The sequence below is a fragment of the Meles meles genome, chromosome 18 (assembly GCF_922984935.1).
Source record: "Meles meles chromosome 18, mMelMel3.1 paternal haplotype, whole genome shotgun sequence".
Taxonomy (NCBI): Eukaryota; Metazoa; Chordata; class Mammalia; order Carnivora; family Mustelidae; genus Meles; species Meles meles.
Window position 1 is genome coordinate 1,292,352 of NC_060083.1, and position 68,994 is coordinate 1,361,345.

The 68,994-nt window shown below is 51.3% G+C and overlaps 3 protein-coding genes across 5 annotated transcripts; 2 read left to right on the top strand and 1 right to left on the bottom strand.

Annotated features, from left to right (window-relative positions):
- Nucleotides 1–1,213: 1,213 nt before the first annotated feature.
- On the top strand, nt 1,214–6,597 carry MAPK7 (mitogen-activated protein kinase 7). 2 transcript variants are annotated; one of them, XM_045986400.1, is made up of 7 exons: nt 1,214–1,690; nt 1,916–2,217; nt 2,859–3,024; nt 3,615–4,693; nt 4,798–5,471; nt 5,865–5,998; nt 6,131–6,597. In XM_045986400.1, exons 2-7 carry the CDS (start codon nt 1,986–1,988, stop codon nt 6,282–6,284), a joined length of 2,439 nt encoding a protein of 812 aa, XP_045842356.1. In that variant the 5' UTR covers nt 1,214–1,690; nt 1,916–1,985; the 3' UTR covers nt 6,285–6,597. The 2 variants fall into 2 exon arrangements, with proteins under 2 accessions (XP_045842356.1, XP_045842355.1); XM_045986399.1 differs by having other exon boundaries at nt 1,981–2,217.
- A 127-nt stretch (nt 6,598–6,724) lies between these two features.
- On the bottom strand, nt 6,725–9,760 carry MFAP4 (microfibril associated protein 4). The gene is made up of 6 exons (XM_045985357.1): nt 9,663–9,760; nt 9,283–9,364; nt 8,815–8,969; nt 8,229–8,325; nt 7,969–8,151; nt 6,725–7,661 (listed from the first exon to the last, which is right to left on the bottom strand). Exons 1-6 carry the CDS (start codon nt 9,666–9,668, stop codon nt 7,414–7,416), a joined length of 771 nt encoding a protein of 256 aa, XP_045841313.1. The 5' UTR covers nt 9,669–9,760; the 3' UTR covers nt 6,725–7,413.
- A 26,630-nt stretch (nt 9,761–36,390) lies between these two features.
- On the top strand, nt 36,391–42,745 carry RNF112 (ring finger protein 112). 2 transcript variants are annotated; one of them, XM_045983881.1, is made up of 14 exons: nt 36,391–36,930; nt 37,118–37,158; nt 37,913–38,198; nt 38,389–38,595; nt 38,727–38,855; nt 39,091–39,195; nt 39,664–39,714; nt 40,039–40,095; nt 40,188–40,262; nt 40,386–40,503; nt 40,656–40,816; nt 40,922–40,975; nt 41,070–41,144; nt 41,225–42,745. In XM_045983881.1, the coding sequence occupies exons 1-14, from the start codon at nt 36,877–36,879 to the stop codon at nt 41,693–41,695; spliced, it is 1,884 nt and encodes a 627-aa protein (XP_045839837.1). In that variant the 5' UTR covers nt 36,391–36,876; the 3' UTR covers nt 41,696–42,745. The 2 variants fall into 2 exon arrangements, with proteins under 2 accessions (XP_045839837.1, XP_045839836.1); XM_045983880.1 differs by having other exon boundaries at nt 36,440–36,930; nt 40,650–40,816.
- The last annotated feature ends 26,249 nt before the right edge of the window (nt 42,746–68,994 follow it).

A 68,994-nucleotide genomic window follows, 5' to 3' on the forward strand; every position in this document is an offset into this window, starting at 1 on the left:
TCCCAGGACCCTGAGATCATGACCTGAGCGGAAGGCAAAGGCTTTAACCCACTGAGCCACCCAGGCGCCCCTACTTTTTCACTTTAATGTAAGATCTCAATAAACCTCTGAAAATTCAGTGCCCCGCAAAAAAGGTATGGGAGAGGGTTACCAAAACGAAACCACCACCATTAGAAAAGAGAAGGAGCTTCTGAGCAGCGCGTACTGTATCTGAATTCAGTACAACTGGTGTTCAGTTTGTGAAAACCGATGGAACTACACACTGGGGTCTAACCTCCTGCAAGTGAGAAGTAAACAAACACACAACAAAATACACAAAACAAAATATACACAAAACGTGATTTATTACTTTTTTTTAAGCAAAACTTTTAAAAAGTGTGTGATCTTGCCAAACTCACTTCTGGTCTGGATCCACTTTTCAGCCCCCGTTTGCGATGTAAGGAAGAGAGCCGCGATCTGGCGCTCGGAGTCCAACCCTCGGGTCCATCCACCGATCACTATTCAGGGCGAAAAAGAACTGCAGAGCCTGCGCGCCTCTCCTCGGCCTCCTGCCTCTGCCTACTCGTCTCGCCTCCTCCTTCCCCGTTGGTGCAAACGGCCCCTTTCCGAGGCGCACGACCTCGCGCTCCCTGCCGAAAACCTCTGCTCCCCACCGGGCTCCCCTGGCCCCTCGTGTCGGCGCGGCCTCCTCGGCACCGGCCTTCCCGGGGCCGGCGCCCCACAAATACCTGCCACGGGAGTGACTACCGGCCTCTGCAGCGGGGGGGGCGGGCTCTGCCCTGTCTGGGCCCGGCTGACCCGCGGGCTCCCGCTGTCCCGCTCGGCTCTGCCGCAGCCCGAAGCGCGGGAGCCCTGGGACACAGCCGCCCGGCGGGAGGAACGCGCCGGAGGCCTGGAACGCCGAGCAGAGCCCGGGACGCCGGAAGCCGGGCGGGGCACCAGCCGCCGGAAGTCAGTGGCGGCTTCAGGCGGACACTCTAGAATCGCGGAGGCCCGGGATCTCTGTGGTGGGACGCCCCGGCTCGGTCTCCTCGCGGTGGCCCATCACCGGAGCCGGGCTCCCGGGACCGATCGGGAACTGCGGGGTGGTGCATGGCTCCTCGGGCGATGGGCGCAGACGGGGAGCAGGGCTAAAGGAGGGGGATTTCGTGAACCGGCCAACAAGGTAACAGATCCACGCACCGGAGCCCCTCCGGACTCCGGCGACCCGCCGCAGCCAAACCGTCCATGGCGGTGCGCGAGCACGCACGGGGGCGTTGCCCTCCTGTGGCGCGGCGCCCGAGGCTGCTAGCGCGCATGCGTCAGAAGACTGCGCCGGGCGGAGAGCCGGGGAGGCGCCTTTGGGCGGCTCCCGCGGGCGAGCTGGACGGCGGCGCGCGCGCGCCCGGGCGGGCGGAGGCGTGGCTTCCTCTGCAGCTAGTCTCGGATTGGACGCAGCAAATCGAAGGGGTGGGAACCTTCACCGAGACCGCCCGGCGATTGGCCAGAGGCTGGAAGGAGCGTGGTCTTGGGAGGCGGGGCGGGGGAACCGGCGGGGCAGAGCGCGGCGCCGAGGTGGTGGCGGCGGCCTTGAACAAGTGATCGAGCGGCTCTTGAAGTACCTCTCCACTGGGGACGGGAGCCCGGGGACGCGGGGAGCGCCGGCGACCTCCGAAGGGCCGGAGGAGGCGTCGGAGGGAGGCGCCGTTCGGTGAGTGTTGACCGAGAGACGCGAAGTGCCCCGCCCCTCCCTTTCTTCCTGGACCGCGGCGGGCGGCGCCTCCCCCACCTCCCACCCTGCGCTCCCGCCGGCCCTGAGCTCCCGGTTCCGAGTCCGGCTGCGGGACGACTGCCACGGGCCAGCCGCTCTCCTTCGCTCCCTGTCCGGCCCCCGTCGGCTTCGGGAACTTGGAGATCCCCTGGTCCTGCCCCCCAGCCTCCCAGAGGGGAAACTGAGGCCCGGCGGGGAGGCGGCCCGTCCTCACCAGCGCCCCCACACAGACGCCATGGCTGAACCCCTGAAGGAGGACGAAGGGGAGGACGGCTCTGCGGAGCCCCCCGGGCCGGCGAAGGCGGAACCCACCAACGCCGCCGCCTCTGTAGCGGCCAAGAACCTGGCCCTGCTCAAAGCCCGCTCCTTCGACGTGACCTTTGACGTGGGGGACGAGTACGAGATCATCGAGACCATAGGCAACGGGGCCTATGGGGTGGTGTCCTCCGCGCGCCGCCGTCTGACCGGTGAGCTTCGCTGTCGCGCCCGCTTCCAGGTGGGGAAGCCGCCCCGGTGTGCAGCCGCCGGCCGGAGGGCTGCGATCTAAATGCTGGTTGGAGGCAACACATGCGGGTTAGGTGCCTTCTGGGTGCCAGGCTCTGCGTGGGGCACAGTCCTCGGAACCCGCCGCGGTGGCTGCTTCTCTCTTAGAGAAGTGACAGTCCCAGTGAGACCAGAATGGAGATCCTCTCTTTGGTTTCCGAAAGAGAAGTGTGTTCCGGGAACAGGGACCGGGGCGGGAGCTGGCGGTGGCATGGCGAGGTCTGAGATGGAGAGAGGGGGTAGGGAGGTAGAGCGGGCTTGGCTTTACAGTCAGGGCGCTACCCCCAGCCGGCTGCGCGGCCCCAGCACGTTGCCGAGCCAGGGTTTCGGCATCCCCAGCTTTGAACCGTTGGTATCTGCCTCGGGATCGGTGGGAAGGCGGATCTGGTAACATCCACAAGACGCTTAGCACGGGGCTTGGCACGTGGTAAGGTCTGGCTATGTGGCGGTCCTTATTCAGCGTACGGTAACTGCATTGTAGGAGGGAGGTGTCGAAAGGGGCTTTTCGCCAGTCTGCAGCTGTTCTGAGGTACCTCGTGATGCCTGACTTTTCCCTGCCCCCCAGGCCAGCAGGTGGCCATTAAGAAGATCCCTAACGCTTTTGACGTGGTCACCAACGCCAAGCGGACCCTCAGGGAGCTGAAGATCCTCAAACACTTCAAGCATGACAACATCATCGCTATCAAGGACATCTTGAGGCCCACTGTGCCCTACGGCGAGTTCAAATCTGTGTAAGGAGCAGGGATGGGAGAGGGGGGCAGAGGTGGATCTGAAGTTCCTAATGTAGGGCAGGCTGGGAAAATGCTTATGATTCCAGGACCATCGTCCCTGGCTTTGCCTGGGCCAACTGTGGTTGCTTAAGAAGAGGCAGATGTTGCTGTTCTATAGAATCTTGACGTGTAGGATGGCCAGCGTTCGTCAGTACATTCATACAGCGACCGAATTCTTATTCTCATACCAGATTATGTCGGTCAGTCGCAGAACACTGTCGTAGAAAACTGGGCAAGCCTGCAGTGTTCCCAGTTTTTCAGGCAGCCGTACGAAAAAAGGGAGATGGCCCCCAAACCAAATCTGTCAGCCAGCCCCGGTTTAGTCCAACCCACCTTTTCCTCGATGGGGAAACGAGAGAGAGGAAAGGGATTTCACTCCGCTGAAGTTCACGGAAATGTCGGAGACGATCTGGAATCTTCATATCCTGCCACTGGCCTGTGCAGAGTGCGAAGATGAGGCCATTACCTGTCAGGCTGGGAGGGTGGAGCGGGGCTGGGGCTGGCGCTGGCACGTGGCGAGGTGGCCACGCCTGTCTCTCTCGTCCCCGCAGCTATGTGGTGCTGGACCTGATGGAGAGCGACCTGCACCAGATCATCCACTCCTCGCAGCCGCTCACCCTGGAGCACGTGCGCTACTTCCTGTACCAGCTGCTGCGGGGCCTCAAGTACATGCACTCGGCTCAGGTCATCCACCGCGACCTCAAGCCCTCCAACCTCTTGGTGAATGAGAATTGTGAGCTCAAGATTGGTGACTTCGGCATGGCCCGTGGCCTGTGCACCTCGCCCGCCGAGCACCAGTACTTCATGACCGAGTACGTGGCCACGCGCTGGTACCGTGCTCCTGAGCTCATGCTCTCGCTGCACGAGTACACGCAGGCCATCGACCTGTGGTCCGTGGGCTGCATCTTCGGTGAGATGTTGGCCCGGCGCCAGCTCTTCCCCGGCAAGAATTACGTGCACCAGCTGCAGCTGATCATGATGGTGCTGGGCACCCCATCGCCGGCCGTGATCCAGGCTGTGGGGGCCGAGAGGGTGCGAGCCTACATCCAGAGCCTGCCCCCCCGCCAGCCTGTGCCCTGGGAGACGGTGTACCCCGGCGCTGACCGCCAGGCCCTGTCCCTGCTGGGGCGCATGTTGCGCTTCGAGCCCAGCGCCCGCATCTCCGCAGCTGCTGCCCTTCGCCACCCCTTCCTGGCCAAGTACCACGACCCTGACGATGAGCCTGACTGTGCCCCGCCTTTTGATTTTGCCTTTGACCGTGAGGCGCTCACGCGGGAGCGCATTAAAGAGGCCATAGTGGCCGAGATTGAGGACTTCCACGCACGACGCGAGGGCATCCGCCAGCAGATCCGCTTCCAGCCGTCCCTGCAGCCCGTGGCCAGTGAGCCTGGCTGCCCTGATGTTGAGATGCCCAGTCCCTGGGCTCCCAGTGGGGACTGTGCCATGGAGTCCCCTCCGCCAGCCCCACCGCCGTGCCCCGGCCCCGCACCTGACACCATCGACCTGACCCTGCAGCCGCCCCTGCCAGCCAGTGAACCAGCCCCTGCCAAGAAGGAGGGCGCCATCTCCGACAACACCAAGGCGGCCCTCAAAGCTGCCCTGCTCAAGTCCTTGCGGAGCCGGCTCAGAGGTGCCTTGCGGCGGCAGCGGCCGGCCGGGGGTGGGGTTGCCGAGGGGCGCGCCCAGCTCGGGCAGACCGTAGGCTCTTACCTTCTCCCCCCGACTTCTCTGCAGATGGCCCCAGCGCTCCTCTGGAAGCTCCTGAGCCTCGGAAGCCGGTGACCGCCCAGGAGCGCCAGCGGGAGCGGGAGGAGAAGCGACGGAGGCGGCAGGAGCGAGCCAAGGAGCGGGAGAAGCGGCGGCAGGAGCGGGAGCGCAAGGAGCGGGGGGCCGGGACCTCTGGGGGCCCCTCCACCGACCCCCTGGCCGGGCTGGTGCTCAGCGACAACGATCGCAGTCTGCTGGAGCGCTGGACTCGCATGGCCCGGCCCCCGGCCCCCACGCCAGCCCCGGCGCCCGCCCCAACCGCAGCACCAGCCCACGCCCCGGTCCCTACCCCCAGCCCAGCCCGGCCTGGCAGCCCTCCTGCTGCGCCCCCCCCACAACCTGTGGGCTCCACCCCGGGTCCTGCACCGCAGCCCACCTGCCCACCCCCTGGCCCCGCTCCCCACCCTGCCAGTCCTCCTGGGCCCGTCCCTGGCCCTGCTCCCCTCCAGACCGCCCCCTCTAGTCTGCTGGCCCCCCAGACGCTTGTGCCACCGCCTGGGCTCCCTGGCCCCAGTGCCGTAGGTGTCCTGCCTTACTTCCCGTCTGGCCCGCCCCCTCCGGACCCTGGAGGGGCCCCTCAGCCTTCCACCACAGAATCCCCCGACGTGAACCTGGTGACTCAGCAGCTGTCCAAGTCACAGGTGAGGCGCTGTGGGGACACCTGGATCTGGGCCCCAGGGAAATGGGCTTGGGAAGTCCTTGCTGTTTGGCAGGGACGGGCATGGGCGAGGCTGGGGTGCCTCTTTAGTCGGTGAGAACTGAGTGGCAGATGGGGCTTTAGCTCTGAACTTGTCCTCTTGCTCTTGGAAGGAGCACAGTGCCGGTGAACAGGTCGTTGGGAGACAAATAACATGCTTCCTGGGACGGGCCTGGCCTGGAGACTGGCCCTCGCCCAGCGCCCAGTGATCGTCTCGGCTGGCGCTCTCACCTGAGGCTGTCCAGGCAGAGTCCCTGGCAGCATCGGGACAGACGTACAGACCTCTGTCCGTGCTCTTGGTAGGGCCTGGCTTGTAACCTGCCATCTTCCTTTGCAGGTGGAGGACCCCTTGCCCCCGGTCTTCTCCGGCACTCCGAAGGGCAGTGGGGCCGGCTATGGTGTTGGCTTTGACCTGGAGGAGTTCCTAAACCAGTCTTTTGACATGGGCGTGGCTGACGGGCCCCAGGACGGGTAAGATGGCTGGACCAGGCTTCTGGAATGGGCCTGCGGGCAGGGTTTCCTGATGCAGGAGGAGCTTGCCTGTGGGGTGGGCAGGGAGCCAGCCGAGGCTAACAGTGCCTCTCCCCTCCACTCTCCCTGCAGCCAGGCCGACTCAGCCTCCCTCTCAGCTTCCCTGCTTGCTGACTGGCTGGAGGGCCACGGCATGAACCCTGCCGACATTGAGTCCCTGCAGCGGGAGATCCAGATGGACTCCCCGATGCTGCTGGCTGACCTGCCAGACCTCCAGGAGCCCTGAGCCCCACTGCTTGGGCCTCGCTGCCGGGGGCGGACCCCGCGACAGGACTCACAGGAGCGTTTCCGAGAGCTGGAGCCCTGGGCCCGGAAGTGGAAACTCAGCTTAGATGATTCCGCAGGTTCATCTCAGACACACTCTGCAGCCTTAAGCCACCTGAGCCCCCGCCAAGCCACGGCAGGATCAGGAAACCTCTACTCCCTGAGCGATCCTTTACAGTATTGTATTTTTATTATTATTATTATTATTGTTATTAATATTATGACGCGATCTTTTTGCCACCCGAACGAGGCCTGTGAAATATAAGGCTCCCTTTAGTGCCTAACTCTAGTGTCTTTTTGGAGTTGAGGACAGGGTGTGGTCAGTAGGGCGGCAAGGAGGAGCCCGGTCCTCGCGTTTGGGGGCTGAGCAAACCCATGTACACGCACAACAGCCAAAGCCGGTTTGTTCAGATCCTGAGGTTTTATTGAGCTTTTCACTCCCCACCTGCTTCCGGCCCCACAGAGCTTGTCCTCTGTCCCCCCACATGGTCAGATCTCAGCCCTGGGGCAGTCGGGGGACTGCACATCCCTGCCTATCTCAGTGGGAGCTGGTTCAGAGCGGCGCGCGCCAGCCGTGGGGAAATTCGGTTTTGGCGTTGAGCTGTGGGGGCCTGGGACAGGCGGGTAGGACCGTGGGGCAGGGCTGCGGCCCTGGTGCTCACCACTGCGGAATGAGCTGGCGGGAGGGAGGCAGGCGATGGGGGATACCGAGGACAGCGGAGTGGGCCGCGCTATTGAGCAGACCCGGGCAGCCCCAGCCGGCGCACGAGGGGGGCTCCAGACGCGCAAGGGAGCAGGCATAGGCTCAGAGAGCGGCCCCTGGCTCTCGGCCTTGTGGGGGGGGGCAGAGGCAAGGAAGGGTCCCGCAGCGCCCAGGCACGTCCAGGAGGCCCGGGAAGGCTGCCGGCCGCGTGGCCGCAGGTGAGGGCAGTGGAGGCCTGGGTTTGAGGTGGTCGCCCCGGGCAAGGAGCCCCGCGACAAGCAGGTGCTAAGAGAGCCGTGGGCAGGGGAGGGGGGCGCGGGGTGCAGAGCGAGCGCTCGGGAGACCCGGAGCAGCCAGGGGAGGTCGGGGCCTGACGGGGGCCAGCCCCTCAGGCGCGGCGGATTTTCATCTCGGTGCGCTTGAGGGAGTAGTAGAAGCCCTTCCACTGCGCCCAGTTGATGCCGTTGGCGTAGGACAGGTGCGAGCCGCCCAGGTAGAAGCCGTTGAGGTTGGCGAAGTGGCAGCTGCGGAACCAGAAGGCCCCCGAGGAGAGGGCCGCACAGTTCTGCACAAAGAGGTCCTGGTCCCGGTCAAAGGTGGAGAACTTCTGGCCGCTGTGGTAGGACAGGGAGTCGCCTGGCAAGAGGGGACGAGGGATGCGGCTGCTGAGGCGGGGAGCCAGCCCCGGCCGGCCGGGGTCGGGGATGGACGACGGGCGGGAGCGACGCTATGGGAGGTGTCACATGGCAGCCGGCGGGATGGGGCGCCCTCCCCGGAGAAGCAGCTGCTACCCCCCGGGGGCTGCCCAGAGCGAGCAGACGCAGCGTCTCCCGGGGGCCTGGGCCCGAGCCGGGTGGAGGCGAGCGCAGCCCCTCCAGGGGGGCCCGGAGGGGCTCGGGGACCCAGCGGACCGTGCCAGCCCTGCCTGCCCCACTGGGCATACCTGCCCCGCCGTCCTCGAAGCCTGCCACATAGAGGGTGTAGCCGTCCTCCTCCGCACTGACCGCGTTGGGCGAGATGGAGAATTCCGCGTACTTGGCGGCGGCCGTGTTGTTCTCAAAGTCCTCCAGGTCCACCCGCAGCTCGTACTTCTGCTTCAGCGTCAGGAGGTGCAGGTTCTGCAGCCCTGGGGAGGGAGGAAGGGAGAGACCCAGCTGGTCAGCGGAGCCCTGGCCCCTGGCACACCCCCCGTCCCCATCTTACCCAGCCAGTACTCCCCGTCGGCACGGCCGAAGCCCAGCTTGTAGTCGTTCCAGCCCCGGAAGAAACTCACTGAGCCATTGAATCTCTTCTGGAAAACCTGGGGCGGAGAGGACAGGCCTGGACGATCAAGAGGCCAGGGGGCGGGAGCCTCACCTAGGCAGGGGCCCTGTGATGCTGAGGGGTTTTGTTAAAAGACCGGGCCGGGGCCTAAAACAACGCCTGTGCCGGCCCCGGGCCCCTCAGTGAGCAGCTTCTGGGCGCCAGGGAAAGGTTGAGGGGGTGGGGTGTGGTTCTAGACTTCGGCAGCTGGCAGTGCTTCCCAGGGTGGGCTGTGTGACCTGGCGCAAATTACTTCACCTCTCTGGGTTTCGGTTTCTCTGTAAAGCGCACCTCTCTCCCTGACGGCTTTGAGGATACAGGCACGAACCTGCCCCCAGCACCCAGAGCTCAGCCGTGGAACAGCTCCCCAGCTCTGCTCTGGGGGTCGTGATCCTCATTTAGAGATGGGAAAACTGAAGCGCACAGAGGAGAAGCGTGGCCACATGGCGGGGACCAGAACCGGGCGTCCATTCCCCTGCACACTCACCGTCCACTTGCCGCCCTCCGTGGTCATGTCACAGAAGACAGGCACGGGCACGCTGGGGCCCGAGGGGTAGATGAGGTACACGCCGTCCTCCTGGTAGCCCTGGGCGTAGATGTCGTCGCAGTCCAGGGGCTGCTGAAGGCAAGACTTCTCCAGAGCTGCGGGCGGGGGCGGGAAGGGTGAGGAGAAGGGGACCAGGACGCCACCGGCCCCTCAGTGCCCTGCGGTTGGCCTCCAGCCCTAGCGTGCCAAGAAATCACCCTGGGGGGGGCGGTGCTTTTGCCAAGAAATCACACGAAATTCCACCCCCCCCGCCCCCCCCGGGGCCGATGCTCAAACGTCCTCTCCACCTGCCCTGTGGTAGACAGGAGGGGATGGCCCCCTGCAGGGGCTCAGCCCTGAGGCCCAACTCCCAGAAATGAGGGCTCAGAGTCGCCTCTCCTTCCCCAGCCTGCTGGCCAGGCTGCTTACCATCTCCCCGGATCCCGGAGACCTGGGGGGCGCAGGGGGGCACGGAGAGAAGCAGCAGCAGCGGCGGCAGGGCCAGGAGGGCCTGGGACAGGACGACAGGGTCACCTCACCTCACGGCACTGACCCCGCCCTCGCCAGCCCTGGAGCCCTCGGAGGTCTCTGCGCTTGTCCCTCGTGGCAACTACCCCCTGCCGGGAACCCCTTTCTCTGCCCTTCGGCCTCTTTCTCTGCCTGAGAAACCCGACTCTCCTAGCTTAAGAGTTTCGACTGGATCTCGAGACTCCCCTGTGCCTTCAGAGCCCCCCTCTCTGGTCAGGGTCTTCTTCCCGGAGTGGGCTCGGGCCCCCGATGCCAGGAGCCGCCCAGGCCCGGCCCGGTACCTTCATGCTGCCTGTGGAGCTCAGAGCGGCTGCGTGTCTGCTGCCCCAGACTGCGCCCCAGACTGCGCCCGCCCAGAGTTATATGCTGGGCCCTGGCCCCGCCCCCTGTGGCTGCAGAGCCCCCCTCTCCCCTCCTCCGCACCGAACAGCGTCTGCTTCCACAGTCAGGGGGGCCCGGGGAGGTGGGGCCCGGGCCAGGGGACCACCTGCATCTCATTAGGCCCATCAGGGCCCGAGCGCTGGGGAGTTTGCTCCCTGCTGAGTCCCACGGCTCCCTGGGGGCCTTCTGCCACCCGCCCCCGGGACCTGTGGACCCCGTGGGACCCCAGCCCAACTTCTGCCTCCCCCCCACGCCCCCCCACGCCAGATGTCTGTTCATTTTCTCCTCCTCTGGCCTGTGTTTCATCAGCCTTTGGGGGAAGGCTAAATAGCGGGGGTGGGGGGGTGGGGGTGTGGGTTTGCTAGGTTCTGCGGAGGGGAGGCCCGTTCTGGGGGAGCAGAGGGCTGGGGAGACGGCTTCAGAGCTCCTGATGGGGGAGCCTTTCTGGGGCTGGAGGGGGATAAGGGCAGCAGGGGCCAGGCAGTCTCCTGGCAAGGACTGGGACATTTCTGAGCCATGAGCACAGCCTGCAGCCGTCCAACTGCTGTCTGCCCCAGCTCGAGCCAGGGCCCCTCTCCAGCCCCCTTCCCGCCCCCCTTGCTCTGGCCCCTCAGGCTCCCTCCGTTGCCCTCCCCCAGAGTTCCCCGGTGATGTGTCTGGCTCACACACGGAGCGTGGGGCCTCCCTCGTTTCTCTTCATCTCACCCCTCGTTCTCTCAACCCCACCTCAGACTCCCCACTAGATCCCACTTAAGTAATGTCCCATTTTCTCAGCCCTGAAAACCCACCTCTTGCCCCCCGCCCCCACTGAGCCAGGGTGCCCCCCCGCCCCGTCTGCCTCCGCATCGTCGCTGAGGCCCATCCGCTCCTTTCTCCACTTCGGTTCCAGACCTCCTTAGAGCCCTCTCAGGGCCAAGGCTCAGTTTCTCACCTTGGACTTGAGGGGAATTTTAAGCCCGGCTCTCGCCTACCTTAGGGACCTTATCCCAGCCAGCTTGTGACTCATAAAGTACAATCTAGCCACACCGGATTTCTCGCCATGGATCCTCCCTGCCCTGCCTTTGCCATCTCAGTTGTTCCCTGGGGGGCCCACCTGTTGGTCTTCTCTGCTTGGTCGTGAGTGCAAATGGGCAAGGCAGCGTCATTCCTGCATGCTTCGCACCATCCCGGAGCCTGGCATGCGCACTGATCGACTGATCAAATGTCTTTTGAGCACCTATCTTGTGCTGGCTGCTGGGGATCTGGTTTCTGCCCCTCAGGGGGGACAAAAACAGGCATTAGATGCTTCATAGCAAACGTAACGTGTACTGTGCCAGGCCCTCTGTGGAATGGATGAGCAAGCGAAGTGTCCAGAGGCACGAAGGAAGAAAGAAAGTGGCTCTGGCTCACGTCCCCTCTCCTCATCCCTAAGTCAATAAGCCCCGGCTCTCGGGGCTTGGTTCTGTAGTTGCCGGAGAGAGCCGTCTGTCTCCATAGTTACGGCACGCCCTGCGGGTTCCGGAGCCAGGTCGTCCGTGTCAAATCCAGGCGTTCCACCTGCTAGCTGGGGGGACCTTGGACAGGTTCTCTCTCCGCTCTGCTGCCTCACTTTCTCCCTCTGTAAAATGAGGATAGTCACAGTATCTCCTCCAAAGGGTTGTAGTAAGGACAAAGGACTACACAGCCTACAATGCACAACGGTGCCTACAGCCAGTAACCGCCAGGAGCCATCGCACCATCAGAAACCTCGCAGTTGTTCCTTACACGAAGGGATTGTCTTCCATGTGATTTTTATCCTTGTCTGTGGAAGGGGTAGTTGCCTGCCTCTCCAACCCCGAGTTCCCTCAGTGCCAAGTGGTAAGCCTGATTGTCCAGCCTCCACCGGTGGGGCCCCATGTCTTGGCTAAGAAATTGCAAACAGAAGTTTTGCAAAGGTGGGGAGCTATTCCATCTTCCTGCTATTGGTCCCATTGCTGGGCACGATGGCTGGAGCTCCGGCCGCCACCTTGAACCGTGAGGATGAGGCCCCAGCAAGAGATGGCAGAAGGTGCGTCTGCCTGGCTGGCTCAGTTGGTAGAGCATCTGACTTTTTTTTTTTTTTAAGATTTTATTTTTTTATTTGACCACGATCACAAGTAGGCAGAGAGGCAAACAGAGAGAGGGGGGGAAGCAGGCTCCTCACCGAGCAGAGAGCCCGATCCCAGGACCCTGAGATCACCACCTGAGCCGAAGGCAGACGCTTAACCCACTGAGCCGCCCAGGCGCCCGTATCTGACTTGATCTCAGGCTCCCGAGGTTGAGCTCCACGTTGGGGGTAGAGATTACTCAAAGAAAAAGAGATGGGGGGCGGGTGCTCAGGGAGGAGCTGGGTCCCTCAGGACCTTGTGGAGTGAGCCCTCTGGACTGCCCTTCTGTAGGCCTCACTTACATGGAAGAAAAAGAAACTTTTATCTAGCTTAAGCCTCTGTTGTTTGTCCCCTGTTCCACACAGCTGAGTCTAATCCTAATACATCGCTCCTTTCAGCAAATGCCCGCTAATTTTAGCACTGGCTACAAATGGGAAAATGATGAAAAAACCAGTCATCGAAACAAATGACAAAACGTGTGGACTACAACTAATAAACAAATGCAGGAACACGAGAGAGAATTAGGCAGTGAGGGAGCAATCACATTTAGCCTGTTAGTTGCGTTTTTTCCCTCTAACTGCCCCGGAACGTCTGTAGGTGTGGCAAAGCCACCAGAGTGGCTCTCTGGGTGTGCTTGGGAACTAGTTTAACTCTTCAGGGGAAGAAAGAGGTTTGGTAACACGGCCTGAGAGTCCGGAACACCTCTTTGAAGATGCTGTCCCCTGAAAAACTGAAAAAATTACATGGACAAGTCAGTGACCATATTTGTTGGCTGCCCGTGGAGGGAAGCTTCCTGCATTTCGGGGTCCCCCCCCAACAACCAGCAGGGGCTTGCTCTCCCAGGCTTGCTTGCAGGGCTGTTGAAGGCACGTGACCTCACTGTAGCCAATCAAATGCGTGGCCCTGGGCTTCATTTGGGGACAGAAGTGATCAAAGAGGCAGGAGAATGAAGAACTCGCTCTCGGGGTGGTAGGGAGCCAGAGGCGTCCGGCTTCTAGGTTCTCTGGGTGCTTGGTGGTGACTTTGCAAGCACGGTGCTGAGTCATAATGGCTTCGGCTGCAAAGCTCTCAGCTTGGTTCTCCACTCTGGGCAATTGCTTTTCTCTGCCCATGATCTTGATAAATCGGGAGTGTTCGAAGGGAAATCAAGGAGGGGAGAGGGGGGTGTCCCCCAACCCAGGCCAAGTGAGGGGGCTCTGAGAAGGATGAGGCTGTTTGCTAGGAGAGAGACAGGCTGCTGCTGAGTGGGGGGGTGGCTGTTGGGAAGAGGGTGGGGCCGGCGGGGCCACCGGCCGGACAAGGATGTGTCCTTTGAGCACCTGCTAGGACACATCGGGCACGCTTTACCCCGATATAGGCAGCAGCGAGCAGACACAACCTTCAGCGGTCCTGGAGCTACAGAGGAAAAACAATGGCAAACAAGGGGAATGATGACCATCAGTGAAAAAGAAAGGGGGGTGAGTGCAGGGCGGAGAAGAAAGCCACGGTGAGAAGGGGTGATGGCTGGCTCGGGGTCCACGGTCCAGCATGAGCTTTCGTGGTGAAGGACACATCCCTCACTCCGCATATTTTCCTTTCTTGTAAAGGGCAAAATGAGGGATTTGGTGTGTGTCCCCACTTTTTTCACTGCTTTCTTCTTCTCCATTTTCTCTGTTCTCTCTCTCTTGCTCTCTTTTTTAAGATTTTTATTTATTTATTTGACAGAGATCACAAGTAGGCAGAGAGGCAGGCAGAGGGGGAAGCAGGCTCCCTGCTGAGCAGAGAGCCCGATGCGGGACTCAATCCCAGGACCCTGAGATCATGACCTGAGCCGAAGGCAGATGCTTAACCCACTGAGCCACCCAGGCGCCCCACTCTCTCTCTTTTTTTAACCTTGAAAGATTTTATTTTTAACGAGTCTCTACACCGGAGATGGGGCGCGAACTTATGACCCCGAGATCAAAAGTCTCATCTCCACAGACTGAGCCAACCAGGCGCCCCTCTGTTCTCTTTCTAATAATTTTATTAGTTGGCTGCTGGATCTCCCAAATCGATTCTTATTTGTTCTTATTTTTTGTCTGACATTTTCCATCTCTGTGTTTTTAATTCTGATATCTGGAGCACAGCCTTCAGATCCAGCATTCTTACTGACTAAAAAATTAGCTTTCACGTTATTTTTATTTTCCAGTTCCTTCTTGTTTTAAGGGTTTATTTGGAGGTATAATTTACATATGGTAAAATCTACCTGTTGTAAGTGTATAGTATAACAATTGTGCCTCTAAAAAAATAGCCTTTATTTTTTATTATTTTTATTTCTTTCAAAGATTTTATTTATTTACTTATTTGACCCAGAGAAAGAGACAGAGAGAGAGTGAGCGCAAGCAGGGGGAGAGGCAGAAGGAGAGGGAGAAGCAGGGTCACTGCTCAATCCCAGGGGCCCTGAGATCATGACCTGAGTGGAAGGCGGATGCTTAACCAACTGAGTCACTCCGGTGCCTCTAGTCTTTATTTTTTATTATTTTATTTTATTTTTTAAAAAAGATTTATTTATTTGGCAGACAGAGATCACAAGTAGGCAGAGAGGCAGGCAGAGAGAGAGGAGGAAGCAGACTCCCCGCTGAGCAGAGAGCCCGATGTGGGGCTCGATCCCAGGACCCTGAGATCATGACCTGAGCCGAAGGCAGAAGCTTTAACCCACTGAACCACCCAGGCACCCCTAGTCTTTATTTTTTAGAGGACTTTTAGGTGCAAAGTAAAACTGAGAGGAAAGTATAGAGGTTTCCTGTATACGCCTAGCAGAGTGGGACATTTATTATAATGGATGGACCTACATTGACACGTCATCATCACCAAAAGTCCATAGCTTACATTAGGGTTCCTTCTTTGTTTGTTTGATTTTTTTTTTTTTTAAGATCTGTTTATTTATTTGAGAGAGAGAGAGAGCGCACACTGGTGGAGTGAGGGGCACAGGGAGAGGGAAAGAGAGAAACCTCCAGCAGACTCCCTGCCAAGCCATGGATCCCGACACCAGGCTTGATCCCAGGACCCCGAGATCATGACCCCAGCCGAAACCAAGAGTGCTGCCCAACCGACTGAGCCATCCAGGTGCCCCGTTGGTGTTGTAGATTCTATGAGTTTGGATGGCATTCCCCCATTAAAGTATCATATAGAATAGTTTACCGCCCTCAGAATCCTCTGTGCTCCTCTGATTCACCCCCCAGCCCCAGCAATCACTGATCTTTCTATTGTCTCCATAGTTTTCCCTTTCCCATAACACCGCGTAATTGGAATCATGCAGTAAGGAGCTTGTTTCACTCAGTGATGCTCATTCCTTTTTAGCACGGACTAATAATAGCCCATTATTCAGAGGTACCACAGTTTATCCCTTCACCTGCGGAAGGACATGTTGGTTACATCCAGGTTTTGGCAGATGTGAAGAGAGCTGCTGTATTTGGGCAAATACCAAGGAGTGTGATTGCCGGATCATATGACCAAGTATGCTTAGTTACGTAAGGAACTGATGAACTGTCCTGCCAGGTGGTTGTACCCCCTCGCACTCCTACCAGCAACGAACGAGAGTTCGTGTTGCTCCACGTCCTTGCCAGCATTTGGTGGTGTCAGTGTTTTGGACTTTTGTCCTCTACTAGGTGTGTAGTTGTGTTGTTTTAATTTGCAATTCCCCGATGACATATCCTTATTTGCTACCTGCGCATCTTCTTCGGTGAGGCGCCTGTTCAGATCTTTCGCCCATTTTTAAATCGAGTTGTTTGTTTTCTTATTGTCCAGCCGATTGCTCCTTTTTAATTGCATGAAGTAGTTTTGTTTTCATTTTGTTTTGTTTTATGAGTGCGTATGTTTTCTTACTTCTGAGGCTACAAATCATAACTGTGAAGTTTTCTTCTGTTTCCTGCATTGACTCTATTTTCTGCATGTCTTGGTTTGACTTGGCCACTGTCTCAGGAGTTCGAGGCTTTCTTCAGACACCTGCTGCTGACTTATTCCAATTTGGGAGAAGGTTCTGGAACCTGTTAAGGAGTTTTGTGGACCCAGGTGGGGCTGTGTCTTGCCGTGGCTAATGGGTCAGAAGTGTGTTCTGCTCCACAGAACAGAAAACTGAACTGGCACCACCCACTGGAAATAATTTTTTTAAAGGTTTTATTTATTTGACAGAGAGAGAGAGAGAGCGAGCACAAACAGGGGGAGTGGGAGAGGGAGAAGCAGGCTCCCTACTGATCAGGGATACCAACATGAGACTTTGGGATCATGACCTGAGCCAACAGCAGGCACTTAATCGACTGAGCCACCCGGGTGCCCCAGTTGGAGAGAATTTGTTTTTATTTTTACACAGCAAACAAACAAAATACAGAAATGGGCAAATCAGGACTACTTGAGTATTGTAACTTTTTTCATTTCCTTACTGTATTTTCAGCAGGTTTTGAGGAAAGGGGAAATACATGTGAGGCATAAATCCACCAGATTTAACCTCCTGGATTATTGACACACTTAAGCTTATTTTAAATAATTTCTTACTGTAGGCACAATTTTCTAGCATTTATAAATGAAGAAACTGAAGCTCAGAGAGCTAGCAGGACCTGGGTTAGAACCTGAACCTCGTTCTTTTGCTCTCTTCCTGGGAGCTCCAAGGGACTTGTGACCACATGGGACAGGAGAACATCAGGTTCTTGGGACATACCTGCAGGAGCAGAGCAGGCCTCATGTGACAGAGGGAGATCCAGCTAGGAAGGAGACAAGGACTCCTAGCCCACAGAGGGTGTGGGAGGCTTCTTAGGGTACCAGGTGGCTGGCATGACACATGGCATTTTCTATGGTGTCTGCCCCATGGTGCCCCTCCCTGATAGCTGGTCAGCCAGGCCCTAGCTTCTGTGGCCTTGCTGCCTATGCCTGCCTGCCCATCAGCTCCCCAAGGACAGGAGCTGGCCTCATTGTCCCCTGCCACGTGGCACCTGGCAATCACCAGGGAGCTGCCTTGAGGTGCTGATGGGGATGGGTGGGAGCAGCTGTCTGTCCAGACGCCAGCGCCTGCTGGAGGAAACACGCCCGGGGCCTGGGATCCCCAGGAGAAGGAAGGAGCAGAGCCATGGATGGGAAGTCAAGGAGGGGATGGGGAGTCCAGGGACTTAACAGACAGGAGTGGGAAAGAAAGAGTAGGTGCCGGGGTCAGCTCGTAGCTTAGGAGCCCTGGAGGGCTGGGACCAAATTGATGTTACTTGGTAAACTGGGAAGTGTCCTACACATTTGAGAGCCTCTTCCTGGAGATTTTTGCACATTTGTCCCTTCACTCTGTCCGTGCTTGGGTCTTTACAGAGCACGCATTGCATGGCAGTCACCTTGCTGGACAGCAGGTTACAGCCCCAAAAGGTACAGGCCCCACCCTGGTGCTTACAATGCTGAGAGTTTCGGGAAACAGAAATGAAACAAACAGTCCTGCACATCCACACCCTCCTTCGTGCACACTGCGGAGCCCCAACAAAATGCCGCTCTTGTAACAACTGGGGTACACCAAGGAAGAAGCCCTCTACCGGGGGGACAGACGAAAAACACGACACACAGGTGCCTTATCTAGCTGGCTTCATGGTGAGGAGTACCTCGGTCGCAACCCTTCAACTCTGCCTTGGGGCACAAAAGCAGCCAGAGACAATCCACAAACTCATGAGTAAGGCTCTGTCCCAAGAGAGCTTTACTGACAAATGATGGGCACTGGGCTGATGTGGCCCACAGTGTGCCAAGCCCTGGAATAAAGACGTAAAGGAAGCATGAGGTTATTTGAGTAAAGAACAGTTGGAGCAAAGGAAGCAGCATGTGCAAATGTCCTGAGGTAGGAGTGTGTGAGGGACACTTAATCAGCTGGGGTGGCTGGAGTGGAGAGGATAAAAGTGGGAATGTAGTAGAAGGGTTCAAGCGGAGGTGGGGCCTTGTCCTTGTAGGAACTTTGACTTGTGCAGTTATCAGCTGTGGGAAGGAAGGGCTGTAAAGGACTCCAGGGCTGGTGCATAACTGTCCTCTTCTAAATACACTGAGACTAGGGGCCCCTGGGTGGCTCAGTGGGTTAAAGCCTCTGCCTTCTGCTCAGGTCATGATTCCAGGGTCCTGGGATCGAGCCCTGCATCGGGCTCTCTGCTCAGCGGGGAGCCTATCCCCCCCCCCCCCGCCTGCCTCTCTGCCTACTTGTGATCTCTGTCAAATAAATAAAATCTTTAAAAAAATTATTAAAAAAATACACTGAGACTAAATGGCTAGTTCCTGCCTGAGGGAGGACTGAGAGCAGGTTCCTCTTTTTCTAGCAGAGAACTGGTCATGGTCTAGGTCCCAAGAGACTCACCAGGATGAGAAAAACCAAGTGCCCTTCCTCCTCCTTCCAGACACAGCAGGGACCTCTGCCCAGGGCCAGGCTGCGAGTGGGACCGGGCAGTGGGCAGTGGGGGTGGGAGGGATGTGTGTCATCCAGGCCACTGCATGTTCCCCAGGGACTGGGGCTCCCTGATCCAGTGATGGCATTGCCAGCTGGGTGTCTTGAGACCTTCCATGACTGCCCTGGCTGGATGAGGGTGATCTTGGCTCTTACAAGCTGAAGGGCAATCACATCCTGGCATTTCTAATACAGCTGAAGCCAAGTTCAAGGTGCATCAGCCTGATGTCATCATTTTTCTTTCCTACTGATGTATAACAATTTACAGGAAAGGGGGCAGGAGGCACCAATTTGAGCGTGCAGCATGACGAACCCTTACATGGGTAAACAGCTGGGTCACCACCCCTGGTCAAGAGAGAATATTTCCAGCCCCCGGAGGCTTCCCCCTGCCCCTCCAAGTCTGTACGTGCACCCCAGCATGAGGTAGCCTCTTCTTCCTCCCCTCACCTTACACCAGTTTTGCTCCTTCTTGAACTTCCTGTAGATGGAGTAATTCAGTATATAGTCTTTGGTGTCTAGTTTCTTTTGCTCAGCACAGGAGATTTTTTTTTAAAGACTTTATTTATTTATTTGAAAGAGAGAGAGAGCACAAGCAGTGCAGGGGCAGCAGGGGGCAGAGGGAGAGAAAGAAGCAGGCTCCCCGCTGAGCAGGGAGCCCAGCCCAACCGACTGAGCCACCCAAGCGCCTCAACACAGAAGCTTTTTGTTGTTGTGGGTATAGGTAGTGGTTCTCAAAGTGTCATCTGGGGTCCTCCTGAGGGTCTCCGAGACCCTTTCAGGACATCTGAGAGGTCGAAATGATTTTCACAATAATACTAAATGTCATTTGTGTAAGTCAATCAGAGAAAGACAATTATCATATGCTCTCCCTGATATGAGGAAGTGGAGATGCAATGTGGGGGCTTTGGGGGTAGGAAAAGAATAAATGAAATATGATGCGATCAGGAAGGAGATAAACCATAAGAGGCTCTTAATCTCACAAAACAAACTGAGGGTGGCCGGGTCAGGGGGGCAGGGGAGGGTGGTGGGGTTATGGACATTGGGGAGGGTATGTGCTATGGTGAGTGCTGTGAAGTGTGTAAACCTGGCGATTCACAGACCTGTACCCCTGGGGATAAAAATACATTATATGTTAATAAAAATTTTTTTTTAATTAAAAAAAAATGTCATTTGTGGGGCACCCAGGTGGCACAGTTGGTTAAACACCTGACTCTTGGTTTCTGTTCCGGTCAGGACCTCAGCGTCTTGAGATGGAGCCCCATGAGAGAGCCCATGTATTTTGTACCTAGTTTCCCCCAATGGTAGCATCTTGTCAAATTATAGTTCAATGTCACAACCTGGATATTGACATGGATGCAGTCAGGATACAGAGCATTTCCGGGGCACCTGGGTGGCTCAGTCAGTTAAGCGATTGTCTTCGGCTCAGGTCATGATCCCAGAGTTCTTGGATCAAGTCCCACATCGGACTCCCAGCTCCATGGGGAGTCTGCTTTTCTCTCTGACCTTCCCCCTCATGCTCTCTCTCACTCTGTCTCTCTCTCTATCTCAAATAAATCAATAAAATCTTAAAAAAAAAAAAAAAGATACAGGGCCTTCCCACCGCTGCGGGATCCCTCCTGTTGCTCTCTTATAGTGACACGCACTTCCTGCCTGCCCCCCAGTGCCTCCTTAACCCCCGGGGTAACCACCAAGTGTTCTCCGTTGCTGTAATTTTGTCACTTCAAGAATGTCCTATAAATGGAACTATACAACTTATCCCCTGTCGGAACTGGCTTTTTTCATTCAACGTAATTCTCTGGAGCTCCATCCGGGTCATTTCCTGCATCAATATTTCATTCCCTTTTAGGAGTGAGGAGTATTCTGCCACTTGGTGTGATCATTTGCCTGTTGAAGGCCATCTGGGTTGTTTCTAGGTTGGGGTTATTATGAGTAGAGCTGCTATGATTATCTGTGTACAGGTCTTTGTGTGAACATGATTCTTTTTTTTTTAAATATTTATTTATTTGAGAAAGAGAGAGCATGCACAAGCAGGGGGAGGGGCAGAGGAAGCGGGAGAGAGAGAGAATCCCCAGCAGACTCCTGCTGAGCCTGGTGCTGGACTCAGGACTCCATCTTATGACCCTGAGATCATGACCTGAGCTGAAATCAAGAGTTGGGTGCTTAACCGACTGAGCTACCCAGGCGCCCAGAACATAATCCTTTATTTCTCTGGGATGAAAGCCCAGGAACACAGTTGTTGGGGTCAGATGATAGTTGCATGTTTAGTTGTTTGTTTTTTTTTTAACAAACTCAAACTGGTTTCCAGAGCAGCTATGTCATTTCACATTCCTACCAGCACAGCAAATATGTGAGTGATCCAATTTCTCTACATCCTTGCCAGCTTTTGATATCACCATTATCTTTTATTTTAACCATTCTGCTAGATATATAACCATATCTCATTGGGATTTTAATTTGCATTTCCCTGATGGTTAATAATGTTGATCTTTTCATGTGCTTATTTGCCATCTGTCTGTCCTTTCCAGTGAAATGTTTGTTCATGTCTTTTGCCCATGTTGTAATTGGGCGGTTCACTTTTTCACTGCCAAGTTTTGAGAAATCCTCGTCCAATCTAGATGATAGTCTTTTGTCAGATATGTGATTTGCAAATATCTTCTCCAACTCAGTGACTGGTCTTTTCATCCTCTTAACAGAGTCAGTCCTTCATAGAATGAACACTTTACATTTTGAGTAAATTGAATTTATCAAATTTTCCTTTTATGGATAATGCTTTTAGTGTCGTGTCTCACAACCTTTTGCCTAGTTCTGGGTCCCAAAGATTTTCTATTTTTTTCCTAGAAGGTTTATAATTTTACATTTCTTTATTTTTTTAAAGATTTTTATTTATTTATTTGTCAGAGAGAGAGAGAGAGAGAGAGCGCACGCGCACAAGCAGGGGGAACAGCAGGCAGAGGGAGAAGCAGGCTCCCTACTGAGCAAGGAGCCCAGTGCAGGACTTGATCCCAGGATCACGACCTGAGCCAAAGGCAGACGCTTAATCAACTGAGCCACCCAGGCACCCTCCCCCCCCCCTTTTTTAAAAGATTTTTATTTATTTATTTGTCAGAGAGTGAGAGAGTATAATTCTACATTTAGGTTGATGATATATTTTGAGTTAAGTTTTGTATAAGGTATGATGTTTAAGTTAAAGTTTTTGTTTTGTTTTGTTTTTGCTTATAGATATCCAATCACACCAGCATCATTTACTGAAAAGAATATCTTTCCTCCATGGTATTATTTTTATATCTTTGTGAAAAATCAGTTGGGTATCTTTGTGAGGTCTATTTCTGGGCTCTCTAGTTTGTTCTACTGATCTATATGTCTCTACCTCTGCCCGTACCACACAGTCTTGATTATTATGGCTATTCAGTAAGTCTTGAAGTTTGATAAACTAATTTAGCTTAGTTTATTTTTCCTTTTCAAAAATTGTTTTCACTATTCTAATCCTTCTACCTCTCCACATAAATTTTAGAATAATCTTATGTGTATGTACAAATATGTCTTGCTGGGATTTTTATAGGAATTGCTTTCGACCTAGATGTTAATTTGGGGAGAAATGATCAACATCTTTACTATGTTGAGTCTTCATGAACATGATGTGTTTCTCCATTTATTTAGATCTTTAATTTCTGTTATTGGAGTTGTGTCATTTTCAGCATACAAATCCTGCATGTGGTTTGTTAAATTTATACTTAAGTACTTTTTTAAGTGTAACAGTAAATACTCAAATATTGTAAAAACATTCTATTTTTAATTCCCATGCGTACATTGCTAATCTATAGAAATAGAATTGATTTTTGTATGTTTTTCTTATATCCTTTGACTTTGCTGAACTCACTTATTCCTTTGAGGAGGTTTTGACCCTTTCTTGATGGATCCCTTGGGACTTTCTACACACACAATCATATCATCTCCAAAGAGGGGCAAGTTCATTTTGTCCTTTCCTACCTATATATGTTTAAATTTCCTTTTCTTGCCTTATTGCACTGGCTAGAACTTCCAGTACTATGTTGAGTGAGAGTAATAAAAGCAAACATTCTTGCCTAGGTCTTGATCTTAGTGGGGAAGCATTCAGTCTTTCACCATTATGTATAATTTTAGCTGTTGGGTTTTTGTAGATACTCTTTATCAAGTGGAGGGATTGTCCCTACATGGCTTTTTTTCTGAGAGGTTTTTTTTTTTTTTTTTTTTAACCCAGAGTTTCACTGGGTGTTGAATTCCATCAAATGCTTTTATTGCACCAGCTAATATGACTATATGACTTTTCTTTTTTAGTCTGTTCATATGATGGATTGTATTTATTGGCTTTCAAATATTGAACTGAACTTTCATCCTTAGAATAAATTCCACTTTGTCATGGTGAATAATTCTTCTTATATATTGCTGAATTCTATTTGCTAATATTTTGTTAATGAATTTTGCATCTGTTCATGAGGTATATTGGTCTGGATATTTATTTTTTTTAGAACTGTCTTTGGTTGTGGTATAGGGCAGTACTAGCTTTATAAATGAACTGGGAAATGGTTCCTCCTCCTTCCATTTTTCTGGGAGACGTTGTACAAAATTCATGTTAATTCTTCTTTAAAAGTGTGGTAGAATTCTCTAGGGAAACCACATGGGCCTGGAGATCTTTTCCTTCCTGAAAAATATTGTGTGGCTTCCTTCTGCCTGCATGGCTTTTGAGGAGAAATTTGTGGTCGTTTGAATTGTTCTTCCCTATAGATATGTGTTGTTTTTCTCTGACTGCTTTAAATATTTTTCTTTGTCTTTAGTTTTCAGAAGTTTAATGATGGAGTGTCTTGCCTTGAATTTGGGGGGGGGTGGTTATCTTGTTTAGGGTTTGCTCATCTTCCTTAATCTGTACGTTTATGTCTCTTGTCCAATTTGGGAAGTTTTCAGCCATTATTTCTTTGAGTACCTTTATTGCCCCTCTCTCCTCCTCTCCTGTGACACAAATGTTAGACCTTTTGTTATAGTTGCATAGGTCCCTGACTCTGTTCATTATTTTCCCATGTTTTTTCCTTTGAGTTGTCAGATTGGGTAATTTCTGTTGTTTTATCTCTAGTTCACTGGCTCTCTCCTGTCTGCTCCATTTTGCTGTGGAGCCCGTCCATTGAGCTTTATATTTGTTATTCTATTTTCAGTTCTAAGATTTCCATTTGATTCTTCTTTAGAGACTGTATGTATGTATGTATGTATGTATTTTGGTGCCCCTTTCTATGTTTTCATTTGTTTCAAGTGTGTTTGTACTTGCTTGTTGAAGCATATTTATTTATTTATTTGTTTGTTTTGGTGAAGCTTTCTGTGTTTTCATTTGTTTCAAGTGTGTGTGTAATTGCTTATTGAAGCATTTTGTCACACCTGCTTTAAAATCTCTGTTAGATCAGGGGCGCCTGGGTGGCTCAGTGCTTAGGTGTCTGCCTTCGGCTCAAGTTGTGATCAGGGTCCTGGGATCGAGCCCTGCATTAGCAGGGGAGTCTGCTTCTCCCTCTCCCACTCCCCCTGCTTGTGTTCCCTCTCTTGCCATGTCTCTTTCTGTCAAATAAATAAATAAAATCTTAAAAAAAAACAAGTTTCTGTTAGGTCGTTCTACATCTCTGTCTTCTTGCTGTCCATTGCCTCCATTGATGGGTCTTTTCACTGACCATGAGATCTTCCTGGCTTTTGGCACTGAGGCAGAGAGACTGAAGGGTCCCCGTTTAAAAAAAAAAAATCTGGTTTTAATTTTGCTCCTTTTCCTGCTCATGTTCTTGCTAGGACTTCTACCCCTGCCTTATACAGCCTGTACGGAACAGTTAGTGTATGTTGCCCTTGTCAAGGTCAAGAGTTAATGATTTCTTTGGTGTCTTCCAGCACAACAGATAACGTCAGAGGATTGACCAGGCAAAGTTGTCCTGAAGGTTTTCCAAGACAACTGACTTACCAAGAGCCGACTTACCGAGAACACCTAAAAGCTTATCTTTGTTCCTGGATTTCTGACTGAGAGGACTCATGCCCCAGACCTCCATCCTCAATACAAAGACTCCCTCTTCTTTCTTTTCTGAGTCTCCCAGACCTCTGTCTGTATCTACACTCTCTCTACAACTTTAATAGACTATGTTCTCACTTTCCCTTGGCTCACGTTCGAGTCCTAGCCTGTGCAAAGCCAAGGACCCTCTTGGCTGGTCCTGAAAACCCCCTCTGGGTCCTCGGACCCAGCCAGCCTGCAGCAGTATGATGAGTGATTTTCTAATGAAACCTGGCCATTTTCTGATTATGTTATGAGACACTGGGTCCTATTTAAACCTCTATCAGCTGGCTTTCTCTGGGTGTCAGAGGGGGCACTGCTTCGGTACGCCAGGTGAAGGGAGAAGTCCAGGTTTCTCCTTCTGCCTCTCTACAGCGGGGGCTTCCCGTGACTGCTGGATGGGTCAGAGCTTTGACTCCCCATGTGGCCTCTATGGTAGAGCACTTGATCCTGGCTGGGAGGAAAATCAAACCTCCCTACCTGACCTTCTCTGCCACCAACCAGGTAAGCTGGCATGTCTGCCAGTGTGAGTGGGGAGGGGGGGGCTGCATCTTTTCTGTGTTGTCTGGCTGGACTATATATGGTCTCAAAGCTTCCTGTCTTGCCAGGCTGTCCCTTTTGGAGAGCTTTGGCTAAAGAGAGAGGCTTATTTAGGGGTTCTTTGCTTCGTTTGCACCCACTGCCCTTTCCAGATCGCTTGCTCCTCCAGCGCCCCCATCTGTGACAGTGAGACAAAAAGAAAAGCCAGGGCACGCGCCTGTGTGTCATTCCTTGGGTTCGGACGTGCCCAGGCTGTCTGCTTTCTTTTCTCTACCTTTCAGAGTCTCTTCTGTATATTGTTAAAAAGAGCCCACAGAGCCAAAATGGCGTCACTGTGTTCAGCCCCACCAAGAATACCTAACCTACTTGCAGTTTCCGCCTCTCCCAGGAGGAGAATTTTAAACCAATCTGTCTGGAATTTTCTGGTCAGCACCAGTGAGGTAATCTGCTCCAGAAGACCCCCTGCCTTCCCCTAAGAGAAGGGGACCTTGCCTGAAACAGTCTTTTGCTTATAACATCCTGTCCCACCCATCACCGCCTATAAAAAGCCTTCCATTTTGTGCAACCCCTTGGACTACCCTTCTGTCTGGTATGGGGGAATCGGTGACTAGAGCCAGTTAGATGTTTCAGTGCACTTAGTTGAATTTTCGTTCTCTAACAGTCGCACAGGTCCACGGTTTCTTGTGTTTTGCACAGGAATAGGAAGAAGCAGGTCTGTGGATCTTCCTGCAGGAAGAAATTCCTTCAACAGATTGCAATGAGGGTAACTTACATCCAGCACTGCAGACCCGTCTCCACAGACACGTACACCCGCTCATCGCCACCTCGATGACACACTTCTAGCGGTTCAGCAGGCTCTCCAGTCCTGGGAAGGACTAAATTTTGCTTTAGGTTCTTTAAATAGCCCTGGCTGGCTGGGATGGAGGGTGGATTGGTGAGAGGTGGGGAGGGAGCAGGCTTCTCAGCCAGTCATCTGTTCCCAGTGGCCACTGTGGGTGGGTGGGTGGGGGTGGCCTGGGGTCTGGGGTCTGTGGATCAGTCCCGGGTTGGCTCGGGCCTCTCAGCTGACCGCGTCCCCTCCTCTCGAGCCCTGCGACGTCAGTTGGGATGGAGTGGCCTGGGTTGCCTGATCAGCGCGGGGAACTGCTGCCCTTTTGCCCTCCAGACTCATCGTCGAGAAGCAGGCGAGGACGGCACCTGGGGGGACGGGGGCTCAGTGAGGTGAGCCACCAGGCTCGCCTCCAAGGCTGATTCACGACTAGCGTTTATCGAGCACCACCTGCACGTTAGGACTTCTGCAAAGACCCTGCAGAGGATCAATTAGTATCTTCAGTTTTCCTGCCGGGAAACTGAGCCTGAGTGAAGGGCGTGACTTGGCCCAGGGAGCTGGGTGGAACCAGATTTGGAGCTGAGGCCTGTTGGATGCCGAAGGCTGGGTGCTGCCCAGAGTCCCCCGCAACCTTGCTGGTCTGGTCCAGCTGAAGGAAGGTTTAGAGCAGCTGGCCAGGGAGGTCCTTACGCAGAGGTCTGGACTGCCGCTGGCCCCCGGCTCTGTTCGGTCTGGCTGTCTGCCTATGTCCAGCTGCAAGGTGCTGAGGGACGGGGGTCCAGCTGGGCAGAGTCTGTGATGGGAAGTTTGCTTCTCAGGGGCCAGCTGGCTACGACTCTCAGCGCCTTGGCTGACGGCCTGGATGGTCCAGACCTGGGTAGGCGGCATGGGAGTCGGAAGGGGGTGGTGCAGGGGAGCGGAGGTTTCTGGAGCCAAGTCTAGGATCTGATCTGGGGGGGATGATGGTGCAAGGGGGGGGTCAGCTGCCAGCAGCCCAGGACCCCTGCCAGTGAACCTCCAGAAAGGTGCCTGGGGGGCTTCCAGAAGCCCCCGTGATCACCACAATCGCCTCCTTCTTCCTCTCCTGCTGACCCCCACCTCCTGCTTGACCTGCCTTTGCAGTACACCTTCCTGCCTCCTCATATTTGAATTTTGGCTTCTCTCCTCATTCCTCATACTCAGGATATGTCTGTTGGGGCAGCCCAGGCCTGACTGTTTCAGCTGCTTGTAGCCTGAGTGAAAGAACAGATGTAAAGCCTGAGGAAGTTGTTTAATTCCCCCTCCCCGAGCCTCACTTTCCTCATCTGTACAATGGGGGAAGGGTTAATTCTCATGTCAGGCCGTTGTGAGGGTTAACAAGTCTCCGGGTGCCTCCTGTCCCTTCTCCCGACCCCCACAGACTGGCCCTGGCTTCTCCCCCCTCCTGATCTTCTATGCCAACTGCCAGAGCCAGCCTCCAAATGCGCTACAGAAAACTCCACTCTCCTGGTTCCCGGTTTTATTTTTAGGGGACAGAGTCTAGTTTCCTTAGCCTGGCAGCCAGGTCCTTTCTAGCTCCGGCCAGCCCCTCCAAGCTTCTTTCCTCACCCTCCCCATGTTCACGTGCTTGTCATCCACTTGGGGCCTCTTACGAGCTGAATTGCGTTCCCTCAAAATCCATAGGTTGAAGTTTTAACCCCTGGGGTCTCAGAATGTGACTCTATCTGGAGATGGAGCCTTCTTCATCTTTATGGTTTTTTAAAAAATAATGTTCAATCCATTCTTGAACTGTAATAGACCTATTTATTTAGTTAGTTATTTAAGTTGATTTGCCTAAGGAATCTCTACACCCAACACGGGGCTCGAACTCACGACCCTGAGACCAAGAGTTGCACACCCTTCCAAGTGAGCCAGTCGAGTGCCCCCAAGACAGAGCCTTTAAATAGGTAATTGGGATAAAATGAAGTCATTGGGGTGAGCCCTAGTCCAGTGGCTGGTGTCCTTACACGAAGAGGAGGTTGGGACGCTGGTGGGGGCAGCCGCGTGAAGACCCAAGGAGAAGGCGGCCATCTGCGGGCCAAGTGGCGAGGCCTCAAAAGAAACCAACCCCGCTGGTATCTTTATCTTGGACTTCTTCTAGCCTGCAGAATTCTTAGAAAATTAACCTCCATTGTTTCATCCCCACCGCCTTTTTGGGCCCGTGTTACGTCAGCCCCATCCAATTCACACATCCAATTCACAGGCCCGACACCGGTTCCCTTTAGACCGAACGACTTCTTCGTTGTTCAAGGCATCCCTTGTAAATTTTCAAAATAGGCCTCAGCTTCCATAACCCTGTATTGGCATGACGTCATTTATTCCTACGCCAGAAACCTTTCCAACCGGAAAGTGGCAGGGGCGTCCCGATCTTTGTGGGTTTCCTCCCTCTGTCTGCAGCGCCCCGTCCCTCCGCACCTGGTCTTCTCTTCTGAGGTCCACGGGAAGTGCTGCTCCTTGAGGGTCCTTCCCTGCCCCCCGCCCACGGGCCCGGGCCTTAGGTATTGCTGCGGGCTGTGTCGGGGGAGGCCAAGGGGGAGCCCCTGGGGCCAGGCTCCATCTGCTGCAGGCGAAGGTGGCTGGCATCCAACAGGTACCATGTACCCCTTCTATCTCTCATATGAGAAAATCAGCTCGGAATCCTTTTTTTATTATTTTTTGAGATTTGTATTTATTTATTGGAGCAAGAGAGAGATCACAAGAGGGAGTGAGGGGCAGAGGGAGAGGGAGAGGCAGACCCCCACTGAGTAGGGAGCCCGATGTGGGGCTCGATCCCAGGACCCTGGGATCATGACCTGAGCCGAAGGCAGACGCTTAACTCACTGAGCCACCCAGGTGCCCCCGCTTGGATTCTTTTTATTTCTTTTTATTTTTTATTTAATTTAGTAAATTAATTATTTAAGTTATTTTTTTGGAGAGAAAGTACAAATGCGCAGTATGTGTGTATGTGTGGGGGGGCCTGAGAAAGAGAGGATCTCAAGCAGACTCCATGCCCAGCGCAGAGCCCGGACATGGGGCTCAATCTCATGACCCTGAGATCGTGACCTGAGCCGAAATCAAGACTCGGACACTCCACGGACTGAGCCCCCTCTGTGGCGCCTAAGAGCTTGGATTCTAATCAGGAATGGTTCAGTCCCAGGGACAGGCCTCTGGGTGCCCAGCAACCCGCAACAGCTTCGCCTAAGTAGCCCGAGGTTATGTTGAATTATATAATCATCAACTATCTATTTATAACTGGGTATTTAGGAGGCTTTAAATCTTCCCCTTTAAAAGGGGGGGGGGGAGAAAGAAAGAAAGAAAAAGAAAAAAGAAAAACCCCAACTCCGTGTGAGTCAACAAAGCAGATAGGCAACCTCAAACCCCAGGCGTGAACTTGGAAGGCCGCGCGGACCGCCAGAAGCATCTTCAACACGTGTGGGTGCACTTGGCAAAGAGCCGGACTCGTGACGATGCACTGTGATGGTCAGGACGTCGGGAGCTCGGATGATCCAGGGGGGACGTGCTGTCAGGACGGGGACATTCATCCCAGTACCGCGCGTGACCGTGACCGCAGAGTGCAGGCCGTCTGCACTTGAGTTCTGACGCTAGGGGACGGGCTGGAGGACTAGGTAAATCCTCAAAGGCGGTTAAGAGCCAGAGCTCTCCAGAACCGTAAGCGGCCTTCTCCCGGAGACGAAGCAGGCCAAGTGACAGTTCGGGGACACGGATCTGATCACAGGCCGCCTGCTGCAAATCATTTATGGCTCCCGGTGTCATGCAGGCAGGGCGTCTCTGTGGTCGTCTGCAATCTGTTCTGCTCACTACACTCTGGGCGCCCTCGCCCTGCCTCTACTATGCCCCCAGTCCCCATGCTGTGCCGCACCCAGACGGGTCTTTGCACAGGGCCTGAAATCCCCCTCCTCCCCAGGGTCCTCATTGGGCAACAGTGAGCCTCAGCGGTTTCCAGGGCTGGGAGAGGGGCTTCCACAGGGGCCCACAGTTCCCTGGGCTTCCGTACCAGCCCCGGCCCTGTGGAGAAGCAGCTGCCTGTCTCCTGATTTAAGCTCCTTGGGGGGCAGGGACCCCACTTGTTACGTGTAGCGCCTGCATCCAGGCCCATGTTGTTTGGCACAGAGGACGCCTTTTCTACCTTTGAGAAGCAAAGGGGAGGAGAGGAAGGGATGGGGAAGGTTCCCTTGCAGGAAGTCGGAGCCAACCTGGACCTGGGTGAGAATGGCAAGGGTGTCCCAGGCAGGGGAGTGAAGAGATCTTCTGGACACCCTAAAGCACATGGGACCTGGGGGGAGGGAGGCAGGTGGAAGGGAGACATAGGCCTGGGAGTCAGGGAGCCCAGTACCTCCTGCTAGGCCTGGCCCTGAAAGGTCCCCTCAGCCTTCTGAAGCTCAGCTTCGCGGTTCAGAAAGTGGGGCTAATAGTCACTGTATTGCGGTGGGAATCAAGGGAGGCAGGTCACGTGGCAGCCTGCTGGGGGTCCTAAACCGCTAAAAAATGTTGGATTTTCTTTTTTATTCTGAAAAGCATTTCAGGACTTCTGGGATCAAATTGATGATGGGGGCTTTGAGAAGGAGGCAGGCGAGCTCAGACTTTCCTCTAGCTGCTGACAGAAGGTTCCAGAAGCTGGCAAGCTGAAGAGGGGTGCAGCCAGGACATCTGGACAATCTCCTGCCCAGCTGTAGAGTTCAGGGATTGGCCTTGGTGTCCCTCCCTGCTGACGGTCCCCGTCCCAGCTCTGAACACAGAGATCAAAGCTAGATACCACCTGTGACCACGGCCATCTGTGGGATGGGGAACTGTGTGGCCTCCTGACCAAGCTGGCCGCAGCCTCCCCCTGCTGTCATCAGGCTTTCGGGCATCTGGGCTGCGGCCTGGAACGGGCCTTGCAATCCAAGGGGAGGTCTCGGGGCAGGACTGGGGCCATCTGTGCTGAAAGAGGACTGAGGGACCCTGGGAGGGACCGTCCGTTTAGTGGCGACCTTGTCTTCTCTCCACGTGTGGCAGGTGCTGGGGGAGTCAGCACCTCCTTCCAGCTCTGCTGTCTCAGGTCTGGCTCTGGTCCCGCTGCTCTCCTTCAGCTGAAGGAGGCCTGCCCCTGGGCCCAGCTGCGTGCCCTGGGTCTCTGATGCTCGCACAAGGGGGCCTGGCACGGAGCCACCTTGGTGAGGGCCAGGGTGAGAGTAAGGGTGGCCGCTGGGCCCCTTGGGCATAGGGAGGGCAACCCCAAGGGCCAGGACCCCTGAGCCTCCCACGGCACCCGCCTTGGCCCCTGTTCCCCTTGCCTATCCTTGCTATATAAGCTCCAGAAGTGAGACTCTTTTTCTGGCACCGCAGGGTCTTTGCACGTGCTGGCGTCCCTGCCAGAAATGTTGTCATCCCACACCCACAGCCTTGCTGGCCAACTCGTGTTCCTCCTCCAGGCTTAGCCTGGGCATTGCCTTGTGGGAGATGTGCCTTCCCAGATGTCCAGATCTGCGTGAGCTGTCTTTGTGTGGTCCTCCTGACTCAGTCCTCACTTACCCTCGTCAGACAGCCTGTCACCCAGGACCTGTCTAATGAATTTTCTGCCTCACCCACTGGACTGGAAGCCCATGAAAATTCCTCAGTATACTCCCAGGGCCAGCATGATGCCTGGCATATAGTGCTCAATATATTTTGGCAATACAGATGGATAGGTGTAAGAATGGATGATTGGGGGGCACCTGGGTGGGTCAGTGGGTTGAGCCTCTGCCTTTGGCTCAGGTCATGATCTCTGGGCCCTGGGATCGAATCCCACATCAGGCTCTCTGCTTGGCAGTGAATCTGCTTCCCCCTTTCTCTCTGCCTGCCTCTCTGCCTACTTGTGATCTCTCTCTGTGTCAAATAAATAAAATCTTAAAGAAAAAGAAAGAAAGAAAGAAAAGGAAGGAAGGAAGGGAGAATGGATGATTGGATGGACAGACCCAAGGTTGAGTGATGACTTAAAGGGCAGATGGATGGGTGGGTGGGTTGGTGGATTGAGGGGCAGGTGGGTTGGTGGATGGATGGATGGATGGAGGCATGGGTGGGTGGGCGGATGGATGGGGCAGTGGGTGCAGGGATGGGTGGAGAGAGGGGCAAGTGGGTGCAGGAGAGGATGGGTGAGTGGATGGAGGAAATCATGCCTATGCCCATGCTTGGGAAGGTGTATGGATGAGTATCTGGGGGAATGGGTGGATGAAAGACTATAGGAAATGAATTGTGCGGACATGGAAGAATTAATGATGGATGATGCATGAATGGCTGGCTGACTGGGTAAGTGGGTAAATAAGTAGATAATGAATGGATAGATAATCAGTGCATGCATAATGAAGGGTTGGAGGAATGGAGAAGGATGGATGGGTGGACAGGTGGATGGATGGATGGATGGACAGGTGGATGGATGGATGGTGGATGGATGGATGGATGGATAGGTGGATGGATGGATGGATGGATGGATAGATGGATGGACAGGTGGATGGATGGATGGACAGGTGGATGGATGGATGGATGGATGGACAGGTGGATGGATGGATGGATAGATGGACAGGTGGATGGATGGATGGATGGACAGGTGGATGGATGGATGGATGGACAGGTGGATGGATGGATGGTGGATGGATGGATGGATAGGTGGATGGATGGATGGATGGATAGGTGGATGGATGGATGGATGGATAGGTGGATGGATGGATGGATGGATGGATTGGTGGATGGATGGTGGATGGATGGATGGATGGATAGGTGGAAGGATGGATGGATGGATAGGTGGATAGATGGATGGATGGATGGACAGGTGGATGGATGGATGGTGGATGGATGGATGGATGGATGGATGGATGGAGGATGGATAGGTTGGTGGATGGATGGGAGGATACATGGATGGGTGGGTGAGTGGACTCCTCCCTCACCTGGCAGGTCTCTGGACACACTGGGTGGGGTCCATACACACAGTACTTTGTGTTCAATGCTCAGGGTCTCTGTGCTCTACCTGCAGTAGAGACCTTCACAGACTTCCTAGTCCAGGAGTGGCCCATGAGTCTGCTGGAGAGACTGAGGAGGAGGAAGAAGCTGTGGGAGAAATGGGAGACAGGGAATGACAGAGTCTTGTCTTGGCCACAACCAGAGAGCGTTGTTTGCATTCAGGGAGAGGTACCATGGAGGCTGGTGAAGGAAGCTGAGGCTCAGGCTGGGGGGTGGGCGGAGAGGGCAGGGCCTGGGAAGTGGAGAGCAGCATGCCTGGGATCAGGGCGGAGTTGGGTGGAAGGCTGTCTCCTCAGCCCCAGATGGGGGCTTGTTTCCTTCACTTTCTCCCAGCTGGTCACCCAGCAGGGAGTGCTTGGGGAGCTGGGTGGAGGCCGGGGGATGGGGATGGCTGGATTGCAGCGACAGTGAGGGAGGGTGTCATGACCCCCCCCCCCAACCCAGCGATGGCCTGCACCTCGCTGGCCCTAGTTCCTAGGAGCGGGGGGAGGGGGGGTGAGCTGTCCAGGTGGCGAGGCTGGACGGGGAGGGTCCCAGTGCTCACCTGTGTCTACTACGCCAGGCTTCCTGGGGAGTGCCGGCCTCCCCCATGCCCTCCAGAAACTCCAGGCCAGGGAGGCAGGAGAGGAGCAGGACTCTCCAGCAGACAGGCCCTCTGGTCTCATTGATCCCCCTTCCACTTACACATCAGGAAACTGAGGCCCAGAGAAGATCAGTGACTTGCCCAAGGTCACACAGCAAGCTGGGATCAGAACCACCCGCAACAAAGTTGCCTGATTCCTAATTCCAGTCCCCACCTAGACCAGGCCTGGGCCAATGTTTCTTTCCTTCTCGGAAGTCAGCGATTGCATCGTGGGACACAACAAGACCACAAACTGCTTCCCAGGCTGATGACAGCAGACACGACTTCTGTCCCCAGGAACCCAGCGGCATGGGGTGGAGCCTGCCTGTCTGGGTTTGGATTCCAGCTCTGCCTTGAAAGGCTGTGTGACCTTGGGCAAGTGACTCAACCTCTCTGGTCTGTTTCTTCCTCTGCAAAATGGGAGTAATGTAGTGCCTCCCTCGTAGGTTGTGTCACGCAGAATTCATGAGTTCATGCACGTAGGGTGTGTGGACAATACCCGTGGGTAGGAGCGTGTGGCCTGTGTGTGTGCACATGGGAGTAAGTGTGAGCTCATGTGTGAGCACGCACAAGTAGGAGGGCCTTGGCACACACTCGAGTGTGTGTGTGTGTGTGTGTACCAGCTCCCGCCTGCATCAGGGAACCCCGCAGCCTTCCCAAACAGGGGCGCAGTCTGGGAGACCGTCCTTAGTTGGAAGCGACTCCCCCCCCACCTCTCCCTAGGCTGGAAGCTGGAGTCAGAGGTCAGCGGCCTGATCTGGGTCCCTGGGAGCTGGTCTGGCAGAGTGGGAGGAGACATCACGTTTGTGGGGTGAAGGAATAAACAAATTCGCCCCCTCTCCACAGCATAGGCTTCTGAAACCCAGGGCCACCCTCTGGCCCCAGCCTCTCCCTGTGGGCTCAGCTTTCTCTGAAGTCACTCAGGAGCACCCCAGAGGCCTGTCTTCCTTGCAGGGCTAGGCCTGGCTCAGTGGCACCTTTCCTGACCCTAACGGTCCCCGGCGTGGGCTGGGGGCCCTATGAAACCAAGGGGCAAGGCAGACCAGAGTTTCCTCCTTTCCTTTCCAGACACTGTGTTCCCTGCGCAGGGGCACCAGGCCACCTCTTAGTCTCCCCTCCTGCGCAGGGCTGTCTGTGCCCTCCCAAACTTTGACCTTGGGGAAATCCCCCTCCCCATCAGAGCAGACACGCCCAAACAAGGGTTACCCAGAGCCCACACGGAATCGATATTTTTTGCCCTGAATTATTTATTTGTTTGTTTTTAAATTTTATTTATTTATTTGAGAGAGAGAGTTGGGGGGAGGGGCAGAGGCAGAGGGGGAAGCAGGCTCCCTGCTGAGCAACGAGCCCGAAGCGGGGCTCAATCCCAGGACTCTGAGATCATGACCTGAGCAGAAGGCAGACGCTCAAGCGACGGAGCCCCCCAGGCGCCCCTGTCCTGAATTTTTGAAAGAGGATCTGTATAATCTTTACAGTGGCGAATTTGGTAAAAAGAAATTACTTGTTCGTGTGTAGAAGCGCATGACACCGATCCCAGGAGCTAGCTGGGCGCTCAGCACTTAGCAGGTGCTCAGGAAACGTTTCTGGACTCGGTGGCACTCCCGACTTGAATCTGACTTCCTGGATGATAAGCCGGGTTGGTCTCACCAGTCGACATCATGTAGAGGGAAGCAGGCGCCAAACTCAGCAGGTATTACGTTTACTGTGACATTTTCTGCTTGTAGTTGGGAGATTCTCAGGTTTCAGCCCTTCTGGGAGACTGTCGAAACATTCACGGGCCTATAGAGCCTCGTGGATAGAATGGGGCCATCCACACCTCACCCCCACAGCTGGACTCCCTGGGCAAGGGGTGCCCCTCCGAGCCCCAGATACCAGCAGGGGCCTCTAAGAGCAGAGGGACGGAGGCCAGGCCTTCCTCGAGGAGCAGGAGGGCTCTCAGCCCTAGGATGGAATGTGTTTCCCCGGCCCGTCACTCTGCGGGGCTGCTTCCCACAGTCGCTGACAGCAAGCGGCTCTCTCAGTGCCTGGCCTGGGTGGGGGCCCCAGGCTTTGTAGCTGGCCGCCTCGCCCGCCTCCAGCCCCGTCCTTCTAATCCGTCATGCACACAGCAATCCAGAGTGACCAGGGCCAGCTTCTTGGGTGCATGCCCAATGCCATCACACTTGCAAGTGTGAAAGACCAGAGCAAGCGGTGAGTGATAACCAGCCTCGCCCGCTGGGGCAGGCGTCTCTACTGGACTTCTCCAGGTGAACCCATCCCGCTTCTCCTCTGCGTTCCGGCACCTCGGGCTCAAGTGGCTTTCTGTAAGTGCTTGTGACCCCTCAGAGCTCAGAGGCGTGAAAGGAAGCACGCAGGGCCCCTGGGAATCAAGCCTTGGAGCAGCCGCTTGGAACCGATCACAGTCAGGTGCCTGGCCATGAGCCACCTGACGGCAAGGTCACATCCAGTTGGGAAGGGGAGGCAGGGAGGCTCCAGGAGGGGTTGGCATCTGAGCTGGGCCTGCCAGGGTCTCTTAGGAGGGAGGACGGAGAGCCCCTTACTGAAGGCAGCGGGGACACGGAGCCAAGGTGCAGAGGAGGCTGAGAGAGGGCAAACCGGAGAGGAAGTTTCAGGCCCACAGATGCAGGCCAGAAGGTTTGGATTTTGATGTGAGAGCTGTAGGGAGCCATGGCCGGTGTTGGAGCCGCACGGAGCAGCACGGAGCAGCGGGGCTCGGGGCCGGGTGGGGGGATGCCGCTTGCTGTGACTGGGCAGCAGATGGGAGGGGCCCAGCCAGGAGGCAGTTAGGAGGTCCAGAGGTGACCGTCACAAGTTTGCAGGGTGAAAGGCATGGGAGCGGAAGACACCAAGGGACACACAGCCGATGTTAGAGACGCCGGGGGAGCTGGGGGGAGCTGCAGCTGGGACTCAGCACCAGCGAGCCTGGGTGGGAGGGACAGGGCCACATGCACTAGGCCGGCGTCCTGGGGCCCCACACAGAGCGGGTGCTCGGTGAAATGATCCTCCAGGGAAGGAAGGGAGGCTCCCGGTCTCTCTCCAGGTCAGCCTGGGCGGTGCCGTCCCCCATTTCCCACAGCCCTCCTTTTGCACACCGCGCTCGTGGCCCCGGAAGAACCCTGGCCGGGCCAGTAGGGGCACTGCCTGCCCACGGCTCCATCTCCGCCATGCACCCACGTGGCTTCACTCTCCATCCCTCCTCCCCCCTCCCTGTCCTTATCTTTCCCTCCCGTCTCCATGGCGACTCACCACCTCTCTAGCTCGCCTGCATCCCAGCCTCTGCCAGGGATTCTGGGCCTGGCTCCGTCCCTCCCTCCTCCTCCGGAGCCCTGGTTCCCGCAGTCCTGTCTCCTCCCCCTGGGGTGAGTCCAGAGGCAGCCTCCTCTTTCCCGACTGTCACATCTATTTTCCAGCTCTGACGCGTCCGGGTCGGCTCCTCTGGGGAGACCATCCCCCACCCACCTGCCGCAGCTCGGCCGGCCCCTCCAGGAGGAAAGCCATCCCTGCTGCCGCGGGCCGGGTCTCTGCCTCGGGCCTCCTCTCTCTGCTTGCAGACCTCTCCCCACTCCCAGCCCCCCCATGCCGAGGTCCGCCTTGTCAATCATCTCCTTTTGTCACCGGCTCGGCAAACAGGCAAGTCTTGGGTCCTGAGATCTGGGGGGGAGGACAGGTGGGGGTGGGAAGGGGCCACCTGGGGATGAGGGATGGGTCTGCGGAAGGGGACGGAGGCCACTGAGACCCAGGAGGACAGAAATCTGGATTCTCTTCTAGACAACGTTTTATTCCACCCCCACCCCACCCCCCCCATTTTGTCTCCAAGGAGAGAAAACGGAGCTTCATGGGAAGCAGTCGCAACAGTTGGTAAGTGGCAGGGCCTGCCGGCAGGACGGCTCCAAAGCCTGCTTGCTGCTCATGAGTCCAGGAACCCGGGCCCTGTGGTCACCAGCCTCCCGATGGCTGCCCCAGGGGAGGGCCCGAAGCTGGATCTGACCGGCTGTGGAGGGAGGGACTGGGAGAATCCGGTGGGTACAGCTCGGAGACCAAATCCAGCTCTGAGAAGGAGCGCAAAAGGGAAAAACCAGAGCCATCTGAGAGCGGGAACGGAATCTTATAAAAACCAGCCATCTGCCCCACCACCGGAGGCTCCCACCCTCTCCTGATGGTCCCACGGTCTGCAGGTGTCACTCCTGGGGGGTCTGGCCTTAGCCAGTGACTCCCGCTGAGAGCCATTCAGTGCAAGGCTGTAGGAGAGGGGTTTGGGGAGCGTTTGCACCAGGCACCAGGCACCCTAACAGCCCCATGAGCAAGGACTGCTAATGAGATAAGGAACCGAGGGCCCAGATCGGTCGTGCAGGAGTTCACCGTGGTGGGGGGCAGGGTTCGGACGCCATGCCAGCTTCTCCCTGCCTGGAGCACTGATCCCATGTCTCCCCGCTGCTCTGCTGTCCCCACTCTGGGGTCCCTGGCTCTGGGGTCCAAGTCAGTGAGGAACAGGCAGAATGAGGCCTCTCCGGGAGCACCCTGCACCCCCAAACTCCCGGCCCGTACTCCCTGCACCCACCCACCCCTCCAGGCAGCTCCCAACAGTCTGCTCTGCCGCCCCACCCCACCCTAGGTCCCACACGCCCTTCCCCAAGTTGGAGCTGGGCCTGGGGTCCCGGCCCGTGACGCCCCGGGAGCTTCCTGCCTGCTCCATCTGCCTGGAGAGGCTGCGGGAACCCATCTCGCTGGACTGCGGCCATGACTTCTGCCCGCGCTGCTTCAGCACACACCGCGTCCCCGGCTGCGAGCCGCCCTGCTGCCCCGAGTGCCGGAAAATCTGCAAGCAGAAGCGGGGCCTCCGGAGTCTGGGGGAGAAGATGAAGCTCCTGCCGCAGAGGCCTCTGCCCGCTGTGCTGCAGGTCGGGGACCAGGCCGCGGTGCAGGGCGCGGGGCAGCAGGGGAGGAGGTGCGGCGTGGGGGGACCCAGCTGCAATCTCCCACGGACCCCGCGGCTTTGGCCCTATTCCAGGACGTCAGAGTGGGAAACGGAGTCTGGGGTCCCATGGGCCCCGCCTGGCCGCTCAGGGAACCTTCCTTCTCCTGGCGCAGGAGACCTGTGCCGTGAGGGCCGAGCCGCTGCTGCTGGTGCGAATCAATGCCTCGGGGGGCCTCATCCTGCGGATGGGGGCCATCAACCGCTGCCTGAAGCACCCCCTGGCCAGGGACACCCCTGTCTGCCTCCTGGCCGTCCTGGGGGAGCAGCACTCAGGGAAGGCCTTCCTCCTCAACCACCTGCTCCGGGGCCTGCCCGGCCTGGTGAGGGTGGGGCTGGGGCAGGGGGCTGGGGGAGGGGGCCGGTTTGGGGGGGGGGGGGTGTCCCCAGCCTGGCTTTGGGCGGGGAATGGGAGCCGCATGGACCCACGGATGCTCTCTTTTCTGCCTTGCAGGAGTCAGGGGAGGGCGGCTGGCCAAGAGGAGGGGGGTCCCTGCAGGGCTTCAGGTGGGGTGCCGATAGCCTCACGAGGGGCGTGTGGATGTGGAGTCACCCCTTCCTGCTGGGGAAGGAGGGGAGGAAGGTGAGGGGCACGAGGGGTACAGGGGTTGAAGATTATTGGGTGAGGGAACGGGGTAGTGAAGAGGTTGGGGGGACGGAGAGATCATAGACGAAGGGGAGGGGAATGGAGGAAGCAAGCTTTGGGGGCAGGGACAGGAAGACGGGGTGGGCAGAGCGCAGGGACTGGGGAGCGCGTGGAGGAGTAAGGCAGGCCTGACCCCTTGGCTCATCTCCCCCCTCCCCTGCCCCCTGTGCAGGTGGCTGTGTTCCTGGTGGACACGGGGGACGCCATGAGCCCCGAGCTGAGCAGAGAAACCAGGACCAAGCTCTGCGCCCTCACCACGATGCTGAGCTCCTACCAGGTAGGGGCGCTGTGACCTGGTGTCCCGCCCCATGGGCTCCGCTCCAGCTCCGCTCTCTCCAGGACTGGGACATGACAGCCCCCCCCACCACCACCACCACTCCGCTGGTCCAGGGAGTGCTCCGGATGCTTACCCTGATCTCCCAGACTTCTGTCTGCAACCCCCCCCTCCCCCACAGATTGTGGGGTTGCCCCTGCAAGGGAAGGATGCCCCCAGTCGGTGAAGTTCAAAAGGGAAGTCAAAGGTCCCTGGGAGCTGCTAAGGGGCAGCAGGGCCATTCCCGGGGCCTGCCTTCCAGTCCCTGGTCCCTTAGGGCCAGCCCAGGCCGTGCAGGCTGCAGAGGCCCCTAGGCAGGTGTCTCCCGGGTCCGGCCCCGCAGTCCGCCTGCGAGCTCCTTCCTCACCGGGGTCTTCCCAGTATCTCTTTGCCTTTGCAGACCCTCTTCCATCTTGTTCCCCTTGGTTCCAGATCCTCAACACCTCCCCGGAGCTGAAGGATACAGACCTGGAATATCTGGAGGTGAGGAGGAAATCTGGTCCTGGGCTGCCGCTGCATCCCTGCCCTGACCGTAAGCCCGGGGCCTGGACCAGACGTCCTGGGGTGCCCTCCACTTCCGGCCTAGGAGTTCGTGACCCGGAGCGGGGCTGGGGGGCTTGAGGGCAGAAGGTGAAGCACAAGATGCCTGGTTGGGAGAGGCACGAAAGTCCCAGAGCTTGGAGTGTGGGGGATGGGGAGGGCGTCAGGGTGGGGGGTGGGGATGGGGGTCCCCCAGTGGGCCCAGAGGGGAGGGAGCCACAGTCTTCGGGGTGACCCCAGCCATGACCCTTGGTGCCTCATCCCCAGATGTTTGTCCACGTGGCCGAGGTGATGGGCAGGCATTATGGGATGGTGCCAATCCAGGTGAGACACCCGTTCCTGGACCTGTCACCCCAGACCCTAAGCACCCCCCCCTTGCCCCCCGGCTGCTGGCGTCAGGACTCCTTCTCTTCCAGCACCTAGATCTCTTAGTGCGTGACTCATCCCACTCCAGCAAGGCCGGGCTGGGCTGCGTGGGGGACATCATCCAGGTGAGGGGTGCAGGAGGGGGAGGAAGGGGGATGGGGGGATGCGGCAGAAGGGGAGGGGTGGGGGGCGAGGCCAAGAGCCGCAGCCTGGTCCCCAGCTCAGAGGTCTCGGCATGCGTCTCTCAGAAATCGTCCGGCAAGTACCCCAAGGTTCAGGAGCTGCTCCAAGGGAGGCGAGCCCGCTGTTATCTCCTGCCCACGCTGGGGCGGCAGTGGGCCAGCAAAGGGCGCGGAAGTCCCGGCGGTGAGTGTCCCTGGGAGCCCTCCTCCAGGCCTCCCCCTGGCCCCTGGCCCCAGCGAGCTTCCCCCTCCCTCTGACACCCTTTCTCCTCCCAAAGCCCGGTCCCGCCCAGCCCCGGGTGTCCTCAGCGTGACGGGTCTCTTCCTCAGACACAGATGACGATGCGGGCCACCTCTGTGCCTACGTGGCGGATGTGCTGAGCGCCGCCCCCCAGCACGCCAAGAGCCGCTGCCAGGGCTACTGGAGCGAGGGCCGCCCGGTGGCCAGGGGGGACAGACGCCTGCTCACGGGGCAGCAGTTGGCTCAGGAAATCAAGGTGCGCCCCCACTGCCCCCGCCGGCCCGCCCCAGGCCCGGGAGAGCCCGCGGACCTCCTGCGCGCCCTGACCCCTGCCCTGATGTCCCTCCTGATGTCCCCGCAGAACCTCTCGGGCTGGATGGGGAGGACCGGGCCCGGGTTCGCCTCCGCGGACGAGGTACGGGGGCGGGGTGGGGGGGCCGGGGGGGGGGGTCGGGGGGCAGCCAGGGCGGGAGCGGGAGGAGGCGGCAGCCTGGCTCTGCCGTGGACAGATGGCCGCCCAGCTGCACGACCTGCGGACGGTGGACGCCGCCAAGAAGGAGTTCGAGGAGTACGTGCGGCAGCAGGTGAGCCGCGGCCCCGCGCGGGAGGCCGGGCCCCGGGGCCACCGGGCGGGCGGCCAGCGGCTTCCTGTCTCCCGCCGCAGGACGTGGCCACCAAGCGCCTCTTCTCGGCGCTGCGGGTGCTGCCCGACACCATGCGCAACCTGCTGGCCGCGCGGAAGGACGCCGTCCTGGCGCGCCACGGGGCCGCCCTGCTGGGCGCCGGCCGAGAGCAGACCCTGGACGCCCTGGAGGCCGAGCTGCAGGCCGAGGCCAAGGTCTTCATGGACTCGTACACCGTGCGCTTCTGTGGCCACCTGGCCGCCGTGGGCGGCGCCGTCGGGGCCGGGCTCATGGGCCTGGCGGGCGGCGTGGTGGGCGCGGGCATGGCTGCGGCCGCGCTGGCCGCCGAGGCCGGGATGGTGGCGGCCGGCGCCGCGGTGGGGGCCACGGGGGCCGCCGTGGTCGGGGGCGGCGTGGGCGCGGGCTTGGCTGCCACCGTGGGCTGCATGGAGAAGGAGGACGACGACAGGGTGCAGGAAGGGGACCGAGAGCCCCTGCTGCAGGAAGAGTGAGGCGCCCGGCGGCGAAGGGAGCACGAGAGGCCAGGCGGGGGGAAGGAGGTGCGGGAGGGGAGGGGCTGGGGGTGCGGCGGGCGGCCCGCCCGGCCGTGGGCCGCACTGCCCGGTCCGAATGCCCAGTGTCCGGGTGGCTGACAGCTGGACGATCGAGGTGGCTCCCTGGAGAGCCCGCCCGGGCCCAGGAGGCGGTGTGTGGGGGCAGGGAATAGAGAGCAGGGCCTGTTTCTGGCCGCGGACCATTGCCAACCTGCCACGTTCCCAGGTCCGTGGGCCCGTGTCTCTCACCAGGAGCCAGGCTCCGCGCTCCCCCCTGGCTTATTCCCCCCTGATGACCCTGGATTGTAGGAAGGCTGAGCAGGCGGCGTTCTGGAAGTCTCCCCTGGGGAGGGAGGATCCAGCCCATTACAGATGGGAGAAGTCCCAGGTGCAGTGACCTTGGTGCTCAGGCTCCGGGAGCACAAAGGAGGGGCTGGGGGGAGAGAGACAAGGAGGGGCCACCGGGCAAAACCAAAGAATCCAGGTATTGGACGGGGGCCTGAACCCCGAGTGGAGCTGCTTGATCGGACGAGCTTCCCCAAGCTGTCCCAGGAGGATAAATGTGGCCTCCCCCGCCCTCTGCCTCCCCAGGGAGGCCACCTGTGCACTTTGAACGGGGGTCCCTGCAGCCGTCCCCTCACGGTTGTGTCCTTTGTCGAGCCTGCTCAGACAGCAGAGTGCCCAAGTTCTTTCTGGAATGCCATCCGCGCCATGCGTTAGATGCCAAAGAAAAACACCCGTTGTTGCACTCTGAGCTAAACCAGGCAGCGCTCCTAAGTCAGAAGTCCCGCAAGGGACAGCAAAGGGAACACTTTCCGCCCCGGACACGAGCACGCCCTCTTTCCCGAACCCGTGTGTGCAGGAGACCTGGGTGCAGCCCCCCACAGGAACCCAGAGGGCACAGCGCCTTCCACGGGACGGGGGAAGTCCTGCCGGAAGACTTCTGGGCTATTACCCTGTAAAGTATTCGTGGGCGCGTTATATGAAAAATAAAATGTGTTTGCTTGAGCCTCAGCTTCCCAGTAAATGGTTGAATTCAGCCCCCAGAGGGCTTCGGGGCACAGGGGTTGGGGAGGTGAACAAAGGCACTCCACTGTGGGGACGTGTGGCCAGGAAGACGGAGGCTAAAATTCAAGAGATCTGGAAGCTGAACGTTCAAAACCCCACATGGGGGTTGCAGGAGGGCTCAGGTCAAAGGCCAAGGGCACAGCGACCTTCCACTAGGACTGGGGGGTCCTGCTCCCCTCGTCTCTCCTTCCGCAGATGACCCTGCAAACAGACTGTCACCTGAAATATATCCTGGCAGAAGGAGACAGTGGGGGCATAGTTGGGGAGTCCTTGCTAAAGCCGCAGAGGAAGGAGGAGCCCAGGCTCACCTCTGCGGGGCCCAGCCAGCCCGATATTCACCTGCTGCTTCTTCTGTGCTTCAGCTCCCCATCTCAGAATTAGAGCAGGGCCACTGTGTCCAAACCCTGCCTTTCCCCGATGCAAACCCCGAGAGGGGAAGTCAGCTAAGGTTCCCCCCACCCGGCCTGAGGCAGAAGCCAGGGAGCTCCAAACTCCCGAGCGCGCAGCTGGTGTCCCCCACGCACATCAGAAGAGAGATTTTTTTTTTAAGGTCAGACGTGCTGAAATCAAGATGCTCCTCTTTGGTGATTTCTCCCCCCACCCCTCCCGTTCAGCTCTGGGAAACGTGTTGTGGGGACTGAGGCAGAAGGACATGGTCTGCGACACATGGCCCAGCAGGAGAAGCTTCAGTTAGGAAACTGGGGACAAAATAATGACACAGAGAAATCCTAAGGTCCGGATTGGGGACAGGTGGCCAAAGACAGAGAGATGAGGGTGATTCTAACTTTGCAGACGGAGCCAGAGGTAGGGGTAGGGTCCGGACTTTGTCCGGTGTATGCTGAGAAAGGTTTCCTGGATCGGTCCCCTCCATCAGCGTGTGGTGGGCTCATGAGCTACAAAACCCCCTGACTTCGGCACCACCAGCCTTAGAACTTTGGGGGGCCTCCAAAGAGTCCCCGAGGGAGGGTTTTGTCTAGCTAGACTCCCACCTCACAGCGCTGGGCTACTTCACCCTGATCTTTGAATGGACGTGAGTGGTCAGCCAGGTGGGGGAAGGGCTCAGCGGAAGCGAGATGAGTCACGTTATGTAGTATTTGTTTTGTGCCTTTTAGTTTCAAAGCATCTTCCCAAACCTCACCTTCCTTAAGTCTTGAAACCATTTCATGCCGCCCATGGGGTACCGATTCTTATGGAAGCTCAGAGACGTGGCTGCTCAGACGTAAACCAAGACTTGAACCCAAGGCTTCTGCTGTCCGATTCCTTGCTTAGGTGAGCCCTCGCCCCACAGGTCTCTCCAGACTCCATGACCAGGCCAAACCCAATTAGGGGGCTTCCTGGGTTTCCAACATCTGTTCTGAAATTCACAAGAGCCCACATGGCTCTATGCTGAAGGTCCCAACGGGGTCCTGAAGCCTGGCTGATTTCTATGACCTGTTGAAGGTCACGGACACCAAGATTCTCAGGTGAAAAGTGTCTGGGTTAGAGATCTGGGGATTTGGCTCGCAGTTCCTGCTTCGGAGGCCAGTCCCAGTGTTGGAGATGGGCTTCCTAAATCCTGCTTCGGACCAAACCCCACCCCCACACTGTTCATATGTCAGAATCCTAATCCACCATGTGATGGTGTTAGGAGGTGGAACATTTGGGAGGCGATGGGGTCATGAGGCTGGAGCCCTCACACACGGAATTAGTGCCCTTGGAGAAGAATCCCAGAGAGATCACTAGTCTCTTGGCTCCAGGGGAGTAGCCAGCCATCTATGAAGCAGCCACCACACCAAATCTGCTGGCCTCATGAGGTCGAACTTCTGAACATCCAGAACAATGAGATACAAATATTTGTTGTTTGCAAGCTACCCGGTCTGTGGTGTTTTGTTGTAGTGGCGTCTTGATGGTGCGGCGCAAGAGGGCCCTAGTCCTCCGGACTTGCGCTAAACCATGCCCTGGGCAAGGAAGACACTTCACCTGCATTAAGTGAACGAGATACAGGGGTTTATTTATTACTGTATCAGAGCCTATCCTAACCCTAATTCACGTGGAAATTTGCTCCTAACCCTAATTCACGTGGAAATTTGCTCCTTGAAATGGGGTAAAACCCTGAAATATCGAGGGCTGGTGGTGGGCGGTGAGGAAACACACGGCTGGCTCCATGTTCTGTCCACGTTATGTAACACAGAAGGCCGACTCCCACTGTTGAGGAAAACGCTTTTGTTTCTTTTTTTTAAACATAGAATGTATTATTTGCTTCAGGGGTTCAGGTCTGTGAATCATCAGGCTTACACAATTCACAGCGCTCCCCATAGCACATCCCCTCCCCAACGTCCATAACCCAACACCTTACTCCTCCCCACCACCTGCAACCCTCAGTTTGTTTCCTGAGATTAAGACTCTCCTACGGTTTGTCTCCCTCCTGATCCCATCTTGTTTCATTTTTTCCCTCCCTACCCCCCTACTCCCTCCCTATCCCCACTCCCACCATGACTCTGAAATTCCTCATATCAGAGAGATCATTTGATAATTGTCTTTCCCTGATTGACTTATTTTGCTTAGCGTAATACCCTCTGGTTCCATCCACGTCATGGCAAATGGCAAGCTTTCTGGGTTTCTTTGATGGCTGCATAGTATTCCATTGTGTATATAAACCACATCTTCTTTATCCACTCATCTGTTTATGGACATTTAGATTCTTTCCATAGTTTGGTTATTGTGGATGTTGCTGCTGTAAACATTCAGGTTTCATGTGCCCCTTCTGATCACTACGTTTGTATGTTTAGGGTAAATACCCAGTAGTGTGATTGCTGGGTCATAGGGTAGCTCTATTTTCAGCTTTTTGAGGAACCTCCATACTGTTTTGCCGAGTAGCTACACCTGTTTGCATTCCCACCAACAGTGTAGGAGGGTTCCCCTTTCTCCGCATCCTCGCTAACTTCTGCCATTTTCTAGCTTGTTAGTTATAGCCACTCTGACTGGTGTGAGGTGGGATCTCATGGTGGTTTTGATTTGGATTTCCCTGATGCTGAGTGATGTGGAGCACTTTTTTACGTGTCTGTTGGCCATTTGGATGTCTGCGTTGCAGAAATGTCTGTTCATTTCTTCTGCCCATTTCTTGATTGGATTGTTTGTTCTTTGGGTGTCGAGTTTGATAAGTTTCTTTATAGATTTTGGACACTAGTCCATTACAGATAAAGGCATACAGATATGTCATTTGCAAATATCTTCTCCCATTCTTTGGAATAGTTGGTTTGTTGACTGTTTCCTTTGCTGTCCAAAAGCTTTCGATCTTGATGAAGTCCCAATAGTTCATTTTTGCCCTTGCTTCCCTTGTCTTTGGCGATGTTTCTAGGAAGAAGTTGCTGTGGCTGAGGTCGAAGAGGTTGCTGCCTGTGTCCTCCTCAAGGATTTGGATAGATTCCTATCTCACACTGAGGTCCTTCATCCATTTTGAGTCTATTTTCGTGTGTGGTGTAAGGAAATGGTCCAGTTTCATTCTTCTACATGTGGCTGTCCAGTTTTCCCAACACCGTTTGTTGAAGAGACTGTCTTTTTTTCCCGTTGGACATTCTTTCCTCCTTTGTCAAAGATTAGTTGACCATAGAGTTGAGGGTCCATTTCTGGGCTCATTATTCTGTTCCATTGATCTGTGTGTCTGTTTTTGTGCCAGGACCATACTGTCTTGGTGATGACAGCTTTGTCATAGAGCTTGAAGTCCGGAATTGTGATGCCACCCCCTTTGGTCTTCTTTTTCAATATTCCTCTGGCTATTCAGGGTCTTTTCTGGTTCTGTACAAAATTCAGGATTATTTGTTCCCACTCTGTGAAAAAAAGTTGATGGTATTTTGTTAGGGATTGCTTTGAATGTGTCGATTGCTCGAGGTAGCATAGACATTTTCACAATATTTGTTCTTCCAATCCATGAGCACGGAACATTATTTAAAAGATTTATTTATTTATTTATTTGACAGAGAGAGAGAGAGAGCGATATCACAAGTAGGCAGAGAGGCAGGCAGAGGAGGAGGGGAAGCAGGGTCCTGCTGAGCAGAGAGCCCGATGTGGGGCTTGATCCCAGGACCCTGAGTTCATGACCTGAGCTGAAGGCAGAGGCTTAACCTTACTGAGCCACTCAGGCACCCAGCATGGAACATCTTTCATTTCTTTGTGTCTTCCTCAGTTTCTTTCATGAATGTTCTGTAGTTTGCCATGTACAGATCCCTTACCTCCTTGGTTAGGTTTATTCCTAGGTATCTTATGGTTTTGGGTGCAATTATAAATGGGATTGACTCCTTAATTTCTCTTTCTTCTGTCTTGCTGTTGGTGTGTAGAAATCCAACTGATTTCTGGGCATTGATTTTATATCCTGACACCTTACTGAATTCCTGTATGAGTTCTAGCAGCTTTGGAGTGGAATATTTTGGGTTTTCCATATAACATATTATATCATCTCAAAGAGTGAGAGTTTGACTTCTTCTTTGCCAATTCAGATGCCCTTTATTTCTTTTTGTTATCTGATTGCTGAGGCTAGGACTTCTAGTAGTATGTTGAATAGCAGTGGTGATAATGGACATCCCTGCCATGTCTGACCTTAGCAGAAAAGCTCTCAGTTTTTCTCCATAAAGAATGATATTCACTGTGGGTTTTTCATAGATGGCTTTGATCATATTGAGGTTTGCATCATCTATCCCTACACTGTGAAGTTTTGACCAAGACAGGATGTTGTACTTTGTCAAATGCTTTTTCAGCATCTAGTGAGAGTATCATATGGTTCTTGTTCTTTCTTTTATTAATGTATTGTATCACATTGATTGATTTGTGCATGTTGGACCAATCTTGCAGCCCAGGAATAAATCCGTTGGTTGTGGTGAATAAACCCTTTAATGTACTGTTGGATCCTATTAACTAGTATTGTGGTGAGAATTTTTGCATCCATGTTCATCGAGAATTTTGGCCTGTAGTTCTCCTTTTTGATGACCTTTTGTTTGGTTTTGGGATCAAGGTGATGCTGGCCTCATAAAAATGAGTTTGGAAGTTTTCCTTCCATTTGTATTTTTTGGAACAGTTTCAGGAGAATAGGTATTAATTCTCCTTTAAATGTTCAGCAGAATTCCCCTGGAAAGCCGTCTGGCCCTGGGCTCTTGTTTGTTGGGAGATTGTTGATGACTGTTTCAATCCCCTTACTGGTATGGGTCTGTTCAGGTTTTCTCTTTCTTCCTGGTTCAATTTTGGTAGTTTTTATGTCTCTAGGAATGCATCCATTTCTTCCAGACTGTCAAATTTGCTGGCGTATAGTTGCTCATAATATGTTCCTATAATTGTTTGTATTTCTTTGGTGTTGGATGTGATCTCTCCTCTTTCATTCATGATTTTATTAATTTGGGTCCTTTCTCTTTAGTTTTTGATAAGTCTGTCCAGGGGTTTATCAATCTTATTTATTCTTTCAAAGAACCAGCTCCTAGATTCGTTGATTTGTTCTACTGTTCTTTTGGTTTCTAGTTCATTGATTTCTGCTATGATCTTCATTATGTCTCTTCTCCCACTGGGCTTACATTTTATTTGCTTTTCTCTCTCCAGCTCTTTTAGGTGTAGGCTTAGGTCGTATTCTTGAGACCTTTCTTGTTTCTTGAGAAAGACTTGTATTGCTATATACTTTCCTCTCATGACCACCTTTGCTGGGTCCCAAAGATTTCGAACAGTTGTGTTTTCATTTTCATTTGTTTCCATGAATTTTTTAAATTCTTCTTTAATTTTTTGGTTGACCCATTCGTTCTTTAGTAGGATGGTCTTTAGCCTCCATGTGTTTGGGTTCTTTCCAACTTTCCTTTTGTGGTTGAGTTCTAGTTTCAAAGCATCATGACCTGAAAATATGCAGGGAATGACCCCAATCTTTTGGTACCAGTTGAGACCTGATTTGTAACCCAGGATGTGATCTATTCTGGAGAATGTTCCACGTGTACCAGAGATTAATTGTGTATTCTGTTGCTTTGGGATGGCATGTTCTAAATATATCTGTGAAGTCCATCTGGTCCAGTGTGTCATTTAAAGCCTTTATTTCCTTGTTGATCTTTTGCTTAGATGATCTGTCCATTTCAGTGAGGAGGGTGTTAAAATCCCCTCTATTATTGCATTATTGTCAATGTATTTCTTTGATTTTGTTATTAATTGGTTTATATAATTGGCTGCTCCCATGTTAGGGGCATAGATATTTAAAATTGTTAGATCTTGTTGGACAGACCCTTTAAGTATGATATAGTGTCCTTCCTCATCTCTTATTATAGTCTTTGGCTTAAAATCTAATTTATCTGATATAAGGATTGCCACCCCAGCTTTCTTCTGATGCCCATTAGCATGGTAAATTGTTTTCCACACCCTCACTTTAAATCTGAAGGTGGTCTTTGGGTCTAAAATGAGTTTCTTGCAAATAGTTTATCTCTGGGTCTTGGGTTGTTTTTTTTTTAAGATTTTATTTATTTATTTGGCAGAGAGATCACAAGTAGGCAGAGAGGCAGACAGAGAGAGGGAGAGAAGCAGGCTCCTGGCTGAGCAGAGAGCCCGATGTAAGGCTCCATCCCAAGACCCTGAGATCATGACCTAGGCAGAAGGCAGAGGCTTAACCCACTGAGCCACCCAGGGGCCCCTGGGTCTTGGTTTTTAATCCATTCTGATACCCTGTGTCTTTTGGTTAGGGCATTTAGCCCATTTACATTCAAGGTAACTATTGAGAGATATGAATTTAGTGCCATTGTACAGCCTGTAAGGTAACTGTTACTGCATATTGTCTCTGTTCCTTTCTGGTCTATTACTTCCAGGCTCTCTCTTTGCTTAGAGGACCCCTTCCAATATTTTCTGTAGGGCTGGTTTGGTGTTCACAAATTCTTTTAGTTTTTTGTTGCCCTGGAAGCTTTTTATCTCTCCTTGTATTTTCAATGACAGCCTACCTGGATAGAGTAGGCTACATATTTTTCTCGTTTAGTGCTGTGAATATATCATGCCAGTCCTTTCTGGCCTGCCAGGTCTCTGTGCGTAGGTCTCCTGCCAGTCTAATATTTCTACTGTTGTATGTTACTGACCTCTTGACCCGAGCTGCTTTCAGGATTTTCTTTTTGTCCCTGAGACTTTTAAGTTTTACTATTAGATGACAGGTTGTGGACCCATTTTAATTGATTTTGAGGGAGGTTCTCTGTGCCTCCTGGATTGTGATGCTTGTTCCCATCACCAAATTAGAGAAATTCTCTGCTATAATTTGCTCCAATATACCTTCTGCCCCCCTCTCTCTTTCTTCTTCTTCCGGGATGCCAGTTATTCTCATATTGTTTCATCTTACGGTGTCACTTATCTCTCGAATTCTCTCCATGGTCCAATAGTTGTTTGTCTCTCTTTTGCTCAGCTTCTTTATTTTCCATCATTTGGTCCTCTATATCACTAATTCTCTCTTCTGCCTCATTTATCCTAGCAGTAAGAGCCTCCATTTTTTTATTCCACCTCATCAATAGCTTTTTTAAAAATTTCAAATTTGTTAGATTTTAATTCTTTTATTTCTCCAGAAAGGGATTTTATTTTTCCAGAAAGGGACTCTCTAGTATCTTTCATGCTTTTTTTGAGCCCAGCTAGCACCTTGATAATCATCATTCTGAACTCCAGTTCTGACATATTACTAATGTCCGTATTGATTAGCTCCCTAGCCATTGGTACTGCCTCTTGTTCTTTTTTGTGTGTGTGGTGAGTTTTTCCACCTTGTAATTTTATCTAGATAGGAATAGATTAATGAGAGAACAAAATAATAACAGGTAAGAATGACCCCAGAAAAATATACACTAACCAAATCAGAAGAGACCAGAAACCCGGGGGGTGGGGGAAGAGGAAAAAAAGACAATAGAACAGAGCCACACACTTGATTTTGGGTGTATTTTGGTCTGTTAAAAGAAACGGCCTCCCAAAATTTTAAAGAAAGAAAAACATATATATAGTATATATACTATATAGAATATATATGTGTGTGTGTGTGTGTGTCTGTGTGTGTAAGAAAAACATATATATGCAAAAATAAGGGTGAACATGATGAAGGGATAGAATATGGCTATAAATATGAAAACTTAAAAAGATTCTAAAAAAGGAAACGATAAGAAGTTGGTTGGGAAAAGAGAAGAAAAGAAGAAGAAAAAAGAGGAAAAGATGTGAATAGGCTGGAGACTAGAACAAAGCCATGTGTTAGATTTAGGGTATATTTTGATTAGAAGAAGCTGTATCCCAAAATTTTAAAGGAAGAAAAACCTATATGTATACAAAAAAATAAGGTTAAATACAATGAAGGGACAGAATATGACTATAGCAATGAGAATTTCAAAAGATTTTTTAAAAGGTATTGATAAGATAAAACAGCTTCTAAAAAATAGAAAAGAGGAAAAATTTTTAAAAATAGAATAAGAAAAAAATAAAATTAAAAAAATTTAACTTTGAAAGACGGAAGAATCAAGGGGAAAAAGCCATGAATTCTACATGTTGCTTTCCCCTAGCTCTGGAGTTCCACAGTTCTCATTGATTACTGAACTTGGTCTTGGTTGGATCTTCTTGCTGATCTTCTGGGGAGAGGGGCCTGTTGCTGTGATTCTCAAATGTCTTTGCCCAAGGCGGAGTTGCCCTGCCCTTTCCAGGGGCCAGGCTAAGGAATCTGCTTGGGTTCACTCTTGGAGCTTTTGTTCCCTGAACACTTTCTGTAGAGCTCTGGAGGACAGAATGAAAATGGCGCCTCCCAGCCTCCAGCCCGGAGGAGCCGAGAGCTCGGGGCCCCACTCTTCAGTGCACCCTCAGAGAAAAGTAGTCAATCCCTCCTGTCTCCCTGGTCTCCGCTACACTCCGAGCTCACCCGGACTGACTAAGCATTTCTATCTCTGGCACACCCCCCATTTGGAGTCTCCAAACCCAGCAGATTCCTGCAGCACAGTCTTCCTGAGGAGGAAGGAGGGGGTCTCTCCAGATCTGCCACTCGTGGAGTCCCTGCTGGGAGAGTAGTGGCCCCATTGTGCCTCACATCACAGTTTAAGGTATCCCTGAGCTGAGAGCTCACTCCTCAGCTCCGTCTCTGCTGCAGGCTTCCCCGCCCTTATACCTGGGGCTCTGCCACACTCAGATACCCCCAGCCTTCCTGTGACCCCACGGGTCCTGAGACCACACTGTCCCCACGAGTGCTCAACCCCCTACCTAGACTCTGGAGTGACTTTCTTCAGTGGAACAGACTTCTAAAAGTTTCGATTTTGTGCAGCACTGCTCCACTTGCCAGGAGCTGACCCCTCCCACCGCGGTCTATCTTCCCGGTTGTCACCTTGGATTCACTTCTCTGCAAGTCCTACCTTCCAGAAAGTGGTCAATTTTCTGTTCCTAGAATTGCTGCTCTTCTTCTCTTCGATCTCCTTCTGCACTTGCTCAGCTCAACTCCACTTCTCCTCCTCCTCTTCCTCCTCCAACCCCATGGTGGCAGTACAGCCGGGGAGTGATAGCACAAAAACAGGTTTGGTTTTGTTGTTTTTTTTTTTCTTTTAAGATTTTATTTATTTATTTGAGAGAGAGAGAGCACAGAGGGAAAGGAGAAGCAGACTCCCCGCCAAGTAGAGAGCCTAATGCGGGGCTCGATCCCAGGGTCCTGGGATCATGACCTGTGCTAAAGGCAGATGCCCAACTGACTAAGCCTCCCCAGGTGTCCCTGAGGAAAACGTTTTTAAAAATAAAATCTGTAGGGGCGCCTGGGTGGCTCAGTGGGTTAAGCCTCTGCCTTCGGCTCAGGTCATGGTCTCAGGGTCCTGGGAACGAGCCCCACATTGGGCTCTCTGCTTAGGGGGGAGCCTGCTTCCCCCTTTCTCTCTCTCTGCCTCTCTGCCTACTTGTGATCTCTCTTTCTGTCAAATACATAAATAAAATCTTAAAAAAAAAAAGAATTAACTCAGCTGGGGCTCTGTCAAGGTCAACTGCTACTTAACACATAAAACTATTAAAACAGAAAAGAAATCCCACTACTTTCATGTAGCCAAGCAGATGCTACCAACCCTATGTGCATATTCTCAGGTATGAGCACTTGTCAGGCGAGAGGACTCATCAGTCCCACTCACTTGCACGTGCTTTCAAATTCATTTGGCATTAATTGGGTGAGTGATCACTCTGGGGGCATTGGGGTGGCCATCTGTGCTAATTAATGGCCTCTTTCTGAAGGAAAAATGAAAATTCTTGTACCTCTATGATGAGCAGGTAGTCAGGGTGGCTCGGCTGGATTTCCATGGTGAGAGGGAGATGGGGCACTGTCTTCCTTGATGTTGACATTGAAAAGACAAGGCTTCCAGGCCCTGCTAAAAAATCTTCCTGGGTTTTAATTTTGGTAAGAGATTTATTTAACCTTTAATAAGATTTGCATGCATATCTAAAGGACAAATACAAATACAAGTTTTCTTGAGGAAATGTTCTAAGAAAAGGACGGGAAGAAAAGATCTCTTTCCTTTTGGAAAGGAAATTCAATCTTACTTTTATTCACCCTTGCAATTTTCCGCTTTTGTTGCTATTTTAATGTAACACTATAATTTCCGATGATCTCAATTGCTGCTTTTACCCTTCTCTTTCTCTTGGCATTTTGTAGTCATTGAAATAATCAGTGATTCTGTGGTAAAATGCAAAGCAAATTATCAGAATCATACTGGGATGAATTAGAAAATTTAGTACAATATGGACTTGCGGAAAAAGTCATCACATATGTATACCAAAAATGGTCATATTTATTTAAAGCAAATTCTTGATTATGTAAGGGAGGAAAAATATCTTTTTCCTTTTACTTGTTAAAAATAGGACAATAGGGGCACCTGGGTGGCTCAGCTGGTTAAGCATCTGACTCTTTATTTTGACTAAGGTCTTGATCTCAGGGTCATAAGATCAAGGCCTGCATTGGACTCCATGATGAGTGCGGAGTCTGCTTAAGATTTTCTCTCCCTCTGTCTGCCCCCCACCCAGATTGCACATGCTGTCTCTCCCTCTCTCTAAAAGCAAGAACATTAACAAGAACAAGAACAACAACAACAAAAACATTAAAAACCAGACAACAGGTGCAAAATGGAGCTGCTTATGCTAAGCCCATGTTACCAAAATGAGACTTAATTAGAATTTCAGCTCTTCTAGAAATTGGACCTTAAACCATTCAGGAATTACTTGATCGGTAACTAGTTAGGCCATCTGCCTCTTGGCAATCCCCTAAAGGACAGTGACCTTGCAATAACAACCCGCTTTTCTGCCTGGTATAACTTCCTTGTTCCTGCTTCCTCCTGACTATAAAAGTCTCGTGTTTCATACAGCTCCTCACAGCTCCTTCTGTCTGCTAGATTGGATGCTGCTCAATTTATGAATCTTCGAATAAAGCCAATTAGATCTTAAAAATTTAGTCAGTTGAATTTCTTTTTTAAACGTACTTTTCTAAATTCTTGGCTAAGGCCCTGATAGCAAAAGACAGATTAATAAGAGAAAAGCATACAAATTTATTTAATGTAAGTTTCATGTGGCATGAGAGCCTTCACAAGGAAATGAAGACTGGACGAGTGGTTATGCCTGTTTTTAATGTTAGGTTTGATGAACAGTGGAAAGTTCTGGAAAAGTATCATAGAACGGGAAACTAAGGAAGACTGCTCATTCCAGTTCATCTCCCTCTCCCTTCATCTTCATAAGGGTGCTCCTTTCCTTTGGGTGTAAGGAGGGTGCCTCTCACATGAGAGTTTCATGACCTGTTTTAGGGGAAGGTCATAAAGGCCTTCCTGAATCTGCCATTTCTCAAATTCCTTCAGCTTCAAATCCTGTATATGCCAAGGTGCCATTTTGCGGAAGGGTGGAGGAAGGGGGTGGGGAGGTGGGTGGGGACTGTGTCTCAAACCCTGTTGATAAGCGATGTGCAAAAATTCTCCCTCAGCATACATTAATTTTATAAACTGTCTGTTGATTTTATTATTTGCTCTCTCACAGGATTAACTATTTGGTATTATTTTATCGTTGCTCATAAAGCCTTATCCCATCTTAGTGGAAGGAATAGCATAACTCCAGAGCCTGATAATGGTGGGAATGCGAGTTGGTACAGCCACTTTGGAGAACAGTGTGGAGATTCCTTAAGAAATTAAAAATAAAGCTTCTCTAAGATCCTGCAATTGCATTATTGGGTATTTACCCCAAAGATACAGATGTAGTGAAAAGAAGGGCCATCTGTACCCCAATGTTCATACCAGCAATGGTCATGGTCGCCAAACTGTGGAAAGAACCAAGATGCCCTTCAACAGACGAATGGATAAGGAAGATGTGGTCCACATACACAATGGAGTATTATGCCTCCGTCAGAAAGGATGAATACCCAACTTTTGTATCAACATGGACAGAACTGGAAGATATTATGCTGAGTGAAATAAGTCAAGCAGAGTGAGTCAATTATCATATGGTTTTATTTGTGGAGCATAAGAAATAATAAGGAGGACATGGGGAGATGGAGAGGAGAGGGAGTTGAGGGAAATTGGAGGGGGAGACGAACCATGAGAGACTATGGACTCTGAAAAACAATCTGAGGGTTTCAAAGGGGTGGTTGGGTGACCCTGGTGGTGGGTATTATGGAGGGCACGTATTGCATGGAACATAAACAATGAATTCTGGTACACTGAAAAGAAATGTAAAAAATTAAAAATTTTTAAAAAAGATTTTATTTATTTATTTGACAGAGAAAGAGAGATTGCAAGTAGGGATAGAGCCAGGCAGAGAGGGGGAAGCTGGCTCCATGCCGAGCAGAGAGCCAGATGTGGGGCTCCATCCCAGGACCCCGAGATCATGACCTGAGCCAAAGGCAGAGGCCTAACCTACTGAGCCACCCAGGTGCCCCTGATAATCTAACATTTTAAGAGTTTTTCAGGTAAGGCCAGTACCTTTGTCCTGAGTTGCCATCAATTGCACGAGTAAACTCACACTTACATAATTTAGGTCCTTCAGTAATTTTTCTATCATCCTAAACAATATTTCTTTCTTTTTTTATTAACATATAATGTATTATTTGTTTCAGGGTACAGGTCTGTGATTCATCAGTCTTACACAATTCACAGTGCTCACCATAGCACATACCCTCCTCCATGTCCATCACCCAGTCACCCTATCCCCCACCAACCCTCCCAGCAACCTCAGTTTGTTTCCTGATATGAAGAGTCTCTTGTGGTTTGTCTCCCTCTCTGGTTTCATCTAGTTTCATTTTTCCTTCCTTTCCCCTAGGATCCTCTGTCTTGTTTCTCAAACTGCTCATATCAGTGAGATCGTATAATAACTGTATTTCTCTGATTGGCTTATTTCACTTAGTATGATACCCTCTAATTCTATCCATGTCATTGTAAATAGCAAGGTTTTGGTTTTTGATGGCTGCATTGTATTCCACTGTATATATACACCACGGCTTCTTTATCTATTCATCTGTTGATGGACATCTAGGCTCTGTCCATACTTTGGCTATTACTAAAAAATATTTCTTTACACAAGATGTCAAGATGCCCATGGCCATGTTCTAGTAGTGAAGACTTCTTATGAGGGACCCTTGGAATAGTATAGACTCAGTTTGCAATGTTTACTATCTGTGGCTCTAGGTGTTCTAAGTCTCAAGGACAAACACTAGTAGGCCATTGTTCGCATCAGTCCAAGTCAATATATATTACAATAGTAGGTCTGTCCTGCTGAGCCAGCGGTGATGTCTCAGAGCAGATCTGTAGTTAACCATTAAGCTGCTTTTTCTCTCAGCACCTCTGAGAGCTTTGCAGTGGGTTTTTCTTCCAGCATTCAATTATTCCCAATGGTCCAATTCCAAATGTCCCCCATTTCTATTGCAATCATATTACGTGTTTTTGTAATTGTCCTGAAGCCCTGAGTTTATTGGTCAAAGTATTAACACTAAAAAGCATTAGCTTTGCCTGTTTTATTCCCCCAAAGATTGTATCTAATAGGTTTCTTGGTGTCCTTGGATGGACCCCTTAATAAGTAAATTCCATAAAGGGGGTGCTGGGGGTGTGATTCCAGTTGTAAAGACTATAAGTCTCAGACATTCTGTATCAAATTACTACTATGCGTAAGACAGTAATTGAGATAATCACTACTATGCGTAAGACTACTATGCGTAAGACATGCATATCATGTTTATGATAATAAAATTTCACTAGAAAAGCTCTAAAAAACTAAAAGCTCTTTTTATCAAGCTCAATACCAATATCAGTGATTCTAGAAAATTCGCTTCAAGTCCTTGTGGGAACCTCAGTCCCTTCCTCCTCTGAGATGTTGAATACACATTAGAAGCATGAATCCAACTGGATTTTTCTTTCACTTTAATAGCCATAACAAAACACTTGAAAGGGTGGTGACAGATATCTGCCCCAGGAACACTTTTATGCACATGAAATCCCCCAGCAGAGAGAGGTGGTAGACCTCCTCCAATGGGTCCTCACAGGTCCTTATGACATTATGTCTCACGGTTTCTAGGGAGAGAGCCCTTTTAAGTATTGAACATGTTTATGAGGGAATTCAGCTAAACTGGGCACAGGATATGGTCTCAGACCCAAATTCATAGGCCTGTCAAACGATAGTCCCTAAGTTCAAAGGGAGAGACACTGCAAATTCTGGGAGGGTCACTCTCATTTCTAACAAGGTGGGTGGTAAAGCCCTAGGCCGTTTTCACCTGGTTAGACTCCTGAATGAAGCTTTCAGAGTTGGATTCATCCATTCTACTTGTCCAAAGGGCTGAAAAGACAGGGCGTATCCCAGCATGATTTGCACGACTCCTGAGGGACAGTGGACGTCAGGCTCCCTGCAAACCATAAGGACACAAAAATCTCTTACCTTCCACAGGTGTCAATTCTATGGAATTGAGCTGCCCCCAGGTGCCTCCTATGCCGACCTTGGCAGTGGCGTGGAAAGAATTCTACGGACAGACACCACTGTGCATCTCTGATACATTTTGGATAGTGTCATCTGTTTGGTAGTCATGGTAAGAGTCTAGTGCCTTTAAAATCCCTCTCAGATGATTGACTCAGATGATTTTGTTGATGGCACATTATTAACCAAGCAGATGGGAAGTATGGTACAGGGATTATTTTGCTAGCGGGTTCCAGAGTCCAATTGAATTACTTTTAGTCCTTTTCTCAACACATTTGTCCATTTCCTTTCATGATGCATGTTTTTGAAAATGAGCAGAAATTACTTGCATTAAAAATGGGACATCTGGTGAATGGATAAGGAAGATGTGGTTTATATACACAATAGAATACTATGCAGCCATCAAAATGAAATCTTGCCATTTACGACGATGTGGATGGAACTAGAGGGTATTATGCTGAGTGAAATAAGTCAATCGGAGAAAGACAATTATCATATGATCTCCCTGATATGAGGACGTGGAGATGCAATGTGGGGGGGTTGGGGGGTAGGAAAAGAATAAATGAAACAAGATGGGATTGGGAGGGAGACAAACCATAAGTGACTCTTAATCTCACCAAACAAACTGAGGGTTGCTGGGGGGAGGGGGGCCGGGAGAGGAGGGTGGGGTTATGGACACTGGGGAGGGTATGTGCTATGGTGAGTGCTGTGAAGTGTGTAAACCTGGCGATTCACAGACCTGTACCCCTGGGGATAAAAATACATTGTATGTTTATAAAAAATTTAAAAATTTAATTTAAAAAAATGGGACATCTGGGATGTTTGGGTGGCTCAGTGGGTTAAACTTCTACCTTTGGCTCAGGTCATGATCTCAGGGTCCTGGGATCGAGCCCCATTGGGCTCTCTGCTCAGCGGGGAGCCTGCTTTCCCCCTTCTCTCTGCCTGCCTCTCTGCCTACTTGTGATCTCTCTCTCTCTCTCTGTGCCAAATAAATCAATAAAAATATATTTTTTTAATTTGGACATCTAAGGTTGGGGTCCATGTTTTAACAGGGGTTCCAGCAGCTCTGTCAGCAAAACCGTCTCCTTTAGAAGTCAACATTTTGCCCCATGTGAGCACTACAACTGAGTGCTGCAAAGCCGAATGACTCAGCCTTTAATTTTCCATGAGATATTTTAGTTCCCATCTTAGTCAAGAATCCCCTATTTTTCCAAGTTTGCCCTGCTGCTCGATAGACCCTAAATAGATATTTCCTTTCAGTATGTAGATGTGCTCTAAGTCCTCAACTGAGAATCATGGTCCTAGTAACTGCTAGCAGTTAACTCCCCTCATGCTGATTTAATTTCAGGCAAAACCTAAGCAGATGAAGTTTGACAAGGCGGCCACCACAGTGCAGGTCTTGTCTTGGCCATTTTTGTCCTTGAGTGTAACCCAGCAGGAAACAGGATCAACTCTGGATTTTGAAATGGAATGATAGATAAATCCAATCAGGGTCTAATGTCTGACTCTGTTAACTAGCATACAGTCCTCACCATCTATTTGATCAGGTAACAGAGTAGCATGGCTTAGGAGGTCCTGTTTCCTAAGCACAATGTTGGGGTTGGGTAATACCTCTTGGTCAGTGCTGGTCTGATGGCGCATCTGTCATGCTGGGTCTTCCGCATTTGATAGATGGCCCATGATATGCCAAGAAGTCAAATGACCCAAAGAAAGGCTTATCCCTTTCAATAAGATGACTGCTACCACCACAGCGTGGAGGCACCCAGAAGAACTTGGAGATAATGCTATTGGCCTAGAGTCAAATGCCAACTTTTGAGTTAAATTCTGCTAGCAGTGACTGCCTTTGTTTCCATGGCAAATCATGTGGAAAGATTTTTGAAAATTTGGAATTCTCTGTGGAGAGACCACAGCCAATTTCAGTTGTTCAAATGCTTCCTCCAGATTCTAAGGATCAAACAGAAGGATCTAGAGTATTATCAATCAGTTGGTCAGAGGATCTGTCTGCTCTGCAAGAGTTGGAAACCACTGTGGAAAATATCCTACTAGTTGCCCAAATTGTCTAAGTTGCTTTTTTATTGTTGTTGCTGTTTTGTTGTAGGCTATTTCAACTGCAAAATTGGCCAACTCCTACATTCTAACACTTTGTGGCCTTCCACGACAAATGCCCAAAATATTTGACCCCAGCTTGGCAATACTGCAGTTTGTCTAGTGAGGTGAGGAACTGTCAGAAGCCAAAGGATCAGTTTTGCATTCCTCTCTAGTTTCTGAAGCTATCAGCAAATCATCCACATACCAAATAATTATAGAACACTCAGTGAGACAGATTTCACGAGACAGCTAGGCAAATAGTAGGAATCCCAAAACTCCCGAGGAATCCTTTGCCATAAACACATTGGACTCCTTCAAAGGTAAAAGCAAATGGGAATTTGAGTTCATTAGTGAGAGGGACAGGGAAAAAAAATAAAGAAAACATCAGAATGTAAAGAAAAACTTTGTAGGCAACAGAATCAAAGTCAGAAAAGTTGCAGGTGTGGGGCTCAATGAAAGGACAAACTCATTCAGTTCTCTAAGATCTGGTACAAATCCCTACAGGGGTCAAGCTTTTATCTCAAATTCACCTTCCTTGCTTGCTGGAGGTATGGGGCTGTGACAGGGTGAGTGTCCCTTTTTAAAAAGATGATGACTTGTCTAATTTTAAAAAAAATAACTAGTTTGATTTCCTCTAATGGAGCCCTTGAAAAAGGATTTATTTTTTATACATGGCCATGACTTATCCTTTCAGTGAGCTATTTTTTACCTGTTCTGTATCTCCAAAGAAACCAGTATCCTAATTCCCAAGGCCCCAAGGTGGTGTCTGGGTGTTTCAGCCTGGGTGCTTTTCTAGCGTGGTGTAAGAATCCCGCTCTGTCATTCCCTCTCTCTCTCAGGAGGCACGGGGTAACCAAGTCAGCCTTTTGTTAAGGGAGCTCCACAACCACTTTATCGGAGCACAGAACACGGTAGGTTTCCACCTGCACAGTGAGCATCTCCTCTGTGGATTTCCAGAGGAATCAGGAGAAAGTAAGAACTCCTGTTCCTCTGTCAGGGAGGGAACCACAGAGAAAGAAGAATGGTTGAAAAGAACTCTTTTTGTTATTGGGTGGAGTCTTTTTAAAAAATGATAATTAGGTCAACATGGTTTCCAGCACTGCTAACCCTTCTAGGTCTGAACTGATCGTATCTACTTGGTTATCAACTAGAGAGAGAGGAGTGTTGAGATCTTTAACTGTAATGGTGGACTGTTTATAAATATATTATAAATCTGGTATATATAAGTGGTGGTCTATTTCTCCCAGCAGTTCTATCAGTTTTTGCTTCATGTATTTTGTTTTTTGGATTTTTAAAAAAGATTTATTTATTTATTTGACAGAGAGAGAGAGAGAGAGAGATCACAAGTAGGCAGAGAGGGAGGCAGAGTGGGGAGGTGGGGAGAAGGGTCCCTGCTAAGCAGAGAGCCCAATGCAGGGCTTGATCCCAGGAGCCTGAGACCATGACCTGAGTTGAAGGCAGAAGCTTAACCCTCTGAGCCACCCCTGAGTCCCTGCTTCATGTATTTTGAAGTCCTGTTATTTAGTAATGTCATGTCTTCCTTGAATGCGGTGTTATGAAATGTTTCTCTATCACCCTGGTAAAAGTCCCTTTGCAGTCTGCTTTGTCTCATATGGATACAGCTGCTCCAGGTGTGTTTTATTTAGTGCTTGCCTGGTGTATCCTTTTCATGGCTTCATTTTTAGCAGGCTGTGTCTTTATATTTAAACTGTGTTTCTTTTTTTTTTAAGGTTTTATTTATTTATTTGACAGACAGAGATCACAAGTAGGCAGAGAGGCAGGCAGAGAGAGAGAGGGAAGCAGGCTCCCCGCCAGACAGAGAGCCCGATGCGGGGCTGGATCCCAGGACCCTGAGATCATGGCCTGAGCCGAAGGCAGAGGCTTAATCCACTGAGCCACCCAGGTGCCCCTTAAACTGTGTTTCTTATAGAGAGCATATTTTGGGTCTTGCTTTTCTTCCCAATCTGATAATATCTGCCTTTTGTTTACATTATTTAGGCCATTTACATTTAAAATAATTATTAATATGGGGTGGGTGGGTGGCTCAGTCCATTGGGTGTCCAACTCTTGTTTTTGGCTCAGGTCACAATCTCAGGGTCATGAGTGTGTGTTTGTCCACACTCAGCACGGAGTCGCTTAAGTTTCTTTCCCTCTGCCCCTCCCACTGCTTTCATGCATGTGCTCTCTCTCTGAAATAAATAAAATCTTTTTTAAAAATTAAGTAATTATTAATAGGATTGCCTTGGTGTGGCTTTCTTTATGTTTCTTGTGTTTTGGATTTATGGAGCCTGCATTTGTTGGTTTTCATCCAATTTGGAAAATTTCAGGACATTATTCTTTAAAAAAAAAAGACTTTATTTATTTGACTTTTTATTTATTTGACAGAGAGAGACAGAAAGAGAGGGAACACAAGTAGGGGGAATAGGAGAGGGAGAAACAGTCTCCTCCCCCACCCCAGTCGGGAGCCGATACGGGGCTTGATCCCAGGACGCTGGGATCACCATCCGAGCCGAAGGTGGATATTTAATGACTGAGCCACCAAGGCATCCCTCAGGACATTATTCTTTAAAGTTTTTTTTTCTGCCTCTTCTCTTTCTAGAACCTCAATGACATGTACAGTGAACTATCTGATATTGTCCCACAAATCCCTGATGTTCTATTCTCCCTCCTTTCATTCTTTCTCTGTATTTTCCTCTGATCTTTACTCTCTAATATCTACTCTGGTGTAAATTCCATTAGGTGTTTCTTTTTAAAATATCTTCCATTTTGCTCCTGATCCTTTGTGTTCCTGAGCACACAGAGCATATTTATGATAACTGTTTCTATGTCTTTGTCTGTTAATTCCGTCATCTCTGTCACTTAGAGATCTGATTCTATGGATAGACTTTCCCTTCATTATGGATAATATCTTCCTGCTTCTTTCCATGCCTTTTTATTTTTTCTGAAAAAAATTACTGGGAAAATATATGTAACACAAAATTTGCCATTGTAATAATTTTCTATGCCTGAGGTACCATAACCACCATTCAAACTCCATACTTGCAAAGCTGAAACTCTGTCCCCTTTAAAAAACAACCCCCCACACCAGCCCTGGAAACCAGCCCTCTACTTTCTGTCTCTATGAATTTGACTACTCTGGGGACCTCATATGAGTGGAATCATACCATATCTGTCCTCTTGTAGCATGCTTATTTCATTTAGCATCATATCTCTAAGATTTATCCATATTGTAGCCTATGACAGGGTTTTCCCCTTTCTGAGTCAAGCCTACTGATTTTTTTAAAAAATATTTTTATTTATTTATTTGAGAGAGAGAAGGGGCATGAGTATGTGGTGGGGTGAGGGAAGAGGGACAAGCAGACTCCCTGCTGAGCATGGAGCCTGATGTCAGGCTTGATCACAGGACCCTGAGATCACAACCCAGCCTGAAGTCAGGCACTTAATCCACTGAGCCACCCAGGCACCCATGGCCTACTGATTTTTAATTGAATGCTAGACATTGTGACTTTTACATTGTTGGATCCCAAATGTCACTGAACTCCTCTGAAGAGTGTAGGATTTTCTGCTGACAAATAGCTTGAAGGGATCAAATGGATCCCTAGTAGCTTAGCTGTGTTCCAAAACAAAGTATAACAGTCTTTCAAAGGAGACAATATCTAGTCCCATGTATTACAAGCCCTTTCCATGTTGGATCTCTTCCCAACCCTGCATGAGTGCCAGTAACTGTTCAGTCTACAAGTTCCAAATTGGATTTTGGGGTTAAAAAAAAAAAACAACCCACAAAACCTCGTTAGGTGCTCTAAGCAAAAGGCCAATCTGAAATACTGTATTGGTATCAGTGAAGACTCAAGAAACACGGTCTAATGGACTCCTTCTTATTATAATAAATGATATTTATGCTCCCAATATAATGTAGACTTCACTAGGATATTAGTCCTCATATAGACATCTGGCTCGTAATAGTCTACCATATTTTGATTTATCCCATGTAACCTGAGTAATTGGAAGAGTTATCCAGGTATTTAAAACGATCACCACTCCAGTCAATCATGTGTCCTAAAAAGGACATCCAGGAGTGCTTGGGAGACTCAGCCAGTTAAACATCCAACTCTTGGTTTTAGCTCAGTCATGATCTCAGGGTCATGAGATCAAGCCACACATGGGGCTCTGCACTCCATGCTTGAGATTCTTTCCTTTCCCTCTCCCCTCCCCACACATTCTCTAAATAAAATCTTAAAAAAAAAAAGGACATCCAGAAGCTCATAAAACAAACAAAACACAGATTACTCTTAAAAACTTCCAGAAGGGACAATTGATTCCCTTTTCATGCGTGTCCCACACAATACATTGCCCACAAAGGGAACAAAACAACCAGAAAAGGTGTTCAAACTTTTCTCTAACCTTCACAAAAGTCATCAAAGATGACACTTCCGTTCTGAAGGCCCAACAAACTCATCTAAATGCATTAGCTAAAGCGGTCATGGCGATCACAGCCTTTGACTTGCTCTTAGCCAGCCAAGGGGTGAGGTCCCTAATGCTATATGACCTTGTAACACACACATAAGTGCCATAGGGCATATGGAAGAGTCTGACTAAGCTAAAGAAAAAGGACTTGACTCTCCAAAACAGAACCACTAGATTGTGCAACCTATTGGTTTGGAGACCTATCGCAAGCATCAATACGTGTTTTGTTTGTGTTACTTGCCTATCGCACAGTTGATTTATAGATCTTGTCCAGAGTTTTAAATGCTACTGAAGTCATTGTCACATCAGGCGACCCCACAAATCATCCTACAACAAAAAGAAAAACAGAGACTCACTTGGGTCAGCTATATGTATGTGTAATACATGTGCTTCTGTTCTTAATCAACAGCATCTTGACAAGAGTAAAATCTAGACATCATGAATTAATGTCCTGCAGCCTGATGTCATCTGTCCTTGGCCAAAAGAGAAACCAAGAGGGGAGAAAAAAGCAGCCCCTGACATCTGGAATTGATCTAATATTCGTAGTGAGATCTCAGTGTGATCATGAGCCTGTCTGAGGCTCACAGCCAGGCCACTTTGTTCTGTTGGACATACGAGCCTTCATAGACTATCAGACTCTGAGACCAGGGTAAAATGAAACAAAACAAAGCTGCTTCATCATTTCATCTTAGAACAGATGCAAATAAGGTCACTGTGCCATCCACGAATTGCCCAATTGTAAGACTGTTCCCTGCCTTCTAATACCATTGGATGTGGAGCAAATCCCTGGCTTCCTTGGATTGGACCCTGCACCAAATCACCCCTCTAGTGCCTGAATCCCATAATAGGTTCCCATGATGTGCAGTCTCCTTCCTCTAGCAAGTATGAAGCCCAACTTGGCCAATGACACATATTACACATATGTTCCTCCTAAGCTGGCTGAAGGGCACTGAGAAGTTGAATGTAGCCATGAGCACCAGGGCTGTGGAGTGGACTTGGCCAAAGTTATGGCTGCGCCACTTACCTGCTGTGCTCCCTTTCCTGCATACTATTGCCCCCCCATGTCTCAGTTTCCCCATCTGCAAAACAGGAGCATTCCATTTCAAAGGGGGCTGGTATGAGGAGCAATGAAAAGAGGCCAAAAAAATAACAAGATACCAAACAGTGACCATTACCATTCTTACTCCTATCATAAATCATCCCAACCACAAGTCAAGATTTGGGCTCCAGAAATGCACATCTTCCCAGGGGACCAAATTAATTCAGGCCCTGGAAGAGGACTATGGCTGGCCAGGAACACCACTGTCTGCACTCAGCCTACCCACTGACCATGGTCCTTACTACTTCTTTCCTGGCATGAGTTGGGTAAGAGTGGGTCAGCGGGCAGCTTGGCCCAGGCAGTGGACATAGGGCAGACTGTGCTGACCACAGCCCTTAAGGGTATAGGCACAGCTCCTTGCCAGGCAGGGTCCCATGTGCCCACAGCTGCAACTGTGACTCCTTAGGCCACCTAAGTGGGCCAGCCTAGCCCAGGTGTAGGAGAGGGGTTCACAGATCTGTTTCCCCTCCATCTCCTGTGAAATTCAGCCAGCATCCCTACCCGGCCCTTCACACCTACCATGGATGGAAGTCTTGCCATTAGCTTTAATGTCTCTATGATCAACTCCTTCTGGGATCTACAGATTATCCTCTAATTCTACAAGAGTGTGACTTTGTTTAAAGGAATAGGGTAATAGACCTTATCTTCTACTAGATGCTGAACTTCCTCAGTAGAAGAGAGGGGGTGGCACCAGATGTCTCCTTCCATCCCAGTCCTGTATCTTTTACCCACAACCCAGTTATGGATTGCAAGTTGTCCAGCGCCACTTAACAGGTTTTTTTTTTTTTTTTTCAGTTAAAAAAGGAATTAATTTATATTTAATATTCAGAGGAACCACAGTACTGTGTTCCACAGTGGCTGTAGTATCACATTCCCACCAGCAGGACACAAAAGTTTCAATGATTCCACATCCTTGGCAATGGTGTTACTTTGTTTTGTTTAATAATGGCCATTCTAACAAGTGTGAAAGGATATTTCATTGTGGTCTTGATTTGCATTCCCCTAATGATTAATGATGTTGAGCATCTTTTCATAGGCTTATTGACCATTTGTATATCTTCTTTGGAGAAGTGTCTACTCAAAATCTTTGGTTTTTAAATCAGGTCATTTGCATTTTTTTTGTTGAGCTGTAGGAGTTCTTTATTTATTCAGGATACTAGACCTTTATCAAATATATGATTTACAAATATTTTTTCTCATACTGTAGATTGTCCTTTCACTTTTTTTCTTTTTCCTTTTTTAATTTTTTTTATTTTTAGGGAGAGGGAGAGAGAGATGGGGAGGGACAAAGAGAGAGGGAGGGAGAAAATTCCAAGCAGGCTTCCTGCTCAGCACAGAGCCCAAGGCGGGGCTCAATCCCACAACACTGAGATCATGACCTGAGCTAAAATCAAGAGTCAGATGCTTAATCAACTGAGCCACCCAGGCGCCCCTGTCCTTTCACTTTCATAATAATGTCCTTTGATGCACAGACATTTTTAATTTTTATGGAGTCCAATTTATCTGTTTTTCTTTTGTTGCTTGTGCTTTTGGCATTATATATAGGAATTCACTGCCAATTCCAAAGTCATAAAGATCTACCCCTATGTTTTCTCCTAAAAGTTTTATGGTTTCAGCTCTTATATTTTGATCATCAATTTAAAACTTAATTTGTAAATCTGTTAAGGCAAAGAGAAGATGAAATATGCATTTATATAATTTTTTATGATTACAAATACCTTTGTCAGTTCACTGTTTCTCTCTCTGTTAGAAATTTCCATTTGAATTTAGTTGCTTTCAGCCCAAACAACACTCTTTAGTGTGTCTTTAAGGTGGGTCTCTTAGCAATGGTTCTCTAACTTTTTCAATTTTCTGAGAATATCTTTACTTTGTCTTCCTTCTTGAAAATAGTTTTTAGGAGAGCCTGGTGGCTCAGTCAGTTGGATGTCCAGCTCGTGATTTCAGCTCAGTTCATGATCTCAGGGTCATGAGATTGAGCCCCATGTCAGGATCCACCCTGGGCTTAAGATTCTCTCTCTCTTCCTCTGCTGCCCCCCCCCCCACTAGGCGCACTCTCACTCTAAAATAAATAAACATTTTTTTTTAGAGAAAGACAGTTTTTCATTTTCCTGAGTATAGGAATCTTTTTTTTTCTTTTTTTTTTCTTTTTTTTTTTCTTTCAGCATTTGAATATGTCATCTCCCCGCCTTCTGGTCTCTATTATTTCTGATGAGAAATAATATTAGGATTACTTTGTATGGGATGAGTCATTTTCTGACTATTTTCAAGGTTTTCTCTTGGTCATTCACATTTTTATTGGTGTGCCTGGGTGTGGATCTCTTTGTATTTATCTTTTTAAAAAAGATTTTTATTTATTTATTTGAAAGAGAGAGAGAGAGAGAGCATGAGAGGGGGGAGGGTCAGAGGGAGAAGCAGACTCCCCACTGAGCAGGGAACCCCGATGTGGGACTTGACCTGGGACCCCAGGATCATGACCTGAGCCAAAGGCAGTCACCCAACCAACTGAGCCACCCAGGTACCCTCTTTGTATTTATATTATATGGAGTTCCTTGAGCTTCTTGGACATGTAAATTAATGCTTTCAAACAAATTAGGGACATTTTTAAAGTCATTATTTTTTCTGTTCCTTTCTCTTTCTCCTCTCCTCTGGCACTCCTATTATATATATGTTGTTGGGCTTAAGCATAGCCCATACGTCTTGGAGGCTTTGCTTATTTCTATCCATTCTATTCTTTCTCTGTTCTTCAGTTGTATAATTTCTATTGCTCCATCTTCAAGTTTTCTGGTTCTTTTTTCTACTAGTTCATATCAGCTGTTGTGCCTCTCTAATCAAATTTTCATCTTGCTCATCATACTTTTAAAAAAGATTTATTTATTTAATCTAGAGAGAAAGAATATTCATGAGCTCATGGGGGAGGGGCAGAGGGAGAGAAAGGATCCCGAAGCAGACCCCACACTGAGCACAGAGCTGGATGCAGGGCTTAATCCCAGTACCCCAAGATCATGACTCGAGCCAAAACCAAGAGTCGGCTGCTCAACTGACTGTGTCACTCAGGCACCCCACTCATTGTATTTTTTAACTCCAGAATTTCCCATTTGATTTATATATGTATTTTCTCTTTCTTTACTATAATTCTCTATTTGATAAGTTATTTCTCCATCTTTCTTTACTACTTTAGCTTCCTGGAAGTCAGTTCATTGTTTTTCAAAAATTTTGGATGTTTTCAGTCACTAGTTTTTCAAATTTTTTTGTTCCTTTTGAACTCTGCATTTCATGTTGTTCCAAAGTTCTCTGAGGTTTTGTTCATTTTTTTCATTCGTTTTTTCTCCCTTTTTCTCAGCTTCCAAATTTCTCTCAATCTATCCCTAAAATCATTAACTCTTTCTTCTACTAGTTCAAATATACTGTTTAGTCCATCTAAGTGATTTATTTTTAAGAGAAAGAGCATGAGCAGTGGGGAGGGACACAGGAAGGGGGAGAGAAAATCTTAAGCAGGCTCCATGCCCATGGAGACCCTGAGATCATGATCTGAGCCAAAATCAAGAGTCAGAGGCTTAACTAACTGAGCAACTTACACCAGTTAATTTCACTTATTGTATTTTCAATTCTAGAATCTCTATTTGGTTCTTTGAAAATAATTTCTATTTTAATCATT

Excerpts from the sequence above, each read along its gene's own strand:
- MAPK7 (XM_045986400.1), top strand. The coding sequence starts at position 1,986 with ATGGCTGAACCCCTGAAGGAGGACGAAGGGGAGGACGGCTCTGCGGAG. Across the intron at positions 3,025-3,614 it reads TACGGCGAGTTCAAATCTGT|CTATGTGGTGCTGGACCTGA; the intron begins GTAAGGAGCAGG and ends TCGTCCCCGCAG. Across the intron at positions 4,694-4,797 it reads CTTGCGGAGCCGGCTCAGAG|ATGGCCCCAGCGCTCCTCTG; the intron begins GTGCCTTGCGGC and ends ACTTCTCTGCAG.
- MFAP4 (XM_045985357.1), bottom strand. Across the intron at positions 8,326-8,814 it reads CGGAGGGCGGCAAGTGGACG|GTTTTCCAGAAGAGATTCAA; the intron begins GTGAGTGTGCAG and ends TCTCCGCCCCAG. Across the intron at positions 8,152-8,228 it reads CGACGGGGAGTACTGGCTGG|GGCTGCAGAACCTGCACCTC; the intron begins GTAAGATGGGGA and ends CTCCCTCCCCAG.
- RNF112 (XM_045983880.1), top strand. The coding sequence starts at position 36,877 with ATGCCGAGGTCCGCCTTGTCAATCATCTCCTTTTGTCACCGGCTCGGC. Across the intron at positions 40,096-40,187 it reads ATGGGATGGTGCCAATCCAG|CACCTAGATCTCTTAGTGCG; the intron begins GTGAGACACCCG and ends CTTCTCTTCCAG. Across the intron at positions 40,976-41,069 it reads GGTTCGCCTCCGCGGACGAG|ATGGCCGCCCAGCTGCACGA; the intron begins GTACGGGGGCGG and ends TGCCGTGGACAG.